Source organism: Schistocerca piceifrons, chromosome 11, assembly GCF_021461385.2.
Source record: "Schistocerca piceifrons isolate TAMUIC-IGC-003096 chromosome 11, iqSchPice1.1, whole genome shotgun sequence".
Classification (NCBI taxonomy): Eukaryota; Metazoa; Arthropoda; class Insecta; order Orthoptera; family Acrididae; genus Schistocerca; species Schistocerca piceifrons.
The window spans coordinates 108,038,774-108,110,862 of NC_060148.1; the positions used below are offsets into that span (position 1 = coordinate 108,038,774).

General features: G+C 41.3%; 1 protein-coding gene across 1 annotated transcript; it reads right to left on the bottom strand.

Moving 5' to 3' along the window:
* Positions 1 to 16,766: 16,766 nt before the first annotated feature.
* LOC124719762 lies at positions 16,767 to 55,695 on the bottom strand. The gene is made up of 4 exons (XM_047244961.1): positions 55,312 to 55,695; positions 51,086 to 51,232; positions 31,661 to 31,745; positions 16,767 to 16,781 (listed from the first exon to the last, which is right to left on the bottom strand). The coding sequence occupies exons 1-4, from the start codon at positions 55,404 to 55,406 to the stop codon at positions 16,767 to 16,769; spliced, it is 342 nt and encodes a 113-aa protein (XP_047100917.1). The 5' UTR covers positions 55,407 to 55,695.
* Positions 55,696 to 72,089: the final 16,394 nt, after the last annotated feature.

Sequence of the window (72,089 nt, forward strand, 5' to 3'; positions counted from 1 at the left end):
CAGACCAATAAAACATTCTGAGAAGTAGTTATTAGTAAGTGCACAACAAAAACGTTGGCGTATCTGCCAGCTAAAAGAAAAGGAGACCCGAATTACAATTATTTACTCACAGTATATTTCACATTTATTTATCATCACTTTTTAATTCCCAAGATGACAATATTTAGTTGGGAGATCAATAATTTCTACTGCTGGCAACTGCACTTCAGCAACATTAAAACACACAACCTTCCAGCCCCGTCTAGACATTGGGTTCTGCTACAGGTTAGTCAGTAATCGCCTCGTAATCTTTAGAGCAGGACGGACAGACACACCAATAAAACATTCTGACAAGTATTTATTAGTAAGTGCACAACAAAAACATAGACGTATCAGCCACCTAAAACAAAACAAGACCCGAATTATCATTATTTACTCACACTATATTTCACATTTATTTATCATCCCTTTTTAATTCCCAAGATGCCAATGTTTAGTTGGGAGATCAGTAATTTCTACTGCTGGCAACTGCACTTCATCAACATTATAACACACAACCTTCCAGCCCAGCCTACACTTTTAACTCTGCTACAGGTTAGTCTGTCATCACCTCCTAATCTTCAGAGTAGGATGGAGAGACAGACCTATAAAACATTCCGAGAAGTATTTATTTCTAAGTGTACAACAAAAACATTGGCGTAACTGCCAGCTAAAACAAAATGAGAACCGAATTATCATTATTTACTCACAGTATATTTCACATTTATTTATCATCACTGTTTAATTCCCAAGAAGACAATATTTAGTTGGGAGATCAGTAATTTCTACTGCTGGCAACTGCACTTCATCAACATTAAAACACACAACCTTCCAGCCCAGCCTACACTTTTAACTCTGCTACAGGTTAGTCTGTCATCACCTCGTAATCTTCAGAGCAGGATGGAGAAACAGACCAATAAAACATACTGAGAAGTATTTATTAGTAAGTGCACAACAAAAACATTCTCGTATCTGCCAGCTAAAACAAAAGGAGAACCGAATTATCATTATTTACTCACAGTATATTTCACATTTATTAATCATCACTTATAAATTCCCAAGATGACAATATTTAGTTGGGAGGTCAGTAATTTCTACTGCTGGCAACTGCACTTCAGCAACATTAAAACACACAACCCTCCAGACAGGCCTAGACATTGGGCTCTGCTACAGGTTAGTCTGTCATCGCGTCGTAATCTCCAGAGCAGGATGGAGACACAGACCAATAAAACATTCTTGGAAGTATTTATTAGTAACTGCACAACAAAAACATTGGCGTATGTGCCACCTAAAAATAAAGGAGAACCGAATTATCATTATTTACTCACAGTATATTTCACATTTATTTATCATCACTTTTAAATTCCCAAAATGACAATATTCAGATGGGAGATCACTAATTTCTACGGCTGGCAACTGCACTTCAGCAACATTAAAACACACAACCCTCCAGCCAGGCCTAGACATTGAGCTCTGCTACAGGTTAATCTGTCATCGCGTCGTAATCTTCAGAACAGAATGGAGAGACAGACCAATAAAACATTCTTGGAAGTATTTATTAGTAACTGCACAACAAAAACATTGGCGTATCTGCCACCTAAAGCAAAAGGAGAACCGAATTATGATTATTTACCCACAGTATATTTCACATTTATTTATCATCACTTTTAAATTCCCAAGATGACAATATTTAGTTGGGAGATCAGTAATTTCTACTGCTGGCAACTGCACTTCATCAACATTAAAATACACAACCTTCCAGCCCGGTCTAGACATTGGGCTCTGCTACAGGTTAGTCTGTCATCACCTCCTAATCTTCAGAGCAGGATGGAGAGATAGACCAATAAAACATTCTGAGAAGTATTTATTTCTAAGTGTAAAACAAAAACATTGGTGTATCTGCCAGTTAAAACAAAAGGAGAACCGAATTATCATTATTTACCCACAGTATAATTCATAATTTTTTATCATCACTGTTTAATTCCCAAGAAGACAATATTTAGTTGGGAGATCAGTAATTTCTACTGCTGGCAACTGCACTTCATCAACATTAAAACACACAACCTTCCAGCCCGGCCTACACTTTTAACTCTGCTACGGGTTAGTCTGTCATCACCTCGTAATCTCCAGAGCAGGATGGAGAAACAGACCAATAAAACATTCTGAGAAGTATTTATTAGTAAGTGCACAACAAAAACATTGGCGTATCTGCCAGCTAAAACAAAAGGAGAACCGAATTATCATTATTTACTCACAGTATATTTCACATTTATTTATCATCACTGTTTAATTCCCAAGAAGACAATATTTAGTTGGGAGATCAGTAATTTCTACTGCTGGCAACTGCACTTCATCAACATTAAAACACACAACCTTCCAGCCCGGTCTAGACCTTGGGCTCTGCTACAGGTTAGTCTGTCACACGTTGTAATCTTCAGAGCAGGATGGAGACACAGACCAATAAAACATTCTGTGAAGTATTTATTTCTAAGTGTACAACAAAAACATTGGCGTATCTGCCAGCTGAAACGAAAGGAGAACTGAATTATCATTATTTACTCACAGTATATTTCACAATTATTTATCATCACTGTTTAATTCCCAAGATGACAATATTTAGTTGGGAGATCAATAATTTCTACCGCTGGCAACTGCACTTCATCAACATTAAAATACACAACCTTCCAGTTTGGCCTAGACATTGGGCTCTGCTACAGGTTAGTCCGTCATCACCTCGTAATCTTCAGAGCAGGATGGAGAGACAGATCAATAAAACATTCAAAGAAGTAGTTATTAGTAAGTGCACAACATAAACGTTGGCGTATCTGCCAGCTAAAACAAAAGGAGAACTGAATTATCATTATTTACTCACAGTATATTTCACATTAATTTATCATCACTTTTTAATTCAAAAGATGACAATATTTAGTTGGGAGATCAGTAATTTCTACTGCTGGCAACTGCACTTCATCAACATTAAAACACACAACCTTGCAGCCCGGTCTAGACATTGGGCTCTGCTACAGGTTAGTCTGTCATCACCTCCTAATCTTCAGAGCAGGATGGAGAGAAAGACCAATAAAACATTCTGAGAAGTATTTATTTCTAAGTGTACAACAAAAACATTGGCGTATGTGCCAGCTAAAACAAAAGGAGAACCGAATTATCATTATTTACTCACAGTATATTTCACATTTATTCATCATCATTATTTAATTCCCAAGAAGACAATATTTAGTTGGGAGATCAGTAATTTCCACTGCTGCAACTGCACTTCATCAACATTAAAACGCACAAACTTCCAGCCTGGCCTACACTTTTAACTCTGCTACAGGTTAGTCTGTCATCGCGTCGTAATCTTCAGAGCAGGATGGAGAGACAGACCGATAAAACATTCTTGGAAGTATCTATTAATAACTGCCCAACAAAAACAATGGCGGATCTGCCAGCTAAAACAAAAGGAGAACCGAATTGTCATTATTTACTTGCAGTATATTTCACATTAATTTATCATCACTATTTAATTCCCAAGATGACAATATTTAGTTGGGAGATCAGTAATTTATACTGCTGGCAACTGCACTTCAGCAACATTAAAACACACAACCCTCCAGTCCGGCCTAGACATTGGGTTCTGCTACAGGTTAGTCAGTAATCGCCTCGTAATCTTCAGAGCAGGATGGAGACACAGACCAATAAAACATTCTGAGAAGTATTTATTAGTAAGTGCACAACAAAAACATTGGCGTATCTGCCAGCTAAAACAAAAGGAGAACCGAACTGTCTATATTAACTCACAGTATATTTCACATTTATTTATCATCACTTTTTAATTCCCAAGATGACAATATTTAGTTGGGTGATCAGTTATTTCTACTGCTGGCAACTGCACTTCAGCAACATTACAACACACAACACTCCAGTCCGGTCAAGACATTGGGTTCTGCTACAGGTTAGTCTGTAATCACCTCCTAATCTTCAGAGCAGGATGGAGAGAGAGACCAATAAAACATTCTGAGAAGTAGTTATTAGTAAGTGCACAACAAAAACATAGGCGTATCTGCCAGCTAAAACAAAACAAGATCGGAATTATCATTATTTACTCACACTATATTTCACATTTATTTATCATCCCTTTTTAATTCCCAAGATGACAGTATTTAGATGGGAGATCTGTAATTTCTACTGCTGGCAACTGCACTTCATTAACATTAAAACACACAACCTTCCAGCCCGGCCTACACTTTTAACTCTGCTACAGGTTAGTCTGTCATCACCTCGTAATCTTCAGAGCAGGATGGAGAAACAGACCAATAAAACATTCTGAGAAGTATTTATTAGTAAGTGCACAACAAAAACATTGGCGTATCTGCCAGCTGAAACAAAAGGAGAACCGAATTATCATTATTTACTCACAGTATATTTCACATTTATTTATCATCACTTTTTAATTCCCAAGATGACAATATTTAGTTGGGAGGTCAGTAATTTCTACGGCTGGCAACTGCACTTCAGCAACATTAAAACACACAACCTTCCAGCCCGGCCTACACTTTTAACTCTGCTACAGGTGAGTCTGTCATAACCTCCTAATCTTCAGAGCAGGATGGAGAAACAAACCAATAAAACATTCTGAGAAGTATTTATTAGTAACCGCACAACAAAAACATAGGCGTATCTGCCAGCTAAAACAAAAGGAGAATCGAATTATCATTATTTACTCACAGTATCTTTCACATTTTTTTACCATCAATTTTTAATTCCCAAGATGACAATATTTAGTTGGGAGATCAGTAATTCTACTGCTGGCAACTGCACTTCATCAACATTAAAATACACAACCTTCCAGGTTGGCCTAGACATTGGGCACTGCTACAGGTTAGTCCGTCATCACCTCGTAATCTTCAGACCAGGATGGAGAGACAGACCAATAAAACATTCTGAGAAGTAGTTATTAGTAAGTGCACAACAAAAATGTTGGCGTATCTGCCAGCTAAAAGAAAAGGAGACCCGAATTATCATTATTTACTCACAGTATATTTCACATTTATTTATCATCACTTTTTAATTCCCAAGATGATAATATTTAGTTGGGAGATCAATAATTTCTACTGCTGGCAACTGCACTTCAGCAACATTAAAACACACAACCCTCCAGTCCGGCCTAGACATTGGGTTCTGCTACAGGTTAGTCAGTAATCGCCTCGTAATCTTCAGAGCAGGATGGACAGACACGCCAATAAAACATTCTGACAAGTATTTATTAGTAAGTGCACAACAAAAACATAGACGTCCACCTAAAACAAAACAAGACCCGAATTATCATTATTTACTCACACTATATTTCACATTTATTTATCATCCCTTTTTAATTCCCAAGATGCCAATGTTTAGTAGGGAGATCAGTAATTTCTACTGCTGGCAACTGCACTTCATCAACATTAAAACACACAACCTTCCAGCCCAGCCTACACTTTTAACTCTGCTACAGGTTAGTCTGTCATCACCTCCTAATCTTCAGAGTAGGATGGAGAGACAGACCTATAAAACATTCCGAGAAGTATTTATTTCTAAGTGTACAACAAAAACATTGGCGTAACTGCCAGCTAAAACAAAAGGAGAACCGAATTATCATTATTTACTCACAGTATATTTCACATTTATTTATCATCACTGTTTAATTCCCAAGAAGACAATATTTAGTTGGGAGATCAGTAATTTCTACTGCTGGCAACTGCACTTCATCAACATTAAAACACACAACCTTCCAGCCCAGCCTACACTTTTAACTCTGCTACAGGTTAGTCTGTCATCACCTCGTAATCTTCAGAGCAGGATGGAGAAACAGACCAATAAAACATACTGAGAAGTATTTATTAGTAAGTGCACAACAAAAACATTGGCGTATCTGCCACCTAAAACAAAAGGAGAACCGAATTATCATTATTTACTCACAGTATATTTCACACTTATTTATAATCACTTTTTAATTCCCAAGATGACAATATTTAGTTGGGAGATAAGTAAATTCTACTGCTGGCAACTGCACTACAGCAACATTACAACACACAACCCTCCAGTCCAGCCTAGACATTGGGTTCTGCTACAGGTTAGTCTGTAATCACCTCCTAATCTTCAGAGCAGCATGGAGAGGCAGACCAATAAAACATTCTGAGAAGTATATATTAGTAAGTGCACAAGCAAAACATTGGCGTATCTGCCAGCTAAAAGAAAAGGAGACCCGAATTATCATTATTTACTCACAGTATATTTCACATTTATTCATCATCACTGTTTAATTCCCAAGAAGACAATATTTAGTTGGGAGATCAGTAATTTCCACTGCTGGCAACTGCACTTCATCAACATTAAAACACACAACCTTCCAGCCTGGCCTACACTTTTAACTCTGCTACAGGTTAGTCTGTCATCACCTCGTAATCTTCAGAGCAGGATGGAGAAACAGACCAATAAAACATTCTGAGAAGTATTTATTAGTAAGTGCACAACAAAAACATTGGCGTATCTGCCAGCTAAAACAAAAGGAGAACCGAATTATCATTATTTACTCATAGTATATTTCACATTTATTTATCATCACTTTTCAATTCCCAAGATGACAATATTTAGTTGGGAGGTCAGTAATTTCTACTGCTGGCAACTGCACTTCAGCAACATTAAAAAACACACAACCCTCCAGCCAGGCCTAGACATTGGGCTCTGCTACAGGTTAGTCTGTCATCGCGTCGTAATCTTCAGAGCAGGTTGGAGAGACAGACCAATAAAACATTCTGAGAAGTATTTATTTCTAAGTGTACAACAAAAACATTGGCGTATCTGCCAGCTAAAACAAAAGGAGAACCGAATTATCATTATTTACTCACAGTATATTTCACATTTATTCATCATCACTGTTTAATTCCCAAGAAGACAATATTTAGTTGGGAGATCAGTAATTTCCACTGCTGGCAACTGCACTTCATCAACATTAAAACACACAACCTTCCAGCCTGGCCTACACTTTTAACTCTGCTACAGGTTAGTCTGTCATCACCTCGTAATCTTCAGAGCAGGATGGAGAGACAGACCGATAAAACATTCTGAGAAGTATTTATTAGTAAGTGCACAACAAAAACATTGGCGTATCTGCCAGGTAAAACAAAAGGAGAACCGAATTATCATTATTTACTCATAGTATATTTCACATTTATTTATCATCACTTTTCAATTCCCAAGATGACAATATTTAGTTGGGGGTCAGTAATTTCTACTGCTGGCAACTGCACTTCAGCAACATTAAAACACACAACCCTCCAGCCAGGCCTAGACATTGGGCTCAGCTACAGGTTAGTCTGTCATCATGTCGTAATCTTCAGAGCAGGATGGAGGGACTGACCAATAAACGATTCTGAGAAGTATTTATTAGTAAGTGCACAACAAAAGCATTGGCGTATCTGCCACCTAAAACAAAAGGAGAACCGAATTGTCTTTATTAACTCACAGTATATTTCACATTTATTTATCATCACTTTTTAATTCCCAAGATGACAACATTTAGTTGGGAGGCTAGTAATTTCTACTGCTGGCAACTGCACTTCATCAACATTAAAACACACAACCTTCCAGCCCCCTCTAGACATTGGGCTCTGCTACAGGTTAGTCTGTCATCGCGTCGTAATCTCCTGGCAGGATGGAGAGACAGACCAATAAAAGATTCTTGGAAGTATCTATTAATAACTGCCCAACAAAAACATTGGCGGATCTGCCAGCTAAAACAAAAGGAGAACCGAATTGTCATCATTTACTTGCAGTATATTTCACATTAATTTATCATCTCTTTTTAATTCCCAAGATGACAATATTTAGTTGGGAGATCAGTAATTTCTACTGCTGGCAACTGCACTTCACCAACATAACAACACACAACACTCCAGTCCGGCCCAGACATTGGGTTCTGCTACAGGTTAGTCTGTAATCACCTCCTAATCTTCAGAGCAGGATGGAGAGACAGACCAATAAAACATTCTGAGAAGTATTTATTAGTAAGTGCACAACAAAAACATTGGCGTATCTGCCAGCTAAAAGAAAAGGAGACCCGAATTATCATTATTTACTCACAGTATATTTCACATTCATTTATCATCACTTTTTAATTCCCAAGATGACAATATTTAGTTGGGAGGTCAGTATTTTCTACTGCTGGCAACTGCACTTCATCAACATTAAAACACACAACCTTCCAGCCCCGTCTAGACATTGGGCTCTGCTACAGGTTAGTCTGTCATCGCGTCGTAATCTTCAGAGCAGGATGGAGAGACAGACCAATAAAACATCCTTGGAAGTATTTATTAGTAACTGCACAACAAAAACATTGGCAGATCTGCCAGCTAAAACAAAAGAAGAACTGAATTGTCATTATTTACTTGCAGTATATTTGACATCACTTCTTAATTCCCAAGATGACAATATTTAGTTGGGAGATCAGTTATTTCTACTGCTGGCAACTGCACTTCAGCAACATTACAACACACAACCCTCCAGTCCGGTCCAGACATTGGGTTCTGCTACAGGTTAGTCTGTAATCACCTCCTAATCTTCAGAGCAGGATGGAGAGACAGACCAATAAAACATTCTGAGAAGTATTTATTAGTAAGTGCACAACAAAAACATTGGCGTATCTGCCAGCTAAAAGAAAAGGTGACCCGAATTATCATTATTTACTCACAGCATATTTCCCATTTATTTATCATCACTTTTTAATTCCCAAGATGACAATATTTAGTTGGGAGATCAGTAATTTCTACTGCTGGCAACTGCACTTCAGCAACATTAAAACACACAACCTTCCAGCCCGGCCTGGACATTGGGTTCTGCTACAGGTTAGTCAGTAATCGCCTCGTAATCTGCAGAGAAGGATGGAGAGAGAGACCAATAAAACATTCTGAGAAGTATTTATTAGTAAGTGCACAACAAAAACATAGGCGTATCTGCCAGCTAAAACAAAACAAGATCCGAATTATCATTATTTACTCACACTATATTTCACATTTATTTATCATCCCTTTTTAATTCCCAAGATGACAATATTTAGATGGGAGATCTGTAATTTCTACTGCTGGCAACTGCACTTCATTAACATTAAAACACACAACCTTCCAGCCCGGCCTACACTTTTAACTCTGCTACAGGTTAGTCTGTCATCGCCTCGTAATCTTCAGAGCAGGATGGAGAAACAGACCAATAAAACATTCTGAGAAGTATTTATTAGTAAGTGCACAACAAAAACATTGGCGTATCTGCCAGCTGAAACAAAAGGAGAACCGAATTATCATTATTTACTCACAGTATATTTCACATTTATTTATCATCATTTTTCAATTCCCAAGACGACAATATTTAGTTGGGAGGTCAGTAATGTCTAGGGCTGGCAACTGCACTTCAGCAACATTAAAACACACAACCCTCCACCCAGGCCTAGACATTGGGCTCTGCTACAGGTTAGTCTGTCATCGCGTCGTAATCTTCAGAGCAGGATGGAGACACAGACCAATAAAACATTCTTGGAAGTATTTATTAGTAACTGCACAACAAAAACATTGGCGTATCTGCCACCTAAAACAAAAGGAGAACCGAATTATCATTATTTACACACAGTATATTTCCCATTTATTTATCATCACTTTCTAATTCCCAAGATGACAATATTTAGTTGGGAGGTCAGTAATTTCTACGGCTGGCAACTGCACTTCATCAACATTAAAACACACAACCTTCCAGCCCGGCCTACACTTTTAACTCTGCTACAGGTGAGTCTGTCATAACCTCCTAATCTTCAGAGCAGGATGGAGAAACAGACCAATAAAACATTCTGAGAAGTATTTATTAGTAAGCGCACAACAAAAACATTGGCGTATCTGCCAGCTAAAACAAAAGGAGAATCGAATTATCATTATTTACTCACAGTATCTTTCACATTTATTTACCATCAATTTTTAATTCCCAAGATGACAATATTTAGTTGGGAGATCACTAATTTCTACGGCTGGCAACTGCACTTCAGCAACATTAAAACACACAACCCTCCAGCCAGGCCTAGACATTGAGCTCTGCTACAGGTTAATCTGTCATCGCGTCGTAATCTTCAGAGCAGGATGGAGAGACAGACCAATAAAACATTCTTGGAAGTATTTATTAGTAAGCGCACAACAAAAACATTGGCGTATCTGCCAGCTAAAACAAAAGGAGAATCGAATTATCATTATTTACTCACAGTATCTTTCACATTTATTTACCATCAATTTTTAATTCCCAAGATGACAATATTTAGTTGGGAGATCAGTAATTCTACTGCTGGCAACTGCACTTCAGCAACATTAAAACACACAACCTTCCAGTCCGGCCTAGACATTGGGTTCTGCTACAGGTTAGTCAGTAATCGCCTCGTAATCTTCAGAGCAGGATGGACAGACACACCAATAAAACATTCTGACAAGTACTTATTAGTAAGTGCACAACAAAAACATAGGCGTATCAGCCACCTAAAACAAAACAAGACCCGAATTATCATTATTTACTCACACTATATTTCACATTTATTTATCATCCCTTTTTAATTCCCAAGATGCCAATGTTTAGTTGGGAGATCAGTAATTTCTACTGCTGGCAACTGCACTTCATCAACATTAAAAGACACAACCTTCCAGCCCAGCCTACACTTTTAACTCTGCTACAGGTTAGTCTGTCATCACCTCCTAATCTTCAGAGCAGGATGGAGAGACAGACCAATAAAACATTCTGAGAAGTATTAATTTCTAAGTGTACAACAAAAACATTGGCGTAACTGCCAGCTAAAACAAAAGGAGAACCGAATTATCATTATTTACTCACAGTATATTTCACATTTATTTATCATCACTTTTAAATTCCCAAGATGACAATATTTAGTTGGGAGATCACTAATTTCTACGGCTGGCAACTGCACTTCAGCAACATTAAAACACACAACCCTCCAGCCAGGCCTAGACATTGAGCTCTGCTACAGGTTAATCTGTCATCGCGTCGTAATCTTCAGAGCAGGATGGAGAGACAGACCAATAAAACATTCTTGGAAGTATTTATTAGTAACTGCACAACAAAAACATTGGCGTATCTGCCACCTAAAACAAAAGGAGAACCGAATTATCATTATTTACTCACAGTATATTTCACATTTATTTATCATCACTTTTAAATTCCCAAGATGACAATATTTAGTTGGGAGATCAGTAATTTCTACTGCTTGCAACTGCACTTCATCAACATTAAAACACACAACCTTCCAGCCCGGTCTAGACATTGGGCTCTGCTACAGGTTAGTCTGTCATCACCTCCTAATCTCCAGAGCAGGTTGGAGAGACAGACCAATAAAACATTCTGAGAAGTATTTATTTCTAAGTGTACAACAAAAACATTGGCGTATCTGCCAGCTAAAACAAAAGGAGAACCGAATTATCATTATTTACTCACAGTATATTTCACATTTATTCATCATCACTGTTTAATTCCCAAGAAGACAATATTTAGTTGGGAGATCAGTAATTTCCACTGCTGGCAACTGCACTTCATCAATATTAAAACACACAACCTTCCAGCCTGGCCTACACTTTTAACTCTGCTACAGGTTAGTCTGTCATCACCTCGTAATCTTCAGAGCAGGATGGAGAAACAGACCAATAAAACATTCTGAGAAGTATTTATTAGTAAGTGCACAACAAAAACATTGGCGTATCTGCCAGCTAAAAGAAAAGGAGTCCCGAATTATCATTATTTACTCACAGTATATTTCCCATTTATTTATCATCACTTTTTAATTCCCAAGATGACAATATTTAGTTGGGAGATCAGTTATTTCTACTGCTGGCAACTGCACTTCAGCAACATTACAACACACAACCCTCCAGTCCGGTCCAGACATTGGGTTCTGCTACAGGTTAGTCTGTAATCACCTCCTAATCTTCAGAGCAGGATGGAGAGACAGACCAATAAAACATTCTGAGAAGTATTTATTAGTAAGTGCACAACAAAAACATTGGCGTATCTGCCAGCTAAAAGAAAAGGAGACCCGAATTATCATTATTTACTCACAGTATATTTCCCATTTATTTATCATCACTTTTTAATTCCCAAGATGACAATATTTAGTTGGGAGATCTGTAATTTCTACTGCTGGCAACTGCACTTCAGCAACATTAAAACACACAACCTTCCAGCCCGGCCTGGACATTGGGTTCTGCTACAGGTTAGTCAGTAATCGCCTCGTAATCTGCACAGAAGGATGGAGAGAGAGACCAATAAAACATTCTGAGAAGTATTTATTAGTAAGTGCACAACAAAAACATAGGCGTATCTGCCAGCTAAAACAAAACAAGATCCGAATTATCATTATTTACTCACACTATATTTCACATTTATTTATCATCCCTTTTTAATTCCCAAGATGACAATATTTAGATGGGAGATCTGTAATTTCTACTGCTGGCAACTGCACTTCATTAACATTAAAACACACAACCTTCAAGCCCGGCCTACACTTTTAACTCTGCTACAGGTTAGTCTGTCACCGCCTCGTAATCTTCAGAGCAGGATGGAGAAACAGACCAATAAAACATTCTGAGAAGTATTTATTAGTAAGTGCACAACAAAAACATTGGCGTATCTGCCAGCTGAAACAAAAGGAGAACCGAATTATCATTATTTACACACAGTATATTTCCCATTTATTTATCATCACTTTTTAATTCCCAAGATGACAATATTTAGTTGGGAGGTCAGTAATTTCTACGGCTGGCAACTGCACGTCAGCAACATTAAAATACACAACCTTCCAGTCCGGCCTAGACATTGGGTTCTGCTACAGGTTAGTCAGTAATCGCCTCGTAATCTTCAGAGCAGGATGGACAGACACACCAATAAAACATTCTGACAAGTACTTATTAGTAAGTGCACAACAAAAACATAGGCGTATCAGCCACCTAAAACAAAACAAGACCCGAATTATCATTATTTACTCACACTATATTTCACATTTATTTATCATCCCTTTTTAATTCCCAAGATGCCAATGTTTAGTTGGGAGATCAGTAATTTCTACTGCTGGCAACTGCACTTCATCAACATTAAAACACACAACCTTCCAGCCCAGCCTACACTTTTAACTCTGCTACAGGTTAGTCTGTCATCACCTCCTAATCTTCAGAGCAGGATGGAGAGACAGACCAATAAAACATTCTGAGAAGTATTAATTTCTAAGTGTACAACAAAAACATTGGCGTAACTGCCAGCTAAAACAAAAGGAGAACCGAATTATCATTATTTACTCACAGTATATTTCACATTTATTTATCATCACTTTTAAATTCCCAAGATGACAATATTTAGTTGGGAGATCACTAATTTCTACGGCTGGCAACTGCACTTCAGCAACATTAAAACACACAACCCTCCAGCCAGGCCTAGACATTGAGCTCTGCTACAGGTTAATCTGTCATCGCGTCGTAATCTTCAGAGCAGGATGGAGAGACAGACCAATAAAACATTCTTGGAAGTATTTATTAGTAACTGCACAACAAAAACATTGGCGTATCTGCCACCTAAAACAAAAGGAGAACCGAATTATCATTATTTACTCACAGTATATTTCACATTTATTTATCATCACTTTTAAATTCCCAAGATGACAATATTTAGTTGGGAGATCACTAATTTCTACGGCTGGCAACTGCACTTCAGCAACATTAAAACACACAACCCTCCAGCCAGGCCTAGACATTGGGCTCTGCTACAGGTTAGTCTGTCATCACCTCGTAATCTTCAGAGCAGGATGGAGAGACAGACCAATAAAACATTCTGGGTAGTATTTATTAGTAAATGCACAACAAAAACATTGGTTTATCTGCCAGCTAAAACAAAAGGAGAACCAAATTGTCATTATTTACTTGCAGTATATTTCACATTAATTTAACATCTCTTTTTAATTCCCAAGATGACAATATTTAGTTGGGAGATCAGGAATTTCTACTGCTGGCAACTGCAGTTCATCAACATCAAAACACACAAACTTACAGCCTGGCCTACACTTTTAACTCTGCTACAGGTTAGTCTGTCATCACCTCGTAATCTTCAGAGCAGGATGGAGAGACAGACCAACAAAACATTCTGAGAAGTATTTATTAGTAAGTGCACAACAAAAACATTGGCGGATCTGCCACCTAAAACAAAAGGAGAACCGAATTATCATTATTTACTCACAGTATATTTCACATTTATTTATCATCCCTTTTTAATTCCCAAGATGACAATATTTAGATGGGAGATCTGTAATTTCTACTGCTGGCAACTGCACTTCATTAACATTAAAACACACAACCTTCCAGCCCGGCCTACACTTTTAACTCTGCTACAGGTGAGTCTGTCATAACCTCCTAATCTTCAGAGCAGGATGGAGAAACAGACCAATAAAACATTCTGAGAAGTATTTATTAGTAAGCGCACAACAAAAACATTGGCGTATCTGCCAGCTAAAACAAAAGGAGAATCGAATTATCATTATTTACTCACAGTATCTTTCACATTTATTTACCATCAATTTTTAATTCCCAAGATGACAATATTTAGTTGGGAGATCAGTAATTCTACTGCTGGCAACTGCACTTCAGCAACATTAAAATACACAACCTTCCAGTCCGGCCTAGACATTGGGTTCTGCTACAGGTTAGTCAGTAATCGCCTCGTAATCTTCAGAGCAGGATGGACAGACACACCAATAAAACATTCTGACAAGTACTTATTAGTAAGTGCACAACAAAAACATAGGCGTATCAGCCACCTAAAACAAAACAAGACCCGAATTATCATTATTTACTCACACTATATTTCACATTTATTTATCATCCCTTTTTAATTCCCAAGATGCCAATGTTTAGTTGGGAGATCAGTAATTTCTACTGCTGGCAACTGCACTTCATCAACATTAAAACACACAACCTTCCAGCCCAGCCTACACTTTTAACTCTGCTACAGGTTAGTCTGTCATCACCTCCTAATCTTCAGAGCAGGATGGAGAGACAGACCAATAAAACATTCTTGGAAGTATTTATTAGTAACTGCACAACAAAAACATTGGCGTATCTGCCACCTAAAACAAAAGGAGAACCGAATTATCATTATTTACTCACAGTATATTTCACATTTATTTATCATCACTTTTAAATTCCCAAGATGACAATATTTAGTTGGGAGATCACTAATTTCTACGGCTGGCAACTGCACTTCAGCAACATTAAAACACACAACCCTCCAGCCAGGCCTAGACATTGGGCTCTGCTACAGGTTAGTCTGTCATCACCTCGTAATCTTCAGAGCAGGATGGAGAGACAGACCAATAAAACATTCTGGGTAGTATTTATTAGTAAATGCACAACAAAAACATTGGTTTATCTGCCAGCTAAAACAAAAGGAGAACCAAATTGTCATTATTTACTTGCAGTATATTTCACATTAATTTAACATCTCTTTTTAATTCCCAAGATGACAATATTTAGTTGGGAGATCAGGAATTTCTACTGCTGGCAACTGCAGTTCATCAACATCAAAACACACAAACTTACAGCCTGGCCTACACTTTTAACTCTGCTACAGGTTAGTCTGTCATCACCTCGTAATCTTCAGAGCAGGATGGAGAGACAGACCAACAAAACATTCTGAGAAGTATTTATTAGTAAGTGCACAACAAAAACATTGGCGGATCTGCCACCTAAAACAAAAGGAGAACCGAATTATCATTATTTACTCACAGTATATTTCACACTTATTTATTATCACTTTTTAATTCCCAAGATGACAATATTTAGTTGGGAGATAAGTAAATTCTACTGCTGGCAACTGCACTACAGCAACATTACAACACACAACCCTCCAGTCCAGCCTAGACATTGGGTTCTGCTACAGGTTAGTCTGTAATCACCTCGTAATCTTCAGAGCAGGATGGAGAGACAGACCAATAAAACATTCTGAGAAGTATTTATTAGTAAGTGCACAACAAAAACATTGGCGTATCTGGCATCTGAAACAAAAGGAGAACAGAATTTCATTATTTACTCACAGAGAATTTCACATTTATTTATCATCCCATTTTATTCCACAAGATGACAATATTTACCTGGGTTATCTGCAGTTTCTTTTTCATTCATACCACAACAAGGTTTGCCTGGGGGATCTGTAACTTCTACTGCTGACAATTGCATATCATCAGCGTTAAAACACACAACCTTCGAGCCTGATTTAGACATTGGTGATTGCTACTGGTGATTCTGTCATCAGAGCCTTAACTTCAGGCAGGATGAACAGACAGACCAATTAATCACTGTGACAAGTATTCATCACTAAATGCACAACAAAAATATATGAGTATCTCACTGCTGAAACTAAAAGGGAACAGAAATTTCATTAATTGTTCACAGTGAAATTCACATTTATTAATCATCCCATTTCAATCCACAATTCGACAATATTGTCCTGAGTTATCTTTAGTTTCTACTGCTTGCAATTGCTCAAAAGCAATGTTAAAACACACAACCTCCCAGCCTGACTTTGACCTTTGGCATTGTTACAGATTAGTCTGTCATAACCAGCTAAATTTTAAGGCACGATGGACAGACAGACCCATGAGACAATCTTACAATTATTTGTCTTTAAATGCACAGCAAAAAAATTTACCTGTCTGACAGCTAAAACAAAAAGAGAACAGAAAATTCATTATTTACTCACAGTGATATTCACAATTATTAATCTTCGCACTTTAATTCACAAGTCGACAATATTGTCCTAGGTTATCTTAAATTTCTACTGTTGGCAATAGCTCAAAAGCAATGTAAAACCACATATCCTCCCAGCCTGACCTAGACCTTGGGCTCTGATACAGCTTAGTCTGTCATCACCAGCTAAATTTTAGAGCTCGATGGAGAAACGGACCAAAAAAACACTGTTACAATTGTAACTCTTCAGGCTTTCCTGGCGAGATCTTGACATATGGAACAATCGGGTCTACTGCCGGATGTTTGTGTTGCTCTGGCACAATATTTCGGCCAGTAACTCATTGCCTTCTTCAGGTGCTACCTGAGACAGCGAACAGTGCCCCCGACGTCAGACGGGCCTCAGACAGCTGCCACAACTGCAGATGGTGAACTAGGCGGGCGCGGACATCCGTGGGAGCACCAGGGAAGTGCCAACACCTCGGGAGCAGCGCCAAGTGGGCGCGGACCACGAACAGAACGCGACATGCGGGCCAGGCCCCAGACAACTGCCACGACCACAGATGGTGGACAATCCGGATGCGGACGTCCGTGGGAGCACCAGGGAGGGGGAAAAACCTCAGGAGCAGCACCTGGCGGGCACAGACCACGAACGGAACGCCCGACACAGGCAGGCCTCAGAGAGCTGCCACAGATGGCGCCCAAGTCAGGCACGGATGTCCAAGGGAACACCAGGGAAGAGTCAACACATTACAAGCAGCACCAGGTGGGCACGGACGGCAAAGGGAGCACCCAGCGCCCTCTGGGCATAAATACTGGACAAGATCCTCCAACACAGCCGTCTCAGGTAGCACCTGAAGAAAGCAACGAGTTACGTAGCCGAAATATTGTGCCAGAGCGACACAAACATCCGGCAGTAGACCCGATTGTTCCACATGTCACTGTTACAATTACTTATCAGTAAATGCACAACCGCAAAATTTACGTATCTGACAGATAAAACGAAAAGAGAACTGATATTTCATTGTTTACTCACAGTGAAATTCCAAATTATTAATCATCCCGTTTTGATCCACAAGATGACAATATTTGCCTGGGTTATCTGTAATTTCTACTGTTGGCAATAGGACAACATCAATTATAAAAGACATAACATCCCAGCCTGACATAAATCTTGGATTCTGCTACAGGTTAATCTGTTATCACCAACTATATTTTAGGGCACGATGGACAGACAGACCAATAAAACACTGTGACAATTATTTATCAGTAAATGCCCATCAGAAAGAATTTCGTAACTGACAGCTTTAACAAAAAGGAAACAAGAAATTCATTATTTACACACAGTGAGATTCACATTCATTAATCATGCCATTTGAATCCAAAAGATAACAATCCCAGCCTGACATAGACCCTGGACTTTGCTACAGACTTTGACAGACGCACCAAAAAAAAAAAAACACTGTGAAAATTATTGATCAGGAAATGCACAACTAAGAAATTTACGTATCTGACAGCTAAAACAAAAACAAAACAGTAATTTCATTATTTGCTCACAGTGAAATTCACATTTATTAATCATCCCATTTTAATCCACAAGATAACAATATTTACCTGGGTTATCTGCAATTTCTACTGATGCCAATAGCACAACATCAATAATATAACACACAACCTCCAGCCTGACCTAGACCTTGGGTTTTGTTATAGGTTAGTCTGTTATCACCTCCTAATCTTTAGAGTAGGATAGAGAGACAGACAAATAAAACACTCTGAGAAATATTTATTAGTAAGTGCACAGCAAAACGATTTACGTATTTGACAGCTAAAACAAAAGGACACCCGAATTTTCATTATTTACTCACACTGTATTTCACATTTATTTATCATCACCATTCCATTGTCTAGACAACAATATTTACCTGGAGGATTTGTAATTTCTACTGTTCGCAATAGCACATGTCCAATTTTAAAACACACAACCTCCCAGCTTGACCTAGACCTTGGGCTTTGCTACAGCATAGTCTGTCATCACCAGCTAATTATTAGGGCATGATGGACGGAGACACAGTGAACAGACTGACCAATAAAACACTGTGACAATTATTTACCAGTAAATGCACAACAAAAAAGTTTACGTATGTGACACCTATAACAAAAGGAGGATAGATTTTTCATTATTTACTTTCAGTGTATTTGACATTTATTTTTAATTCCATTTTCCATTCACTAGATGACAATATTCACCTGGGTTATCTGTAATTTCTACTGTTTGCAATAGCACAACATCAGTGTTAAAACACACAACCTCCCACCTTGACCTAGACCTTGGGCATCGCTACAGCTTAGTGTGTCATCACCAGCTAATTTTTAGGGCACGATGAAAGACACACCAATAAAACACTGTGACAATTATTTATCAGTAGGTGCACAACAGAAAAATTTACGTATCTGACAGCTAAAACAAAAAGAGAACAGATATTTCATTGTTTACTCTCAGTGAAAATCACATTTACTAACCATCCCATTTTACTCCACAAGACAACAATATTAACCCGGGTTATCTGTAATTTCTACTGTTCGCAATAGCACATGTACAATTGTAAAACGCACAACCTCCCAGCCTGACCTAGACCTTGGGCTCTGCTACAGTGTAGTCTGTCATCACCAGCTAATTATTAGGGCATGATGGACGGAGACAAAAGTAAAACCCTTAGACAATAATTTACCAATAAATGCACATCAAAAAAACTTACGTATGTGACAGGTAAAACAGAAGGAGGATACATTTTTCATTATTTACTCTCAGTGTGTTTCACATTTATTTATCATCCATGCTCCATTCATTAGACAACAATATGCACATGGAGGGTCTGTAATTTCTACTGTTGGCAATTACACATCATCAATGTTAAAACACAGAACCTCCCAGGGTGATCTAGACTTGGGACATTGCTACAGCTTAGTCTGTCATCCCCAGCTAAATATTAGGGCACGATGGACAGACAGACCATAAATCACTGTGACAATTATTTATCAGTAAATGCACAATAAAAAAACTTTACGTATGTGACAGTTAAAACTAAAAGAGAAGGGAAAATTCATTATTTACTCACAGTAATATTCACATTTGTTAATCATCCCATTTTAATCCACAAGATGACAATATTTGCTTGGGTTATCAATAATTTCTACTGTTGGCAATAGCACCACATCAATGTTAAAACACACAACCTCCCAGCCTGACCTATACCTTGCATTTTGCTACAGCTTTGTCTGTCATCACCAGCTAATTTTTAGGGATCGATGGACAGACAGACCAATAAAACACATTGACAATTACTTATCAGTAAATGCAAAACAGAAAATATTTCATATCTGACAGCTTAAACAAAAAGAGAACAAGAAATTCATTAGTTACTCACAGTGAGATTCACATGTATTGATCATCCTATTTTAATCCAAAAGACAACAATATTTACCTGGGTTATCAGTAATTTGTACTGTTGGCAATAGCAAAACACCATGTTAAAACACACAACCTCCCAGCCTGACCTAGAACTTGATCTTTGCTACAGCTGAGTCTGTCATCAACTGCTAAATTTTAGGGCACGATGGACAGACAGACCATTAAAACACCCTGACAAGTATTTATCAGTAAATACACAACAAACAAATTTATGTATCTAACAGCTAAAACAAAAGGATAGCAGAATTTTCATTATTTACACACCGTGTATATCACATTCATTTATCACCCCTTTTTAATTCACAAGCTGACCATATTTACCTAGGTGATCAGTTGTTTCTACTGTTGGCAATTGCACATCATCAACATTTAAACACACAACTTTCCAGCATGACCTGGACCTCGGGCTTTGCTGCAGGATAGTCTGTCATCACCATCTAAACTTCAGGGCAGTATGAACAAACTGACCAGTAAAACGCACTGACAAGTATTTACCTGGAAATACACAACATAGAAAGTTACATACTAGACAGCTAAAACAAGAGTAGAACTATTCATTCACAGGGAATTTCACACATATTTTTCCATGTTTTTTAATTTGACAACACAGCAATATTTAACTTCATGATCAGTCATTTCTAATGTTGGCAATTGAAATTCTCCAACATTAATGATGACAGTTCAATCCCGCGTCCGGCCATCCTGATTTAGGTTTTCCGCGATTTCCCTAAATCACTCCAGGCGAATGCTGGGATGGTTCCTCTGAAAGGGCACAGCCAACTTCCTTCCCCATCCTTCCCTAATCTGATGAGATCGATGACCTCTGTGTCTGGTCTCCTTCCCCTAACAACCCACCCAACTCCAACATTAATAAACACAAACCTCCATGCTTACCCAGACCTATTGCTGCACTACTGGTCAGTCTGTCTTCATAACCAACATTTCACAGCAAAATGGACAGAAGTGCCTATAAATCACACTGACAAGTATTTATCGGTAAATACACATCAAAAACATTTGCATACCTGACATGTAAAACAAAAGGAGAACTGATTTTTCATTATTTACTCACAGTGTACGTCACATTTTTTTATCATTCCTTTTCAATTCACAAGGAAACTATATTTACCTGAGGCATCTGTAACTTCTACTGTTGGAAATTGCATATCATCAACGCTAAACCTTCCAGCCTGATATAGACCTTGTGATTAGGTCCAGGTTAGTCTGCAATCGCCACATAAACCTCATTACTGTATGGACTGACAGACCAATAAAACACTCTGGCAAGTATTTATCAGTAAATACACAACAAAAAATTTGCGTAACTGACAGCTAAAACAAAAGGAAAACAGAATTGTCATTAATTACTCACAGTGAATTTCACATTTATTTATGATTGACTTTAAATTCACGATATGACAATATTTACTGGGGGGGCATCTGTAATTTCAACAGTTGACAACTGCACATCATCAATGTTAAAACACACAACCTTCTAACCTGACCTAGACCCTGAGATATGCTACAGGTTAGTCTGTCATCACCTCCTAAATGTCAGGGCACAATGGACACCCAGACCAATAAAACACTGGCAAATTTTTCTCAGAATACACACAACAACAAAATTTGCGTATCTGATAGCTAAAAGAAAGGGAGAACAGACTTTCATTATATACTCACAGTGCATATCACATTTATTTATCATTTGTTTTAAATTTACAACACACAATATTTAATTGGGAGATCAGTAATTTATGCTGTTGGCTATTCCATTTCATCAACTTTAAAACACACAAGGTACCAGCTTGACATGGTTGTCAGTTAATTTTTCTCAAAATTTCCCTGGGAAAGAACTACTCATGACAAATCAAAACTGTCATCAGCGTCAAAGTAGGTTCAGGTCATACTATTCTCAAAGAATAGGGAGTAGGCAAAACAAGCACCATTTCTTGATAAATAAACAGAAAACTGGTGACAAACAGCTTTTAATAAACACTTTAAACATGCACTCACATAACAAGACAATAATTTAAATTCTTGAATAGGACTCAGATTTTTCTGGTACTTTCTTTTCTAACACTTCGCCGTATCCTTTCACGTAGTTTCGGTGTTCGCTCAACAGGAACAATGCAACTAGTCTCCCTTCACTGTAGCGATTCGGTTCTAAGCCAAGTCTTTGCTGTTCGTAGGCTATGGAAGAATCGTTCCATAGTCACCGTTGCCGTGGAATAGTACTCAAAATATTTAGTGCTTTTATAATGGTAGAGAAAACATTCTTGCGGTAGTTGAAGAGAGCAGCAAATCTACAAATCACCTAATTTGACTCAGATATACATTTCCTCCTCCATCAGTTGTACTGCAGGTGCAGTTCAACGGCATTTACATTAAAACCGTGAAACTCTTAAAACTACTCTGCGTTTTTATGGAAGTGCGCTGTGCTACTTTTGCCCATATTCAGCGGATGTACGTTGTTCAGAGCAAACGCCGGAATACTTTCAGGGAAAATTGAATTCGATATATGGTAATACGACCGATCATCATCAGCACTTCATCTCACTTTATGTCAAACACTTTCTTTCGAATTTCTATTTACAAACCAAAAGTCAAAACTTAATTTCGACCTCCGGTCCCCTTGCAAGAGCAGCCTGTGCTTCTACAAGTAATTCCACACTCATCGTGTCTTGTTCACTTAGGCCTGCACTCAGAAGTTCAAGAACCCATGGCGTGTGTTCACCAACCGACTTACATTGCAGGACATCCACAACGGGTACCACAACTCGAGAGACCTCGCTACTACAATTCTGCAAAGAACAGATAAACTACACCAACATTCCCTCTGAAATGTGGATGACGGAATACCACATTCTGTTAATTGGTAAGTAATTATATCTGATTAATTTTTTACAAATTAATTTCCGTCATCTCACTCACTCATTGCAGGTTCATATACGTCATGTAGTAATTCGCTTATTCTCCTGTTCTTCATCAGCAACATAATGAGTACCACCTGCATGCCACCATTAACTCTGCCGTCGACTGAATTTTATTTGCAAACAGATGACGTCCTACTCGAAAGCTGGCTTTCAATTGTAGGGAAACCAGCACTTCTTCCATTCGTTTGATAAGTAATTATATTTGATGAACATTATTAATATTACATTCTGCTGCCTCACGTGCTATCTATAGATTCCTACGTAAAATGTAGCACATCTATATCTACATGTAGACAGCGAATCCACAAGCCACGGTTCGGTGCGTGGCCGAGGGTACTCTGTACCACTACTTGTTTCCCTTTCTGTTCCACTCGCAAACAGAGCGAGACAAAAACGACTCTCCATATGCCTCGGTATGAGCCCTAACTTCTCGTATCTTCTCTTGTTGGATCTTACACACAACGTATGTTGGTGGCAGTAGAATTGTTCGGCTGTCAGCATCAATTGCCTGTTTTCTAAATTTTCCCAATAGTGTTTCTCGAAAAGTACTATACCATCGAGTGCGTTTTATTTGGAAAGTGAACATGCCCTACTCAAAAGATAGCTTTGAGACGTAGGGAAATGAGTACTTCCCTGATTCGTTTGGTAAGTAATTACGTCTGGTTAACATTTACAAAATTGCATTAATGCAATCCATAGATTCCTATATGAAACGTAGTAATAGGGTTGTTCTCCTGTTCTTTATAAGGTTGATTGCCAATATTTACTTGCTATGCAATCGACAGCGTTTTTCTTATTATTTTATTTGTAAGATGCCCTACTTGATATCTGGCTTTCAAATGTAGAAATAGAGTACTTCCTTCATTCGCTCGTTAAGTAACTACATCCGGATAACATTTTTAACATTACATTGTGCTACGTCAAATACTATTTACAGATTACTATCTGAAATGTAGTATTAAAACGATTCCTTTCATTTGATTTGAGATTTGGTACTAGTTTGCTGTTGTTTAGCTTTGGGTGATCTGTTCTACTGCGAAAGAAACGTAATATAACTGTTTCCAGAACGCGACATGATTCTGGCCCTGTTGTATAAACGTTCTAAAAAAAATGTGAAGTTTATTATTAATCTCTTTTATGAAAGAAAGTGGTCCCCATGCGTTAATGGTCTGTAAATAATGTTGTTCGTGAAATGGTCAGTGTCCGTTGATAAATTTCATAGCGAACGGCTCCTGATATGAAAATACCTCACCTCGTAATGTAATTGCTTGGAAACGCGGTGCTTGCTGCCCTGTACTCGTCAGTTGCAAATTTCTGACTGCAGTCGCTGAGAGCCCAGTGCAATGCTCCAGACAGCAAGTAAACTATGTTATACACATCACTGAGTGAGGCACTTTTTAAATGAAAATCACTTGGATCGAGGTTGTGGACAATGCCCATTGGTGAAATATCCATTTAACCATCTTTTTCAAAATTATCTGATATATTATTACTTGTATGCACTTCAAATTACAACATTTGTTAACATTCACGAAGGACGACACCGGTACCAAACTCTTACTCTCACAAAGGTGAAACAAATAATTGATAAACATAAAAAACACCTCACAGAGAAAATTACACCATCTTTGATGAAAAATCTAAAGTTCTCTTATATGGGTGCCTCATTCGCTGCCAGCCAGCCACGGCAGGACAAACACATCTCCCAGCGACTCAGATGCTCTGACCACAGGCTGCGCGCCAATAGTAAGAGATCCAAGATTGTCGTTTAGCGTCTGAGACTTACGTAGCACATATAAATTCCTGAAATGCAAATAACAAACTCCCAGTAGATCTCTTTCACTATTCCACAGCCTCTCCGGCCAGAATTTTGCAGGAGGATTTTTACATATGGCAAAGATTGTACTGAAACATTCGCCTGTGTCATATTATACGAAAATAGTAGTAAGCCTCGAAGTAGTATTGTATTTTGTAAAGAAACATAAAAAAGATTATGGAATATACAAAATATAAATGTGAGGTGGACATATTCACTGTAAACAAGTGATATAAAGTAGTGGTGCTAAGTCGCTTATAAATTAATTTGCAAAAATCTTTGAACATTTCGTGCTCAGGTACACTCCAAACAAAGTTACAAATGTTGTTTATATTGGTGTTCAGGTTTACTTACAATACGTTACATTCCATTTGAAAGAAATGTGCACAAGGTAAAAAGATTGTCCACTACATTAGTGTGCAGTAGCAGCAAAGTCATTAATCGTGGAAAAAAAATGACATTCATAAAATTTTTTTTGTCGTTATTTTGCACAAAATCTCGTGTAACTGATTGTGATTACATTTTCTTTTAGCCGTAGCAAATATGTATCGAAGCAATAACTTTTCGTGGTTTTCATACTCTAAGCTGTTGACACGAGTGTGCACAGTAAACGAAGTGACACATGTTGAAGTGTCTTCCAGCACTTATGACGCTGTAATATCCTATCGTGTGAGAGCGTCGTATCGTGATTGTTTGGGAGGCGACTCAGAGCACACTTAGTGGGCGCAGCAGGTGTCTATAATAAATCCAGTGACAACTCAGAGCCATACCGCTCACAAAAGGTATTTACATGTCATTTTAATAAAATGTCTGTGCAGTCATCTAAAATCACGATAATCGATTTGGCATGTCGTGGTAATGAAAAGATTTTTAATATTTCGAACCTTCATACAGTGCACAAAATAACTCTACTCAAGTCCATAAATGAGGTGTTTTCACAAAGTACTTATATTCTGTTGCAATACAGTGAAAGAAAATTAAGCATATAGATTTATCTGAAACTACATATGGTGAATTCTCAGATTAAATGACAAAAAAATAACAAACATTTCTTACGAATATCGAAATTACAGATACGCCGGTAGTGACATCTCAAACAGAATCATCATAATCGAAATCTGTTTACACTGTGAGAGAAAATAAACATTAAAATATAGTAATCACCACATGTACAACTCGTTGTGACAATATCAACAGGCAAACACTTATCAGTCTTCTTACGTTTTACATGACCACGAGTCGACCACTGGTGTTGTTATGCAAGAGTACAATAGTGATTTCTGCAGAGTGTATGTTTTTATATACTCCAGTAAATGCGCATAAGAATACAGGCTAAAGGGAAGGACAGGGAGCGAGTGTGAACAACATTTTATTGCCGTAGAGAAAAATAGGAATTGTTACATTTATATGTTGTCTGTCAGTCACCAAAGAAAATAAAATAAAGATGTGTTCACAAAACTTTAACTTATGCACGTGCCAGTTACTTATAATTACCCCAAATGCAAAATTTAAATATTATCAAGACGAGTACTTAGTAACTATGAACAAGTAAAGTGAATGTACAGAATAAAAATAATTAAGAAATTTTGTCTTTCCGATGAAATCGGTTAACTACAGCCAAAAAGTTATGAGAAACGGTATTATCCTGTGAATGAGAAAAGACTCATTAGCATAAGCAAAGTGACAAATTCATCAAGCAAGTACATGGCAATAACAGTCTCCAATCCTTCACGTTGTTGTTCACAAACAAAAACATGCATATTTTTGAAAGTAAGTTTTATATTCCTGTAACTTCATAGCCTTGTGTTATCGTTTGGCAACACCTTATCAGAAGCCATTAGAAATAGTACTTATCAGAGATACAGACGAAAACACAATCAACAAAGCACGCACCAAGGGTAAAATCGTCACGTAACCCCTGACAATCCCTACGATCAGTATGCCACACTTCATATCATAAATCATAAGCGTCTGCATAATAATCATAAGTTTGCTATCCTCACTTCCTATTATCTCATCATATCCTCGGCGGTGCGGGTCTCCCGCATCGTTCCCCTACGCTCTGTAAAGAAGCATGGGACTTCATTTCCATTTTTCCATCCTCATTATAAAAATCCATAAATCATTGCTACACATACTTCACCTATAATTAATCCTGAAGTCTTCACATACGACACGTACAGCAAAATCCTTACAGTCAATGAAGAAACCCTGATTCTACCACGGTGTTACAGTATCTCAGTGCAAGATGATGACATTAAATATCTCCTCCGATTGTTGACAGTACGTGTTATACATGTGGAAATATATACTGTCCACCTATTTTATCAGTACTATCTGGAATCCGTTATTGCATACTTCTGTACGTTAGCTGTAAGAGAAAATACATTATGACGCGCAAAATTCGATGTTATTATTTCTCATGTTGCTTTTATCTTCTGTGTATTTGACGAAAAAATGATTGCTGTCTCCTTTCACGTAGCATTTGCTTGTAAAACAATGGACTGCATAGATCTGGCTTAATTATCTTTGAACATCATGTGGTATACGCTCTGTAACAATTCATATCTCTTTACATAAAAGCCATTCCACAGTGAAAATAAACATACGAAATGGCTTGTACTTACGGTACTGTATGAGGGAAAAAATGTTATTGTCATGTACACATATATGTCAATGAAGGAAAACCTGTAGAAAAAGTTTAACTACTGTGTACAAAGGGTTGATGTCATGAAAAAAATGAAATTCGTGTTGTCAGAACGTACCTGATATACTGTGTGATTATAATTAAAGTCTGCCTTACAGACAAGACCGAATGTTTACAGAGGCTTTCGTTACGTAGAGAGTAATGCAACATGTTACAGTTATGTTGCTCTTTCCGGAAACAACTGTTTCTTTGGCGTCATTTTTATCGATGAAATTCGGATCACGGAAATTCCTTTGTTATCTCGTGATCTGGCGTGCAAGACGCGCATTTACATGAAAACAAGTGCCATGAACTCGTCGCTGTGAAACCGGGCTTGAAACGCATTTGGTCGGTACACACCTGCCCGAAGCGTATTTCACAATGCTCTTCCACTGCTTCCACTGATACCCGCGCTGTTGGTGCTGCAGGGGAAAGGAAAGCTGAAGCCTGTTTCTGGTTGCTCTTGCTAAGCACAATAATATTCCCAACTTATTTTCTATTTATGGTTATGGCCGTATTCAGTGACACTGTAACGCTCTTGTCATAGCTGATTCCCCGTTCTACCCTAACAGATTCGAAAAGTTTGGGTCTATTTGTCACTTGCAAGTCTAAGGTGCTGTCTTCACGACTCGTTTCTCACATTAATGGCCCGAGGTGGTTTTTGAGTGAAGCACTTGGACCAGTTTCTCAGGATTCCCTGGCCCTGCCAACAGTCTCAGCCACCTATGTCGCCCACTGCAGAGGTGGCAGGTTAAAGGTTCCACCTAAAACTGTAACATGGCGAGGAAATGCACGCCAGATGTTCTCCGGGTTCCTTACTTTCTATTCAGAGCTCTTCATACACGATATTTCTCGCATCGTCAGTGAGGACTAACCTGAGACGGTCTTTTACTTAATATTCTACAATCCTCCATTCCGAAATCACTGATATCTGGGTAGCATGTCAATAGGAATGGCAAAATTTCAGCTTGGTTCTTGATTGGTGGCTGAGTTACAGTAAGCCTAGTGTGCGAAAGGACCCTGTGTGCCACTGTTCTGAGGCAGCTTTTAGGAAAAGCAGGACAATGCCATTTCACAGACAGTGTTTGAAAGACGTACTCGGCCCTTCTGCCAGTCTTAACGGAAACCGATATGTTGAGCAGACACATCAAAACTGTTTATTCTTCTCGACGTGAAAATTTTCAGTCGATTGCAAACATTTTTATGAGAGTACAACAGGGACATGAAGAAGACTTTTACTCTATTTCAGTTTCTCTACACCTGACTCAACCGATATATTTCTACCTGCTACGCACGTCTCGGGAGAAGGAGCGTGAAAATAAAAATTAAGGAGGGAATGTGAAAATAAAAATTAAGGAGAACGGAGGTCAGTTCTGCTATCACACCGCGACTGCAACAGGAAAAGGCCGAAACAGCTGTGGTACTCAAACTATCCTCCGCCACACACCAGAATGTATCTGAGAAATTATCATTTCAGACTTTCCAAATCGGTAAGTTATTTCAGAAAGGCGTTATCTTGCGAATTTTCAAGCAGTTTTGACACAATGTGGGATGCGTTACATTTTATCTTCATTTGCACAATAGACACGACAGCAGATCTGGTGCAGTTATTGTTTACAAGTTTGAACATAAGGATTTACAGTATTCATGACCAATATTTTGAATTGTGTTATCTGTTTTGCAGGCAAATGGTATGTATAAATTACATTGAAAACGGCCTGCTCTCTCGCAGGCGAATTGTTTGATGTACTGGCTAGCCTGGATTTCGCATCGTGTAGCGTGTACTTCGCATACTTCCGTTCAAAATTTAATTTTTACACAGTTCTGTCGCACTGGACTCAGATTTACGTATTTCGATATCAAAATAAATTTTATCAATTTCTCAGATACCAACCACACAGTTAAAACAACGAGTTTAAATAAATACGAACACGTTTCAAATATATGCCGCTGTGTTTGATAATGCGAAGAACGCAGATGGAGTTCTGGGCTGTTTTCCCTGTGCTGAAGACTGCATACCATTCCAAAGTGTCGTAATAGAGTGCAACTCGCCGTTTTTCAGCAGGATGTAGCGCCGTCACCGCTCGTCGTGAGAAAATCACGCCTGATTGCTGCATGTTGTAGAGGAGTTTGTCCACTTTAATTTTGTGTTGGGTTTTCATCTTTGACAAACACGTAGTCTTTGTCAAACAAAGGAAAATCTCAGAAAAGTCGGAAAATTTTGAGGCTTTCGTTGTGAAGCCGACATACTACAGGCAGGAAGCACGAAATTTGGATTTAGGAGCCCAAAACATGTGATTGTGGAATCGCTGAGAAAAGATCTACTGCAGTTTCTTACCAATTGGTATTTTTTGGTCATTGCACGCAGGGTGGCTCTGGATAGTTACTGCTAGATATTTTACGGTAGGTAACTTACTGTTTCCAGCAATTTGTGATCAGCAGTGTAATTGTACAGTAGTGGATTTCTTTTCCTGTGTATGCACAGTATATTACATTTATTTATGTTGAGGATCAACTGGCAGAGCCTGAAGTATTCATCAATGCCGTGGAGGTCACTCACCAAGTCAATACTGCCTTCTGGCGTCGCTGCTTCCTCATAGAGAATGTTAAGGAGCTTCCGTGTGTAACGCCGCCACATGAGGGCCACAGAAGCTCTTGTTCAGAATGCAGTCTGCCACTTTGGTCACACATGCACGCATGGGGATGCCAAGTCCAATTCTATCACAGCAGAGAGGGGAATGAATGTTCCAAATGTGGTCTGCTTTCAAAACGCCTACAGAGACGCAAAAGTGTAATTTGGGAAACTGCTGTATAATGCCAGTGATGGCTGCATGTCCCACGTGATTGAGTATAATTCCCTGAGAGATGGTAGTTTGTTCTGTAAGAGCAGCAAGGGAGGTGTGTGGGAGTCGAATGATTTTAGATGGTTCTTCAATTCTCTTTATTTGAAGGTGAGCTGGCAAGAAGGCTGCAGATGGTGTGAGCATGATGTGGTGTGAGCACTGCTACAAATGTGACATTACAGTTAAACACAAAAAGTACTTGTGCAGTGCACGCACCGAAGTGAATTCAGTGTGAAGTCGCAAGTGAAGATACATTCTAAGTGAACAGCTTATATGGCAGCAATATGAGTATGGAGCAGTTTGCAGTGATGTAATGTAGCAGCATAGACACTGCCAGCAAATAGTTTGCAGTAATTAGGTAATGTAGTGGACTGGTGCAAAGAACTAACATTAACACACAACAAGCGGTATTCTCGCATTTGTCTCTCGGAAGAGATTGGGTGTTATGTTTCGAAACACAGGCGGTTGTGAGAGACGTCGGCTGTATTCTTGTAAGCTGTTTGAATATTGTATGTGGGACGAGAAACACAAGAGAGAGGGAGAGAGAAGTGGAGATTATTAATGATCGAGTATTTGTCAATTGTTGCTGAGCTTTTGCAGAAATTGCTTGTGAAATGTTTTACAGAGTGAATTCTGGAAAGGAAGGTTTGCCACGTTGGTTTACAGATATTTCCTGTTGTTGCAGTAGTTGTGGTGTTACTCGAGTAATTGTGGACTGCAAAAGGTAGAAATGGATACATAAAGCGTTCCTTTCTTTTTCAATTTTTTATTTGAATACGCTGTACAATGAAGTACATTATGACATTTCCTCCACTGGCAGCATCTCTATGAGCTTCTGATTGTTCTGCCGCGTGGCGATGTCCAGGGGGGTCCTCCCCCACTCATCCGTCGCCCCCCTGTCGGCTCCGGCCCGCACCAACGCAGCTGCCGCTTTTGCGTGGCCACACGATGCCGCGAAGTGCAGCGGCGTCTGCCCCCACCGATCCCTGGCGTTGGGGTCGGATGCCGCAGAGAGCAGCAGCCGCACCACAGCCGCGTCGACTCTCCGTGCAGCCCAGTGCAGGGCGGTCCACCGGCCCCCGTCCCTCGCCCCCACGTCCACCCCAGCCGCCAGCAACAGCCGCACCTCCTTCACCGCCCCTTTCTTAGCCGCCTTTATCAGCCTCCCGCCTCGCTTCTCCTCAGGAAGGCTCCTGCACAAAACATCAACACACTTACTCTCTACTATCGAGACACACACACCAAATGAAAGAAACTGTCACGGCCGCAAAACTGCCAACAATTCTGAATACAATTCTTCCGAGCGACAAGTCACAAATCTAGAAATCTCGCTTCTGCGATACGGGTTAACCAGCGTATTACAGACAGATCCACAGCACTAGCCCATAATCAAAAACTTCAGCCATCTGCCATTAAAAATAGGTGCACTCCATCTCCTAACAAATTCATTTCGCACATTTCCTCAAAATTCACTCCACAGATCCGCCTCCTTTCACCTCGGCATGCAGTTGCTACCCAATCCTTCATCTACATTCAAACACACCCCTAAAACTACTTTCTCTGGGTACCAATTCCGTCTCTCACTTAGGAAGAAAACACTAGAAACTACACGCATCTGTAAGTACTGAAATACAATTTCCTCACCAGACAGCTAAGTGATTCAGACCAGTAACACGGACATTTTCTGACATATCGACATAAAATATAAAAGTCACTGCTTCGTACACAATAAGTTGGTCGACATATTTCAAATACAACAAGGGCACCAGGTCAACTCTCCCTGACACACACACACACACACACACACACACACACACACACATTAACTACCCGCTGCGTAATAATCGTCACATGTGCTCATATAATCATGCATGCAACAAGAGATACATCCACTGGAACATTCATTTCCATCTACTTACACCCTTTGCAACCCACCATATGGTGTGTGGCAGAGGGTATGCTGTACCACTACTATACTCAGTCATGTTAACTTCGTGTAACTTTTTGCAATTTTTGAAAATTCTGGAGACAAACCAAGTTACACACCGCTACAGGCAGCGTAACACTTTACATTTATAGTTAAAAAGGTCTTCGGAACTGTAAACGTACACCAACTATGTTGCTCTCGAGTAAAATTTCTGTTTCAGTAGCAGTAGAAACACTTAAACCGTAACTTTAGACCAGTCTCAAAAAAGTACTGTATTTCCTGTATCTAATGCTGTGCATAAATTTAGATCATGCCAGAAAGAAATCAGGTGTCTGTAAGAAATAGAAACAGACAGTGTTAATTGATTATTGCATGTTCACTTACAAAAATCAAAATACTTGTATAGATCCGGCATTGCTGAACTTGAACCAATGTCACGAGAACCTCTCCCCACAGCTGATGCAGGTCAAAGGCTAATCCCAAGCGAGAGAGCCAATAAGAAGCTTCAAAGGCAAGTGAAATACTAACTAGAAGCTACAGAGGTAATAAAACTGCTGCATCCAATACAAAATAATCGATGAAGGTGGAGCAGCAACCATACGAAACAAAAGTAGTAACTGGTACACATAAAAAGTTATCCTAACTGGCTGCAGTCATTTCCTCTTTCCGTTCCGCTCGCAAATAGAGCGAGGAAAACGACTGCCTGTATGCCTCTGTACGAGCGACAATGCCTCTCGCCCTATCTTCACACGCCTTGTCTCAAGTGTACATTGCCACAACTAGAATTGTTCTGCAGTCAGCGTCAAAAAACAGTTCCCTAAACTTTCTCAACAGAATTCCTCGAAAAGAACGTTGGCTCCCCTCCAGTGATTCTGATTTGAGTTCCTGAAGCTTCTGCACAATACCTCTGCGCCACTCAAAACTACCGGTAGCAAATCTAGCAGCTCATCTCTCAGTCCTTTAGCTGTCTTCCTTTAATTCTACCTGTTGCCGATACCAAACACTCTAGCAGTACTCGAGAATAGGTCGCACCAGCGGCCTACGTGCAGCCTCATCTACAGGCCAACCACACTTTCCTAAAATTCTCCCAACAAACTAAAGTCGACCCCTCGCCTTCCCTACCACAGTCCTCTCACACTAGTTCCATTTCGTATTGCTTTGCGAACTTTCGTTCAGACATTTAAGCGACGCCTCTGTGTCTAGCGGAACACCTCTACTGCTGTACCTCAACAGTACGTGTCTGTTTTTCCTACTCACCTGCATCAACTTACGATTCTCTACATTTACAGATGGCTGCCATTCGTCACACCAAATAGAAATTTTGTCCAACTCGCCTTGTGTCGTCCTACACTCACTCACGACGAGATCTTACTGTACACTAGGGGACAATCAGCAAACAGCTGGAGGTACGTGTCCACCAGATCATTTATGTATACAGACAGTAACAGCGGTCCCACCACCCTTTTCTGGAGCACTCCTGCCTCTGGCGAACACTCGCCACTGAGGACAACATACTGGGTTCTGTCACTTCAGAGCTGAGGTCCACTCACATACATGGGAACCTATTCCATACGTTTCTATCTCCTTCAACGTTCGACTGTAATCCACCGTGTGAAATGCTCTGCGGACATGTACGAATATGTTATTCAGAGATGATCGACAAGCGCACCACATCACAGGAAAATCTGAACAATGCAAATAATTGCGATCTTTGGGGTAAAAATGGCTCAGTCACCTCTATCGCAATCACGGACTGTATTAAAGAGTCGGCACAGAAAGAACTGGGGGCTAATGTTCCCCGTCTCAAAGAAAAGGCTTTTAGTTTACACAAAAGTCAGCCTTGCCGCTATTGGACGCATCAGAAAGGCACCCGAAAATAAACCACGCGGTTTGCCAGAACCGCCAAGAAACACCACTAAGAAATTTGGGGAATAAATCATCATTGCAGGCAGCTTCTCAAACTAGCTAATTTGATCAACCATAGTGACTTTTGTACGCTAAAAAGTAGTGCTGACATTACACAAATTAGTTGTTGCCGTAAAAAAAAAAAAAAAAAAAAAAAAAAAAATTCCTTGCAAGAAAGCTGTTTAGCGTAAGACACTGCATGAAATTCGGTTTACTTGCAACAGACCTCTAAGTAAAGGAAAGGTCTCTCTCGAGAGAAGTCATTACTGACTGGCGATGCAAATACTTGATACAAGTCAGGAAATTAACAGAACTCTTTTCTATCGACGAAACTTGGGTGGTGAAGCAACGACATTCCTCTTAGAAGACTATGACAGGGTCATGACGTTGGCACCAAAATGGACAATATGATAGTGCAAGCAACAGTGAAACCAATACTTGGTTTATTTATTAGTCTACACCAATATCGTCTTCACAAAAATATTTCCCATTACATATTATACATTTATTCCAGTGGTTCTTCCAATGCTTAAAACTGTTCTGGAACAATCCTTACGGTAGCGTTTAGTTCTCTCAGATGTGCAGTTTGAATCTCGTATCTTATGTAAAAGACAGCTCTTTAAGGTTTGTCGTTATTTTTGGGAACAAATGTCACACATGGAGCGAACGTGGGGCCAAGGACATCACTACAGTATTGTTTCTAGCCAAACATGCACAAGCACGCAACGAAGTGTGAGCAGGTGCGTTATCGCAGTGCAGAAACGGTGAACTGTTCCGCCACAAAGCCGGACTTCTTTCCGCGTTGCTTCAAGCCATCGGGGTTGAGCTCGTGAGAAGTTCTGCTTACTGGCCGTTTCATCTTGGGACATGGAGTCGTGGTGCACTGTACTGTTAAAACCGAAGATTACTGTCAGAAACGTAACATTCACATTTCAGTGGTCTTGGCCGTCTGTCACCGAGACGATTGACTGTTGGTTTACGCATCGTTTGGTTTGACTCTCAGTTCGTCTTCTATTATGACCTTCTCGTCATCCTCATCTTCTTCAAAGTGTTTATACCGGCCGTAAACACCTATTTCACTCGTAGTATACTCACCAAAAGCAGTATATAATATTTCTAAAACCGTGATGAATTTTAATCTGTTCTCATAGCGAAATTTAATACAAATGCGGTAATCTGTTTTTACAGTAAACAAATAATCACTGATACTTTTAAAATACCAGTAACCTTTCTAACACCTGACAACACACTAAATAATAGATACGCAGAACGTTGTACACACAATGACAAAAAGGAAGTATGAATCTGAGTAAAACACGTGAAATGGCGAGTTTCCCATTACTTCTGAGCACTACTCGTATCACAAGAATGATTACGCTTCAATCCACCCAATCAAGGGGAACTTTTACCTCTTAGAGGAAACACAATAGAAGCAAGTCTTCAGTTGTCCGGTATAATTACACCCCATTTCGTTTATAATCGCTTCGGAATATATCCATCCATTTAGGAGGGAATTGTAGATGAAAATGCATTCAGATGAACAGGCATTCGGTTCTGACGTATATTTGTAATAGATGCAGCAACCCTGGCTTTTGATTTCTGTTCCTGTGTTTCGGGTGAGGTCTATCGTCTGCTGTCTCGCAGTGGTGCCAACTCTTTTACCTAAAAATGAACGCTGCCCGGATGGGTCTGCACAGTGCGTCGCCACCGATTTAAGGCGCGCGCCGCGGAATCGCCGGCACGGCATTTCGGAACCGAGGCATATAGGAAAAGCAGGCAGGCCATTCCGGCCCCAAGTGAGTAAAAAAACACTCAGACGCCCTCGCGCGCCTTGACGTCACGGAGAGGAGGCTGCAGCGCCGAGCATTCAGCTTTGAGACAGCCACGAGCAAGGCTCGCTGTAAGTGTGCCGTGGCACATTGCATTAATATTGCTCGAACTACGACGGACGTTACGTATCACGCTTTTCCCAAGGATGAGCACTTGCGACATGAATGGATGGTTCGGTGCAAACGCAAGGACAAAGTGAATGTGGAAACTGCACGTGTGTGGTCAGGTCACTATCGGCAAGAAGATTTTGAATGGGATTTGAGAAATGAGTTTCTAGGGTTACCTTCAAGAAAGAAGTTATCACCAGCAGCAAACCCCTGCATAAACATTCCGAACTGGCGTGGACAAGAAATTGTGGAAAGCGGTGATGCAAACGAAAGAGTAAGACGTCTGCACATACATAACACTTTCAATAACAAACTGAAAAATTACCGTAATACAAACGAATTCACATAAATGCAATGTTTCTTGACGCATTGCTATATTGCTTTACGGGAGTGAATGACTCGCTATATTGTACAGGCAATAAATAATGTTGCTCAAGTGTATTTGCTTTTCCTCCTGGATATAACAGCTACATTTGTCTTAGAAATAGCCGTTTTTTTAAGTATTCTCGGTATGTTGACTATTTTAAAGCTAGTATATAGTTCAAATGACAAAATCATCATATTTCCTGTAATCTGTTTACATTTACTTGTGTAACAATAGCTGATGCTGACCAGTTGACTTTGCAGCGTAGTGGTGTGGTTTCTGATTCCCATGTTGGAGGTTATGGGTTCGTATACCTGTATTTCCTCTTACATTGTATTTTTACATTTTATCAAACTAGGCTATTGTAGCCGCTTATGCCGGTGATATTTAATCGCTTTTGTCAATTGATCTTATTTTTAGTGAGAAATTAATGCAGTTGCATAGTACTTGGTCAAAAATTTTAGGAATAGTAGGCTTACTCTGTAAATAATTTGAAGAATAATAAAATTAAAATCGAATTCATTCCTTAGGGATCCGGAAGTCGTGCACAACGCTGTGGAGCAAGAAGTTTGCAAAAGCGAGCTTTGACGGCTTTAGAAACTGTGTCACCGGGGAAAAAAAAAAAAAAAAAAAAAGTCGACCGAACCACACGTACAGATTGCGTTCATGCACCCACTCAAGTAGTGAATAAGAATTTTGAAATTAAGGAACTGAGGCCCGAGATTGAATGTACAGAAAGAAGCGGCACTAAAAAATGTGATGCAGCCTTACGAAGTAAAACGAAAGACCTCCGACGTGTTCTTTCGCTGAAGTGGGCAGAAAAGTCATCTGACGTGAGAGAAAAAAAGTAAATTTGCACAAAAGTGTAAATAGGGTATTGTCAAATTGTTTTACACTGGCGCAAATAAGATGCCTATTAAACGAAAATAAAAGGGTAAAGTGGAATTCAGAGGACACATCCCAGCATTAACTTTAAGAGCTCTGTCACCTAAAGCATACACTTATTTGCAAAAGCGAAAAATTCCTTTGCAGTGCAGGCCAACCCTTCAGAAACGGACAAAGGAATTTAAACACAGATATCCTGCATTTATTGAAAGCCAAGTCACACACTTTTACTACTCGAGAGAGAGAGAGAGAGAGAGACAAGCAGTTCTGACATTTGACGAAATCAATTTTGATGGCCGCACATGTTACGATTCGTCTGAAGACGTGGTAGTCGGACCACATTCCAATGTACAAGTTTGCACGATACGTGGCTTGTGTAAGCAGTGGAAACAACCAGTTTACTATGATTTCGACACTGTGATGACCAGTAATTTGCTTCAGAGCATCATTAAGGTAGTTGAGGAATCAGGAATCGGTGTTGTTGCTGTGACGTGTGATATGGGCGGAAAAAATATAAAGGTTTGGAAGGAACTGTCTGTCGATACAGAGAGAACTTATTTCATAAATCAAGCAGACGACACCACGAATGTATGGGTTTTCTTCGATGTACCACACGTGTTAAAGTTATTACGGAACCGTTTCTTGGATACAGGCATTACGCTACCTGATGGATCCAAAATATCAAAGGCAGCTCTACAGCAACTTTTAAAGCATCAAGAGAGTGACTTAACGATAACACACCACATTACTGAAGCGCACTTAAACATAACTCGACAAGCAAGGCAGAATGTACAGATGGCAGCGCGACTATTTTCACGACAAACAGCTCAGGCTTTGAAGTATGTTCTTCATGAAGACGTTGAAAGGAATTTTATTGAAATCGTTAACAACGTCTTTGATGTCTTGAACTCTAGAGTTCCAAAATATGAATGCTCCCCCTGCATAAAGGCTTTAGAATGAATCTCTGACTTCGAGAAAATGCTTAACAGATTCTTTGATATCTGTCCAGCAATGTGCGTTGGTGACAAAGAAAGAATGTTGCCTTTCCAAAAAGGTTTTATAGCTTCAATAAAATCTCCCTTTGGTCTTTTCGAAAGTCTGAAAAGTATGAAAGTTAGCTATATATTAACTTGTAGGCTGAATCAAGATTGCCTGGGAAGCTTTTTTCCTAGGGTACGAAGATTAGGTATATTTCATAACAATCCTACACCTTTTGAAGTAAGGAACAGGGTAAGTCTCCTTATACTGACAGGTAATGCAAGTGATATATCTCTCTCTGGGAACACGCCGGTTCCTAAAGAATTAAACACGGAGTCTTCCCAGTGTGACGTCGACCCGGATCCTGCATCCCCAAGTTTCATTACCAGTGAGCTCTGTGTGTATGTTGCTGACTAAGCGCCACTATGAGAAATCCCAGAAACTGTGAATGTGGAAGAAAATTTAGTGACATTTAGTAACAAAGGGGAATAACTCTGTAATCTCAGATGTTCTTCCAGATGCGGTAAAATACATTGAAGGCTATATTGCATTTAAGTGCCACAACATTGATAAATCACTAGGCTTTCCAGCAGCAAAAAGTGAAGGAGATCGTGCTGCAGACTGGATATCAATTACATCTCGTGGTGGTCTTTACACTCCAACGCCAGCATGGGAGAACAACAGTGTTGCTGTTTGAAGAAGAATTTGCTGCTTTTCATGGAAATGGAGTGTGTAAAAAAAAAAATCGTAAAAGTCTCTGTGCTCTATTACAAAACAAAAGTTTCCTGAGGTTCATGAACCAGTTATTACTCTGTATGTAAAAACGAGAACATTTGTAAGGATTATGCATCTCAATCAAGAAGCAAAGTTGGAAGCAATGAAGAAATGTGCCGCAAAGAGGAAGCAGTTATGAATTGCATCGGCGTCTGGTAAACGGCAGTAGAAACAGAGTACATTCGTATTTGCTTCTTCATCAAACGAGCGAGTTATTTTTCAACTTATCATTTATTTACTGTTAATGTGTACAAAACCTGTCATGCCCTTGTTTTGACTTGTACAGATGCGTATCGAACGAAAGCAAAAGTAAAGTGAACGAGTAACATGGCACCGAGTCTTTGGTGCGGCGCACTTGCCGTGTAAGCATACGGCTGTGCCGCGCCAGGGTCCTCGTCGTGACGTCATGGCGCTCCACCCAATAGCAAGCATTTTCGCCTGAGCACTGAAAGATAAGAGTGTCATGAACACCAAGTATGTCAGATTATACGCGCCAGATCACACGACGACGTATCATCCAATGTAGTTTGTCCAGTTCATCTCTCTCTCTCAAACAGCCATTCCAAATGTGCCTAGCAGTTGATGGTGTGCAATTTGACTATATTGTTAATTAAACTGTAAAAACACACTTCACTAAGGAATTTATTTAGTTTGTGGATGACAAGGCATCAGTTATTTTGAATAAATGTTTAGCTTATTTAAAATCTATTCCGTCTACGTACAATTTCGAGTAGTTTCTAATTTCTAACTGACAGCAAGTCTTTTGCGTTGCAGAACCGCCCGGGTGCTTCCAGGCAGAGACAGGCTGAGGTGACAGAAGGTCATGGGATAGCGATATCTACACATACAGATGGCAGCAGTATCGCGTACGCAAGGTATAAAAGGGCAGTGCGTTGGCGCCGCTGTCACCTCTACTGAGGTGACTCCTGGGAAAAGGCTTTCCGACGTCTTGATGGCCGCACGACGGGTTTCAACAGACTTCGATTGCGGAATGATAGAGCTTGCCTATGACTTGATATTTTTAAAATGTGCAGTATCCGATGTATCGACATAAAATAAGATACCATTATCTGCTCCCCATGTATCGAGAAAAGGATTGATATATCAGCACAAAGTCATCAACGTGCCTGCCTATAAAAATATGGGCTGCACGTTGTAAGTACACTGCCGGTTTTAGAGCTGTACGTTGGAGTATTGATTTATTATTGGATACTCTGTACATCAACAAGCTATCCCCCTCAGAGCAAGAACTGAACGGGAAACGACGCGCATTCACACCTCCCGATAACCACCGTGCTAGCTACCGTAACTGCATGTAGGTGACACACGGAAAGGTATCTCGTGGGTCCATTGTTCGGTATCGTCACGTATCAGATTTGTCCGCAACACTTCACGTCGACTTCCCTGCTTTTTCGTTTCAGCAAACGCCAGCGACCCTGCAGCTGTAGCGCCAAAACTCTGAGGCGAATCAAAAAGTTTGCCGTTTCTGTTGGTAGCGCGGGGCGCCGATTACGTCAGAAGTTCCCTCAGTCCACTGCAGCGAACAGTATTGTCGTTTAGATTTTTGTTCATTTTCAACGTCTGTTTTTGAAGAATGTCAATGTGAAGAAAGAGCACACTAGTTTCGATAAAAATTGTGTAACGCAACAGGTGTCCTGTTTCTTCGATTTTGAAATCGTCTTATTCCATTCAAACCGCCCCTCCCCCCAGGGCAATGGGTGCCACATATACTTGCCTCACATAGTCAAAATTAAACATTGGACCTGATTAAAGTTCAAAAAGCTACAACACTCGTTTAAACAATGAAAGTAAAATTATGCCTCAGTACAAATTCAAAAAAGCAACTTCAATATTTTCCGAAAACTGTGAAAAAATCTAAATTAGAGAGACTGTCTTTAGTTCGCGTGGCGAGAAGACGTATTTCTAGTGATGCAGTATGTTGTCTGAATAATACACTATTGGCCATTAAAATTGCTAAACCACGAAGATGAAGTGCTACAGACGCGAAATTTAACCAACAGGAAGAAGATGCTGTGACATGCAAATGATTAGCTTTTCAGAGCATTCACACAAGTTTGGCGCCGGTGGAGACACCTACAACGCGCTGACATGAGGAAAGTTTCCAACAGATTTCTCATACACAAACAGCAGTTGACTGGCGTTGCCTGGTGAAACGTTGTGATGACCCGTATAAGGAGGAGAAATGCGTACCATCACGTTTCCGACTTTGATAAAGGTCCGATTGCAGCCTATCGCGATTGCGGTTTATCGTATCGCAACATTGCTGCTCGCGTTGATCGAGATCCAATGACTGTTACCGGAATGTGGAATCGGTGGGTTCAGGAGGGTAATACGGAACGCTGTGCTGGATCCCAACAGCCTCGTATCACTAACAGTCGAGATCACAGGCATCTTATCCGCACGGCCGTAACGGATCGTGCAGCCACGTCTCGATCCCTGCGTCAACAGATGGGGACGTTTCCAAGACAACGACCATCTGCACGAACAGTTCGACGTCGTTACCAGCAGCACGGACTATCAGCTCGGAGACATGGCTGCTGTTACCCTTGACGCTTCATCACAAAATGGCTCTGAGCACTATGCGACTTAACTTCTGAGGTCATCAGTCGCCTAGAACTTACAACTAAGTATACCTAACTAACCTAAGGACATCGCACACATCCATGCCTAAGGCAGGATTCGAACCTGCGACCGCAGCAGTCGCTCTGCTCCAGACTGTAGCGCCTAGAACCGCATGCCCACTCCGGCTGGCGCTGCATCACAGACAGGACCACCTGCGATGGTGTACTCAACGATGAACCTGGGTGCACGAATGGCAAAACATCATTTTTTCGGATGAATCCAGGTTCTGTTTACAGTATCATGATCGTCGCATCCGTGTTTTGCGACATCGCAGTGAACGCACATTGGAAGCGTGTATTCGTTACCGCCATACTGGCGTATCACCCGGCGTGATGGTACGGAATGCCACTGGTTACACGTCTGTCACCTCCAGTTCGCGTTGATGTCACTTTCAACAGTGGACGTTACATTTCAGACACGTGGAACTACCCTTCATTCAATCCACGTGAAACCGTACATTTCAGCAGGATAATGCATGACCGCATGTTTCAGGTCTTTTACGGGCCTTTCTGGATATAGAAAATGTTCGACTGCTGCCCTGGCCAGCACATTCTCCAGATCTCTCACCAATTGAAAACGTCTGGTCAATGGTGGCCGAGCAACTGGCTCTTCACAATACACCATTCACTACTCTTGATGAACTGTGGCATCGTGTTGAAGCTGCACGGGCAGCTGTACCTCTACACGCCATCCAAGCTCTGTCTGACTCAATGCCCAAGCGTATCAAGGCTGTTATTACGGCCAGAGGTGGTTGTTCTGGGTACTGATTTCTCAGGAACTATGCACCCAAATTGAGTGAAAATGTAATCACATGTCAGTTCTAGTATAATATATTTGTCCAATCAATACCCGTTTATTATCCGCATTTCTTCTTGGTGTAGCAATTTTAATAGTCAGTAGTGTATCTTCCAACAGAAATCATAGGGTCAGTATTGCCTCATATATTCCTAGACATCAACAAACTCCAAACAGATATTCCCCGACACCAGCTTCTACGAGTTTTTCCATTATTCTGCAAGGAGCTGATGCAACCCAATGACTTAACTGGTATCTCATTAGTGCTCACACCTGTCACCAACTGCTTTCTTTGGAACTGAAATCTCATATTAGTCTTGAAATGTGAGGGTATTTCGCCTCCCTCATACATCTTACACACTAGATGGGAAAGTTGTGTCATACCAGATGGGAGAGTTTTGCCATACCTTGCTCTCCCAAAACCGTCAGTAGCTCTGAGACCACCACCACCACCACACACACACACACACACACACACACACACACACACACACACACACACATTCTAGACAGTCCTCCTTAGCCATTTTGCACTTTGTCAGTAATTTTTTAAACATTCCTTTTGCCTGCTTTATTTGCTGAATTTTTATAGTTTCTTCTTTTAACAGTTGAACTCAGTAACTCCTGCATTAACCAAGGATTTCTATTTGGCCCTGTTATTTACCTATTTGATCATTTTCTACCTTCTATGAAAGCTACCGATTCATCCCCAAAAACATTATTCTTTGTTTTTCATTGTCCTAGTTTGTTATTGCGTGTGCTGTAAGTCCATTGCTTCCTTCTCTAACAGTAAGTTTCTCACTATTTTCGTTGTAACATAACCTGTTGTGTTTGCATCCTAAACATTTCCCCACTTCTTACCTTTCCAAGTCTTGCATCTCATCCTGACGTTCTATTTTTTTCTGCTTTGTTTCACATTCTCTACGGAGCATACTGATTTTGATATCAGCATGTGCTGCACAATTAATACTATTATCCTGGACACTAAGTATACAATTCGACACTGTCAATGATGTTTTCAGTGTGCATGTAGCACATGTAGGTGTGTGTCATCTTATATTGAGCGTTTTTAAAATTTTTTTACTTGTAGATATGTACTTCCTGTGCCAAATTACGCGTTATTACCCGCATGATTTGTATGCACGAAAATTGAAAAATTTCTGTTTGTTGCCTGCTCCTGATATAGTTTCAACACTAATTCTCTGTGTCTTCCATGACTGCCAGTCGAAATGGGTGTGCTTCTGTTGCCTGCCTGAGTTGCAGGAGTGTTTTAAATGTTCAGTGGATTCCAAAGTCGATATCTGCAGCTGATTATCTTGGTCAATCAAAGCAGAAAGTACTTGAATCTCTATACAGGAGGGAATCAACATCTACATGGTTACTCTGCAATTCACACTGAAGTGCCTGGCAGAGGGTTCAATGAACCATTTTCATACTACTACTCTACCATTCCACTCTCAAATGGTGCGTAGGAAAAAGGAACACCTCAATCTTTCCATTGGAGCTCTGATTTCTCTTATTTTATTATGTTTATCATTTCGCCCTACATAGGTGGATGTCAACAAAATATATTTTATCGGAAGAGAAAGCTGGCAATTGAAATTTCGAAAACAGATCTCGTCGCAAAGAAAACCGCCTTTGTTTCAGTGACTGCCACACCAACTCGCGTATCGTATCAGAGACACTCTCATCCATATTGCGCGATAACACGAAACGAACTGCCCTTCTTTGCACTTTTTCGCTGTCCTCCGCCAATCGTACCTGGTAAGGATCCCACACCGCGCAGCAATATTCCAGCAGAGGACGTACAAGTGTAATGTAGGCTCTCTTTGGTAGGTTTGTCGCATCTTCTAAGTTTCTGCCAACAAAGCGCAGTCTTTGTTTCGCCTTTCCCACAATATTATCTACGTGGTCATTCCAATTTAAGTTGCTCATAATTGTAATTCCTAGTTATTTAGTCGAATTGACAGCCCTTAGATTTGTGCGATTTATCTTATATCAAAAATTTAGCGGATTTCTCTTAGTACCCACGACGATGACCTCGCACTTTTCTTTGTTTGGTGCCAATTGCCACTTCTCGCATCATAAAGAAATTCTCTCTAGAACATTTTGTAATTGCAATTGATCGTCTGATGATTTTACTGGAAATTACAGCATCTTCTGCAAACAGTCTAAGGGGCAGCTCAGATTATCACCTAGACCCTTTATGTAAATCAGGAACAGCAGAGGGCCTATGACACTACCTTGCGGAACGCCGTATGTGACTTCTATTCTACTCTATGATTTGCTGTCTATCATTATGAACTGTGACATCTCTGCGAAGAAATCAAGAATCCAGTCACACAATAGAGACGATACTTCATACCTATCAAATCTGATTAATACTGGATGTATACGTGGACAAGGAAAAAATTCCCGGATTTTTCCTGGATTTCCTGCTTAAAAATACACTCTCCCACGTGAAAACACTTTTTCCGTCTTAAGTGACAGTATATTTTCCCTCGGAAGTGCAAAACTTATCAATCCTTTGAATGGTTATGGTTTTGGACATGGGCATAGAATTTCCTGGCACTTTAGAAAACGAAACTCAGGGAAAAAGACACGTTTTGGAAATATCTTTGACGTGCAGCAACATGTACGTTGCGTATTTTCGTATTACGACAGCACACATTGAAATTCCACCAAACACCGCATGTTACTTTCCGAATAACTGAAATCGAGATTGCGATGCGCTTTTGTAAGGCAGTCACAGCTCATGTAACGTGATCTCGCCAGCTGATGACAGCGAGTATTCAGGGCATAGGATGCGTGATGTAGTCAGCCAATAGCAACATCCCTGTTAAGCAGCGGTAACACACAAGTTAATGGCTTACATTAATATACATAGTGTTGCTACAAGAAAAGCACAGCTTCTACATATAATATTGGTCACTAAGGTTAATAAGCTGCAAGAGAAGCTAATCTTTCGATATGATGTTGATTTTTTGCGCGTGTTACACTTTAAGATACATCACACAAATGAGGCAGTAAAATTTTTAATAATGACATAAATGTCTGATCTCCAGGGTTCGAAATTCTTGTAAATGGCTTGTCATCAAAGACTTGATTTTTAAATGGAGTGAAACACACTGTGATTTAAGAATTTCATGGTACATCCTCGCGCATAGTCCAACTTACGTTAAAGGATATTTACTTTGAAAGTAACGCTTTTCAAACCAGCATTCGCAATATTTTTCCACGACCTGCTGGAAACAGGTTCGTTCCGGCAGCTGCCGGAGAGCGCCAGGTAAGAGGCGCCCCGCGCTTGCGCAGCTAACATGACGTAGGAAGCCCGTATGCACGTACGTGTAAAACATTAAAAGATCTTGCATTATGTTGTAAAAGCAGTAAGACGTCACAGGGTACTCCAAGAGATCAGAATTTCGTGAACCATACTAAAATGTGCACATTTAAACTGCAACTTAAAGCGCACATTCGTATGTCCAGATTCAGATGTAAATTTTCTTGGAGTACCAGTACTGCATTATCTCATGTTTGGTTCATTATTATGGCATAATGCCATACGTGCTAGGAGATGAAAACTTGCACTTGAAATGCAGCGACCAGTTGAAACTAGCCAGTACTGTGGAATTAAAAATTTCGTTTCAAATACATTGGATGCCTCTGCAGAAAAGGTTAATAAAAGCCAAATTTCTTTAGCAAACAGACAAAAATAACTTCATTGATCTGCAAGGCGATTTAGTGCTTGTCTGTCAGAAACTTGGAAATAAAATAAAGTCTGAAACTAATAACGTATATCAGCCTTCAGTAATTATGTTAATTTATTTTAATTCACTTGATACCTCCCGGGCCGGCCGAAGTGGCCGTGCGGTTCTAGGCGCTGCAGTCTGGAACCGCGAGACCGCTACGGTCGCAGGTTCGAATCCTGCCTCGGGCATGGATATGTGTGATGTCCTTAGGTTAGTTAGATTTAACTAGTTCTAAGTTCTAGTGGACTAATGACCTTAGAAGTTGAGTCCCATAGTGCTCAGAGCCATTTTTGATACCTCCCGGCCAAAGATATCCGTTTTGCTTTCATTTGACGCGAGAGTAAACGAAGGAGAAACAGCAAAATCACTGTGACGCGAGAGTAAACGAAGGAGAAACAGCAAAATCACTGAACGTTAACACGGGTCACGTGGAGACTACCTACTATAATTCAGACCTCTCTGCGCGTCAGCCTCGGATCTACGATATTTGCGAACCGGGTCAATACTAAAAAAAATCGAATTTTCAAAAGTACCCTATGTGCATCTTGTAAAACACATCATTCTGAAAAATTTGAAACAAAAACACACGTGTTCGAGAAAATATAAGACATGTTAAGTGTGCCAAAGTGCAGTGCCACGCCTCTTCACACAGCGTTCTCTTACTGCACTGCACTGCACGTCACTGCACTTCGCACTGTGGAAATCAAGTGAGTATTTTGTAACGGATGCCATCGAACTACATTCAGGACAGCGAAAATTAAAATGTCCTTTGATTTTAAACAAAATAACCTTGCAATTAATACTGGATGGAATTATTTGTAACCGGAAGAAGAAGAACTCTTCAGAAAATTTGGATTCTTTATTGCCTAATAGCTAATAACTTTCTGTTCTGGGTGACAAAATGAAATATAGGATACACAAAACCAGATAAGACAAGAGACAAGCAAGACAGTACAGATTTCTTCAATCCTTGCATTCTTTCCTCACTAATCTTGCTCTAGCTTTACATGCCGTGCTTTCCTTTCTGCGAAAGAATCTGTTACCTCATCAAAATTCGTCAAATGTTTTGCTACATGGAAAATCGAAATGTCGTTGTCTAATACTCAAAAAGCTTTTAATACAAATAGTACCAAAGACTGGTGTGGTTTCTCGATCTCATTACGTCTATTGTCACTGTTTGCAGGACGAAAGAAAATAGGCCTTTCTAATATTGCAGCAACTGTAACACACACCAAACAAGTGAGATTGTTTTGGTAATAACGGTCATTTTTATAATACGGCAGAATATAACTCGCCAAGTACCAATATTAAATGCCTGTTTGGCCTACTACAAGCTAAAGGCTTTATGTTAGGAAAAAGTTTCATCTTTCATTCATAAGCTCCAGTTTCTTAAGCATGTGCTCGAAAAGTAGAAAAGTAGTAGTACGAAATTTTTGTATAAATTTGGAACTGCCCCATTTCTTCTCCTTCCTCGTTCTAACAAAAACTTCTCATCCCTAATTCTGTAACTATTCCCATCATTGTCAAAGCTCATTCTCCAGTTAACTCTACTAACTCTGCCAGAATCACCGGTTTAGTAATTATCCAGCGATTATTCTCCGGTTAGGCGTTATTACGTGTTCGTACAACGCGTTTTCCGCGCTACTCCCAGAATGGAACTTAAGCGGCTGCTAACCAGGAAATGTACAACTTGCCCTCTAGTTTAGCGACCTGGTCAAAAACTTTCTGTCAAACTTCAATTTTCTTTGATACAGCGACAAGATAATACGTTAATATTTCTTATCTGTTATTCCTGTTAGTCATTCATTTCCACTCTGGTAGTCTGAATCTATGGACGTAGCTATTCGCTCATCATCTGCATACCAGTCAGTCACATACACATACTACATTCACCCGTGCAGCTTTATTCCACTCCGCTCGTGTAGCCCCGTCCCCTTTTGTCTGCAGGAAAGTTTATTTCCAGATGTGACTAGGATTCCACTGGCAGGTACATCACGTACACTATGCACGCATTCAAAAATCAACTTACGATTCATTCAGAAATCAACTTAGAATGTGATCCAAAATGTTCAAAAATCAACACCGATGAGCTTCAAACTCTTTTGAATAATCGATAGACCAATGTGCGCTAGATGCTTTGTGAAACAAGGTTATTTTTCCTCAACACTACGAATTTGCCCCCCCCCCCCCCCCCAACACCGAAATTGGCGCCCGATTCAGATACTCTGGTTTGCTGCGTACAGAACCAACAGCGACATTTCTGTTTCCAGAAGCGGGAGAAGGTACTACTCAGACGCGACTCAAGTGCGCATGCGCGTGATTCCGCTCGTAACTGCTTAAATGAATCTAATGTAAACAGTTGTGACTTAACGCTCATCGGAGGTAATTTGTTGTTACGAAGCACTGCATTGTCTTCCTACAGCCTTTCACACATTTTGCTGTTGGCAGACGCTTGTATGAGCACTGTTTTGTTTATATATGAAGCATTTCCTTCGCAATTTAAATTTCATTCCCTCGTTCATATTTTGTTGCTGCAGTATTATTCTGCAGTAGCGGGATACAGTAATGTCCTTTGTTAGAGTATCGGTTATTACCAGTCAAAATGACAAAAAATTAACTGAAAACTACATCAATGAAAATCTCCCGGGATTCTAGAAAATTCCCGTTTTTCCCAGTTTTCTTGCGGATGAAAAAATTCCTGGGTCTTTCCGGGATCTTCCGGGCCGTATACACCATGTAATAGTCTCTTGTTAGGAATGGTATCAAAACCCTTCTGGAAATCTAGGAATATGGAATCGATCTTAGATCCCTTGTCGACAGCACTCATTACTTCATGGGAATAAAGAGCTAGCTGTGTTTCACACGAACAATATTTTCTGAATCCGTGTTGGTTATCTATCAATAAGTCATTTTCTTCAAGGTGAGTCATAATGTTCGAGTACAGTATATTCTCCAAAATCCTACTGCAAATTGAGGTCAGTAATGTGTGTCTGTAATTCAATAGGTTACTCCTATTTCCTTTCCTGAGTATTTGTGTAACCTGTGCTACTTTCCAGTCTTTAGGAACAGACCTTTCGTCAAGTGAACGGTTATATATGATTGCTAAGAAAGGCACTATTGTGTCTGCATACTCTGAAAGGAACCTGATTCGTATTCCATCTGGACAAGAAGACTTGCCTTTCTTAAGTGATTTGAGTTGTTTCACAACACCTAAAATATATAATTTTTCGTGAAGGAATTAAGGAAAACTGTATTTAGTAACTCCGGTTTAGTGACACCATCATCATTGAGGAAACTGCTGTTGGATATATATAAAACTGAAGTATAAAATGGTCCATACTTGATACTGAAATCCACAGGCTATGAAGTCATCTTGCAAATGTATCAGTTCACTGTGAGGTGTCAATATATTTTTCAGTAGGACCAACTATCTTTGCCCACGTCAGTTGCTCATTTCTGAAACTAGAAGTTAACTATGCCATGGAATTATGCAAAACTTCTCCTCGGTGAACCAAACCCACTACTCACGACACCTTGTGACCTCCATCATCCATCTGTTTTCTTACAAGTGACGATCCATACAGTGCTGTACGCATCTCCACTCAGCCACACCCACAGCATTTCTCACTTCTCGAGAGCAGATACCTCAACCATTAGACCAGCTGATGCGTTTGCTGGCATAGATGGAATTACCATTGTGGATGATGTTTTTTACCCATGGTTTGCAAACACTACCACCAGACGTTCTCATGTACATCCTCTGCAGTAGGGATTCTATTTTCCTTTTGCTACTCTTCCCACAAGTCCCCCGGGATAAACTCTAGTGCATGTGTCGATGAGACACTGAGTCAGAAGTGGAGGTGTACTCAGGCAGCCTACTGGTCAAGGAGACTGCCTGCAATAAGCGGCAAATTTGGGATCCTGTTCCAGTGCGGCACAGATTTCCAATAGTCACTACAGATGTAACTCACTAGGGAACCATTTAAGGAATATTCGAATTACATTTTAAGACATACCCAAAACAAGCTGTATCCTCATACCGGTACTAAATATTAACTTTGTAATTATTACTTTTATTTCTGTTTACCTTTCTTTCGTCATTTCTTCCTGAGTGTCTTCAGTAACTTATATCTACAACCATTCACATAAGGTTTGTTGAGTGGAATTGTGTGAAACATCCCGTTTGCATACCCATTTAATTCAGAATCAATTTGTAAGACACACAATCATCACTAAAAACAAAATCTAGATTCAACACATCAATATATAAAGTATCTTTGGAAATGGGTATGATTCGTATGTGACACTTCCTACGTAACTAAAGTTGAGTGATTCTGAACTGAACTTAATTCTCACGGCAAATACAGGGAGCGAGAAATCTTCTGCACATGTGCTCAATCTTCAAAATATCATAGCCAAAAAAGTGAGAAATAAGTAATGTTTAATGGCAACTGTAACCTCTATCCAAAAACTGAAGGAATCTGTATTTTATTTTATTTACTATATCGGCTGGTTAATGCCAAAATAAGCAGTACTCTGAGGGTAAGACTTGGGCACGTGTGGCAACACAACTCACCGGAAGCGAGAGACGGCTGCGTCCTCAGGTGGAGGGGTGTGTCGGGCAGACGTGGGAGGCGCAGCTGCAGCAGGAGTCCGGCTGTGGCCGCTGTGGGGTTGACGGTCAGAGTTGGGGGTGGACCCGCCCCCTGTGGCGGTCGGCGAGCTGCACAGAGAAACACTGTGTGGGTGGGCGTGTTCACACAGGGGCTCACTGCAGGCGGTACAGCTGAGGGACTGTCCGCCGGGGCAACGGAACACACAGTGCCAACAACACCAGCCTGTCACTTAACGTGACTGTGCCACCAATTAACTGGTCTTTTTCTGCACTACTACTGCTATATGCCCCAATGGCATAGCTTAAGATGCAAAACAACAAATTGTTCACAATGAAGCACAAAGCAAATCCCAAACATAAGGGCCAACAATTTTGCTGCCCTGACAGAACAACTAACAGACACAATTTAGAAGCAGTTAAAGTCAACTGGCTGCTACTTTTGGTTGTGACGTGATCTGAAAACTGATATATGGATGCTGAATTATATCACTGGAGGGAGAGAGAGAGAGAGAGAGAGAGAGAGAGAGAGAGAGAGAGAGAGAGAGAGAGAGAGACAGAGAGAGAGAAACTGATAAGTTGGGGTATCAACTTACTGTTGAAACTATATGGTCATGGATATGCAGGCGCTCTTATGTGAAGTCCGAGGGAATGAAGAAGATGGACAAGAATTACAAGAGCTATGCTATAAAAGTTATCGAGAGTATATTCAAAATTTGCATTTCAGCAAAGCAAATAGAACTGTATATATGTATGTAATGTCTCCACAATTCGATTAATTGAAAAGACAGCAGTGGTGATGTGTTTCATAAACAACAATTTTTGTGTTGAGCAGTTTGCAGTAGAGGCCACCATTAAAAGAAAAAACGGATTAGCAGTGTATGCAATTTTATCTGATGGACAACGTTTACAACTTGCGAAGTAACCTGTAGTCTATTGAATATGGATTTTTTTTAATTTAAAAAGAAACAAAATAGACTTGTATGGAGCATATGTATCCGAGAGACAGAGGCAACAAATGATAGCTGGATGAAAATGTCAAATCAATACTGATGTTGCGGGAGATATGTCGTACACCTGTAGGTGGACTGCGAATATAATCTGCTGTATCCCCGTAGCAGGAAACCTGATAGGATTCCCTGGACGACCTCTGGTAACGCCACATGGAACTTCAAAAAAGACAGGGAGGGGGGCAGAGATTTCCTGTCTGCTTTGTAAAAGGGAATGCACGGAAAAAATTCGGGGTGATAGCTGAACAGAGACAAGAAGCAAATGTGATTGTAAGGCACAGCCTTGAGTGTGACAATGTTACTGTGCTGCCTGGAGCATTCTCTTCTTGTTTGCCCCCAGTGTGCATGACTAGCCCCAGCGCTCATAGCTCCTGCTTTACTCGATATCTCAGGGAGTCATACCCTGCTCTTTGGGGCCAGTCACCCAGGGGTAGTGTCTTTTTTAGTAATCAGGAAAATCATCAGTCCTAGGTTTGAACCTCACCATCACTTAAATTTTGAATAAGAATCATCAGCATCGGTGTCTAAACACTTCCAGCATCAGGTGTCACCCTCTTTCAGCCAACAGCCATTCCAAAGAGGGCGGAGGGGCCGACAGAGGTTCAGGGCACTCTCTTTCCCTTGAGGATACAGAAGGCAATGTAAACCACTGCATAAAGATACATAACGTGCATCAACATGACATGTGGTATGTGATTCAATAAGAGCCATAACGGTCTCTCCATTGGCAAAAGACTAGTCCCCCATTCAAACTCCAGGCGAGGTGGCCCAAGAGGGAGGTGACCACGAGAAAAAGGTTAAGTAACCAACGAAAGGATAACATTCTATGATTCAGGAGCTGGAAAGTGAGGAGTTTTTGAATGTGGTTGGGAGCCAGAAAATAAGAAACGGATTTCTGGTCACATGAGAATAGGGTAGTAGCAACAGCAGTAGGATTCAGTATCAATAGAAAGGCAGGCAGAAAGTGAGTATAGATATGTTCTCGTGAGAATCAAAAGCGAACCAACAACATGCATAGTTCAGGTATACATGATGACGTCGCAAGTTGAATGTGGAGAGAGAGAAAAAGTGAGGATATTGAACAGGTAATTCAGTACTATGTAATAGTAATGGAGGGACTGAAACGCGATCGTAGGGGAAGGAGTGGAAGAAAGGGTTACACGAGAATATGTACTTGGTAATAGGAATAGGAGAGAAGAAAGGCTAGTTAAGTTCTACAGTAAATTTATCGTAGTAATAGCTGGTATAGTCTGTTCAAAAATCACTAGACGAGGAGGTATACTTGGAAAAGGACTGAAATATGGGAGGTTTAAAGTCACACCATATTATTGTCAGGCAAACATTTTGAAATCAGATACTGGGCTGTAAAGCATACCCAGGAGTAGATATAGAGTCATAACAATTTAGCACTGATTAAGAGTAGGCTCAATTTTACGAGACTCGTCAGTAGCAATCGATGTACAAAGAAGTGGAATACAATAGTACTAAGGAAAGAAGAGATGAGATTTATGTTCTCTGAGGCTACAGATACTGCAATAATAAGCAGCTCAATAGGTAGTTCAGTTGGAGAGGAATGGATATCTTTAAAAACGACAGTAAGAGAAGTTAGAAAGAAAAACGTAGGTACAAAGAAGCTAACTGCGAAGAAATCATGGAAAACATAAGAAATCCTTCAGTTGATCAATCAAAGAAAGAAGTTCAAAAATATTCAGGAAAATTCAGTAATAGAGAAATATGTCACTTAAGGATGAAATGAATAGGAAGTGCAGAGAAGCTAAGGTGAATTGGCTGAACGAAAAATGTGAAGAAATCAAAGAAGAAATGATTCTTGGGAGAACTGACGCAGCATACAGAAAAGTCAAAGCAATCTTCCACGGAATTAGAGGCTAGCGTGGTAACATTAAGAGCACAATCGGAATTCGAGAGTTAAATACAGAGGCGAGATCGGATAGTTGGAAAGAGTACACTGCAGGCCTCTCTGACTGGAACAACTTGTCTGATGGCGTGACAGAAGAACAAGCAGGAGTCGGTATGGAAAATATTGGTGATTAGAATCAGATTTTAAAAGTGCTTTGGAAAATTTAAGATCAAAGAAGGCATAAGGTATAGACAACATTCAATCAGAAGTTGTAAAATCATTGGAGGAGGTGGCAAAAGGTCTATTCTCACTGTTGTGTAGAATGTATGAGTCTGGCAATATACAATCTGACTTTGAGAGAAATATAATCATCACGATTTGGGAGACTGCAAGAACAGAGAAGCGTGAGAATTATCGCACAATCAGCTTAACAACTCAAGCGTCCCAGTTGCTAAGAAGGATAATACACAGGAGAACGGAAAAGAAAACTGAAGTTGCGTAACGTTCATAAGATTTGTGGTCCTGGCGAAAGCGTTCGGCAATATCAAATGTTGCAAGATGTTTGAAATTCTGAGAAAAATACGGGTAAGCCATAGGAGAAGTCGAGTAATTTGCAATATGTACGAGACGCAAGAAGGTAAAATAACAGTGGAAGACCAAGAACGAAGTATTCGGGTTAAAAAGGGTGTCAGACAGATGTAATCTTTCACCTCTACTGCTCAATCTATATACCGAAGAAGCGATGACAGAAATAATGGAAAGATTGTAGAGTGGAATTAAAATTCAGGGTGAAATGATGTAAGATTTGCTGATGACTGATTCCCTGAGTGACAGTGAAGAAGAATTACAGGGTTTGCTGAATGGAATGAACAGTCTAATGAGTACAGAATATGGAATCAGAGCAAATCAGAGAAAGGCGAAATTGATAAGAAGCAGAAGAAGTGAAAACAGCGAGAGACTTAGCATCGTGACCGACGATCAGTAAGTAGATGACGTTAAAGTGTTATGCAACGTAGGCAGCTAAGAAACCCATGACGAACAAAGCAAGGGCGAACAAAGCAAGGGCGAACAAAGCAAGGGCGAACAAAGCAAGGGCGAACAAAGCAAGGGCGAACAAAGCAAGGGCGAACAAAGCAAGGGCGAACAAAGCAAGGGCGAACAAAGCAAGGGCGAACAAAGCAAGGGCGAACAAAGCAAGGGCGAACAAAGCAAGGGCGAACAAAGCAAGGGCGAACAAAGCAAGGGCGAACAAAGCAAGGGCGAACAAAGCAAGGGCGACATCAAATTCACACTAGCACTGCCAAAAAGGGAATCTCGCTTGCCTGGCTTCTGCTGGTGGCTCACGGAGTAGACGGATGACTTCGTTGACTTCTTGCGGATACTCGAGCACAGCGTCCGCCCAGCCCCGCGTGGCCATCACCTGCAGGTGGTCCTTTATGAAGGCGACGGCAGCCCTCGTGGCGTCCGGGCACGAGTGCCTCACTGCCCTGACGGCCGTCGCCGCTGCGGTCTCCACGGCCAACTGCGATATCAGCTGCCGCTCGCAGGCAGCCTTCAGGGCCGACAAGCCGTATTTCTCGGCCGCCGCCAGCAGCTGGGGGGCCGTGTCTGGCAGCTGGGGGGCCTGCAGGGTATACGTGTAGGCCACCAGGAGCCTCAGGTCCGGGCCCTCCACGTCGTCGACCCTCACCTGGCCGCAGCTGGCCTCCGGCATGTCGTCCCGGACATAGCTTTGAACACGGGGCTCGCGGCTGCCAACACGGCCCTGTGGGCCGCCACCCTCGTCTCGCCCGCCACCAGCGTCACCAGGGCGCCGTCACCCCCGTCTAGCAGGGCGGCCAGGGCCTCGGTTGTGGTGTTCTGAACCTCCGTAACTGCCGACATGGTGGGTGGTCCTGAAACACAGTACCACTGAGCAGCCCTCACACTGCACCCTCAACACTTGTACGAGGCGCACGCAGACCTGTATGAAATGAAACAACAGCTGTTAAAGTGTTGTCCACCCTACACCAATTGGAATGTCACCAGTTTCCTTAAAATGACAAGGGTCCGTACTGCTTCGTGATCACCTAACGTTTGTAACTACCAGCGCGGTGCTATGATAGACTGCTTTCACCTTCTAAAAATGTTATCGTTCTCAGTCAAAAGATGGTTTATTTATGTCATAGCAAAATAATGGGAAAGCAACAAACTTCTTTCGGCACTAAAGTTACAGGACTTATATTTAAATCCAAGCTCGTGGCACCTCTGAGAAATATTTTCTTCCTCCTCATCTCAGGTTCCTCAGATCCGTGACACCTGATCAGAAGCGGGGTACATGTAATGCAGAAATCAGCTTCGTCGGTGAATGTCTCAGGGTAGGCACGATTAAACTTGACCGGCCATCGTGGCCGAATGGTTCTAATAGTTTCAATCCGGAACCGCGCGCCTGCTACGGTCGCATGTTAGAATCCTGCCTCGGGCATCGATGTGTGTGATGTCCTTTGGTTAGTTAGGTGTAAGTAGTTCTACTGGACTGATGACCTCCGATGTTAAGTCCCATAGAGCTCAGAGCCATTTGAACTGTTTTGAACCACTGTAAGTCTAAATTCATTGGTATCTTTAACTCTCCTTTGAACAGATTGATATCTGTGTCTTCTTTCTTAAGAAAAAGATGCAGCGCCCACCTCCATGGTAAAGAATGCTGCATAATACAATCATAAATCATGTCGCCATTTTATCCGAATGTTGCGAGCTATGGTGTACCCAGGTATTTCCAAGTTGAGCAGTTTAGAAATGAAACTCGTTGCTCCATTTCCAGAACGTGCGTTGTGGAACTTTCACACAAATGGTTATTTGTATCTCCTTTTGGCGTGGACGTGTTTGTATAGCATCTTTGCCCCACAGAACGCTCTGATACTTATTAGATGACAGATACGTCATGGCTAAACCGAAGTAAGCTCTATCACAGCTCCGACATCACTCTTGACTCTCCTGGTCGTATGAGGGGCAAACGACGGAGTCAGTGAAATAGTTCCACACCCTACAGTGTAAACTGGTTTCCTAAATTCAGACAAGTGGGTTTCGCGAGAACGGCGTCCGCTTTTTTCGAATCGTGCTGAATCAGAATCTCCATTCCACCAGCGCAAGACGTCTGCCGGACCGTTACGCTGCTAGCTGAGCGCCTAAGAATTCGTCCCAAGGCTTCTGTCACGGCCGCTCGATGTGGATGGAGACGCCGAGGCAGTGCTGTACAGAGCGTAGCGCCGGAGGTCAGCGCAGGGTCGCAGGCCAACACGTACACTGCAGGCTTCTGGAAGCCACCCGACCAACCCAAGTCTTCCTTTCCCATCCCTCGTTAGTTAGTTGTACACTTGTTTCCGTTTTATGTTGCTTTGTGGTTTTTTCGCCTCCCCATACAAAGTATGCACTCAATGTTATAGGCTCAAAAAACTTTGTTTTTACTGTTGTTTAAAGGTGTTGTTACCGTATTTTCCTACACCCAAGTGGTGTTGCATATCAATAAACTAAGTGGTAAAAGCTGTAAAGCCGTTCACATTTCCATACAGTCTTCGAGCATCGACATGTTCCTCGTCCAACAAACAGACATCATTGTCTTATAAATCTTTGATGTATCCTGAGATCAGTGGTGTAGTATTCTACTTTATTGTGACACTCTCAATGCGACTAGTTTACACTGAGCTTTCGCAGATTCTTTCACTAACGGTTTTCTAGGTAATCACAAACTTGCCAAGATACTGAGCGGGATCGTGTCTGAATTATTAGTAGACAGAGAGCCATGGTCCCGATCACCTTCAGCATATTTTGGAGACACAATCTCCGTGCGTGTCTGCGCCACGTAACCGACAGAGAAACGTGTGTGAAATGCAAGGAGTGGCCTGCAGGGGGAGCTGGCCATTGTTCGCGAACAGCTGAACGTGTTGATGGCCGTGGTCAGCCGTCTTCAGGCTGCTGCCTCTGAGTGTAGCGGCAGTGGGGAGTCTGGTGCGTCGCAAGGTACACCCCAGGTGTTACACGCTTCACCCACTGTCCCTGCTGTCGAGACATCTTCGCGGGTACCGGGCGCGGTTGGGCCACCCTCTCCCCAAGGGGTGGCGGGTTCAGCGGCGTTCGCGGCGCACGAGGCGGAGGGTAAATGTGGAGGCTGGTCGTGTGGCATCGCCCGCTCTGCCTGTGAGTGGACATATGGCTGCTCCTTCAGCAAGGTCCGAGCCGGCACACGGGGGGAGGGGTTTATTAGTTATTGGGAGCTCCAACGTTAGGCGGGTGATGGAGCCCCTTAGGATAGCAGAAAGGTCGGGGAAGAAGGCCAGTGTTCACTCTGTCTGCTTGCCGGGGGGTCTCATCCGAGATGTGGAGGAGGCCCTGCCTGCGGCGATAGAGAGCATTGGGTGCACCCGATTGCAAATTGTTGCTCGTGTCGGCACCAATGACTCCTGCCGTCTGGGTTCAGAGGTCATACTCAGTTCGTACAGGCGGTTGGCGGAATTGGTGAAGGCGGAAAGCCTCGCTCGCGGGGTGGAATCTGAGCTAACTATTTGTAGTATCGTTCCAAGAACCGATTGTGGTCCTCTGGTTTGGAGCCGAGTGGAAGGCTTAAACCAGAGGCTCAGACGATTCTGCGGAGATTTGGGGTGCAAATTTCTCGACCTCCGCTATCGGGTGGAGAAACGTAGGGTCCCCCTGAATAGGTCAGGCGTGCACTACACGTGAAGCGGCTACAAGGGTAGCGGAGTATGTGTGGAGTGCACATAGGGGTTTTTTTAGGTTAGAGAATTCCCTCCCTAGGCCTGACACGATGCCTCCTGAGACGTGGCAAGGTAGGAGTAGGCAAAATGCAACAGGGAATAACAATATTAATGTGCTAATAGTAAACTGCGAGAGCGTCTATAGAGAGGTCCCAGAACTGTTCTCATCAATAAACGGTCAAAACGCCCATATAGTACTAGGGACAGAAAGTTGGCTGAAACCAGACGTAAACAGTAATTAAATCCTAAACTTTGATTGGAATGTATACCGCAGAGACAGGCTGGACAGTCAAGGGGGGAGGCGTGTTTATAGCGATAAGAAGTGCTATAGTATCGAAGGAAATTGACGGAGATCCGGAATGTGAAATGATTTGGGTGTAGGTCACGGTTAAAGCAGGCTCAGACATAGTAATTGGATGTCTCTATAGGCCCCCTGGCTCAGCAGCTGTTGTGGCTGAGCACCTGAAGGATAATTTGGAAAATATTTCGAGTAGATTTCCCCACAATGTTATAGTTCTGGGTGGAGATTTTAATTTGCCGGATATAGACTGGGAGACTGAAATGTTGATAACGGGTGGCAGGGACAAAGAATCCAGTGAAATTTTTTTAAGTGCTTTATCTGAAAACCACCTTGAGCAGTTAACAGAGAACTGACTCGTGCCGATAACATATTAGACCACCTGGTGACAAAGAGACCCGAACTATTTGAAACAGTTAACGCAGAACAGGGAATCGGCCATCATAAAGCGGTTACGGCATCGATGATTTCAGCCGTAAATAGAAATATTAAAAAAGGTAGGAAGATTTTTCTGTTTAGCAAAAGTGACAAAAAGCAGATTACAGAGTACCTGACGGCTCAACACAAAAGTTTTGTCTCACGTACAGATAGTGTTGAGGATCAGTGGACAAAGTTCAAAACCATCGTACAATATGCGTTAGATGAGTATGTGCAAAGCAAGATCGTAAGAGATGGGAAAGAGCCACCGTGGTACAACAACCGAGTTAGAAAACTGCGGAAGCAAAGGGAACTTCACAGCAAACAAACATAGCCAAAGCCTTGCAGACAAAAATTACGCGAAGCGAAATGTAATGTGAGGAGGGCTATGCGAGAGGCGTTCAATGAATTCCAAAGTAAAGTTCTATGTACTGGCTTGGCAGAAAATCCTAAGAAATTTTGGTCCTATGTTAAAGCGGTAGGCGGATCAAAACAAAATGTCCAGACACTCTGTGATCAAAATGGTACTGAAACAGGGGATGACAGACTAAAGGCCGAAATACTAAGTGACTTTTTCCAAAGCTGTTTCACAGAGGAAGACTGCACTGTAGTTCCTTCTCTAGATTGTCGTACAGATGACAAAATGGTAGATATTGAAATAGACAGAGGGATAGAGAAACAAAATCGCTCAAAAGAGGAAAGGCTGCTGGACATGATGGGATACCAGTTCGATTTTACACAGAGTACGCGAAGGAACTTGCCCCCCCTTCTTGCAGCTCTGTACCGTAGGTCTCTACAAGAGCGTAGCGTTCCAAAGGATTGGAAAAGGGCACAGGTCATCCCCGTTTTCCAAGAAGGGACGTCTAAAAGATGTGCAGAACTATAGACCTGTATCTCTTAACGCCGATCAGTTGTAGAATTTTGAAACATGTATTCTGTTCGAGTATAATGACTTTTCTGGAAACTAGAAATCTACTCTGTAGGAATCGGCACGGGTTTCGAAAAAGACGGTCGTGTGAAACGCAGCTCGTGCTATTCGTCCACGAGACTCAGAGGGCCATAGACACGGGTTCACAGGTAGATGCCGTGTTTCTTGACTTCCGCAAGGCGTTCGATACAGTTCCCCACAGTCGTTTAATGAACAAAGTAAGAGCATATGGACTATCAGACCAATTGTGTGATTGGATTGAGGAGTTCCTAGATAACAGAATGCAGCATGTCATCCTCAATGGAGAGAAGCCTTCCGAAGTAAGAGTGTTTTCAGGTGTGCCACAAGGGAGTGTCGTAGGACCGTTGCTATTCACAATATACGTAAATGACCTGGTGGATGACATCGGAAGTTCACTGAGGCTTTTTGCAGATGATGCTGTGGTGTATCGAGAGGTTGTAACAATGGAAAATTGTACTGGAATGCAGGAGGATCTGCAGCGAATTGACGCATGGTGCAGGGAATGGCAATTGAATCTCAATGTAGACAAGTGTAATGTGCTGCGAATACATACAAAGATAGATCCCTTATCATTTAGCTACAAAATAGCAGGTCAGCAACTGGAAGCAGTTAATTCCATAAATTATCTGGGAGTACGCATTAGGAGTGATTTAAAATGGAATGATCATATAGTTGATCGTCGGTAAAGCAGATGCCATTCATTGGAAGAATCCTAAGGAAATGCAATCCGAAAACAAAGGTTACAGTACACTTGTCCGCCCACTGCTTGAATACTGCTCAGCAGTGTGGGATCTGTACCAGATAGGGTTGATAGAAGAGAGAGAGAAGATCCAACAGAGCGGCGCGCTTCGTTACAGGATCATTTAGTAATCGCAAAAGCGTTACGGAGATGATAGATAAACTCCAGTGGAAGACTCTGCAGGAGAGACACTCAGTAGCTCGGTACGGGCTTTTGTTAAAGTTTCGAGAACATACCTTCACCGAAGAGTCAAGCAGTATATTGCTCCCTCCTACGTATGTCTCACAAAGAGACCGTGAGGATAAAATCAGAGAGATTAGAGCCCACACAGAAGCATACCGACAATCCTTCTTTCCACGAACAATACGAGACTGGAATAGAAGGGAGAACCGATAGAGGTACTCAAGGTACCCTCCACCACACACCGTCAGGTGGCTTGCGGAGTATGGATGTAGATGTAGATATGCAGGGTGCGGCGGTGAGACACTCTGGACTCACATTCGGGAGGACAGTGGTTCGACCACACACCGTGCAGTGGTCTGCAGACTAAGGGTGAATGAGTGGACGTGGCTGCTTGTCATTTGTGTCTTCTGCATCGGTTTTCTGTTTGCTGTCCACCCACACAGGTTTTTCTTCATAGAGTCAATAGGAGTGCCGTGATGGTGCCCTAGAAGAGGCATGACCTTTAAGGTAGCCCTACCGGTCTTCATTACCGAATGTTCCACAAATTGCAACAGGTATTTACCTGCCGGTGTGTCGTTTCCCAGAAAAACCGTGAGGAAGTGGTCTCATTTCGTCCATCATTAAAGTTGTTTACAAGCTTTCCAATGAGTACGATGTGCATTAAACTACTTTTCAATATTTATATAATTTCCAATGGTGGTCATGTTTTCTTCTTCAGTGTAATTTCCGTGTGTGGGTCACACAAGTCAGAAACGATTTCACGGTGCCATCAATTTGGAATCTTTACAGTTGCCTCATCAGTATGAATTGCAGACCTGTTTATTCTTTTTCCATCCAAATTCGAAATTAGTCAGCGAAAGCACTACGCCCTCTTGGTTTATTAATGACTAAACATTTGGCTGAGCTTTTGATATATTATCAATTTCTTCCACCCCTGAGAGGCGTTTTTGATGTGATGGGGCCTTCCACTGTAATTCCACATGTCTGATGGCATCTGGTCTTTATCAACCAACTGGTCCAGAAATAGTCCAATAATCGACGAAACTAGTTTTTCAGACAGTATTTTCTGAATAGACAGCCAACCAAGGTCCAATATTTCTAAGACAATATATCGTACTCCGGATAGATTGTTAGGTAACAATGTCTTTCTTAGTTTTTCTTAAGAGGGGACTTCTTTCCACGTTGTTGATTAAAATGAAAATTGCAACTCGTAATCTCTGGTTCAGGAAATAATTTTCCAGCTGATGGGAATGGACATTAGCAACTTCCAGAGTCATTATGAGAGGAGAAGGTTCGATCCGAGCACATTATTTTCATTTGTTAAGTAATAGTAAATATTAGGACTATATAGTATGTCTCAAATAGTGAGGTGCATTCTGACTCTTGTCATGTACGCAATTGTCTTTCAGGATTCAAACGAACTGTTAGCAGTGGTTAAATTGTGCTCTGTGCAAAATTCTGCCAGGCAGCTTCCCCTTTCATTCCCTTACTTCAGTTCTTTTCTCCTCCACCTTTTCTTCCACTTCGTATTCCGACTATTTCGAGTGCCCCATCATAATCAAGTTTTGATCTCGCTTAACTATCTGACCAATTTCTTTTCTCTCAAAAAGCATTTTCTTAATCTCTTCGTCATTTTCGGTAGTTGACGTGCAAGCCAGTACTTCTCTAACTGGTTTGGCTGTGTGTCTGTCCTGGCTGTGGTAACGACTTCACTGTGCAATTGATAGCAGCTCAGATAGCAATAACATGTTAAGAGTTTTCGGTCGAGAACGATATTAAACAAATTTCCAGTGAGCTCGGGGAGAAATCTAAGGAAGAGCTATTCTCAAACACACGCATTTCTTGCTACCAGATGCTGAGAAGAAGACAGGCATTGTGAAGAATCTAGCCACATCAAGATCAAGGACCCAGATTAAAATACGTAAGCACAATCATCGTCCAACTGAGCTACTTATAAAATTACAGGGGCGTTCGATCTGCAACGCTACACTTTTTTCTCGGCCAATTTCTGTTGGAAAAATGCGAAATTTGTGAGACATCGTGGAATATTCCCTATTCAGCCCCTACAGCTTCATGAAATTCCAACAGCTGACAGCACCATATGTAGCCTCCAAAATGGCGTCCGCAAAGCAGGTGCGACCCAAGCAGAGAGCTGTCACAGTTTCTTTCGGATGAGAACCAGAGCATCGGAGATCTTCATATCCGCTTGCAGAATGTCTGAGGAGATTTGGCAGTGAACAGAAGCACCGCGAGTCGTAGTGCGAGGTGTGTCAGCGTCAGAAGAGCTTACTGGTGATCAACGCCTGGCCTAGCAGCGTCATCGTCGCAGCAAGGTTGTGCGTATCTGGCCGACCCCCCACGTGTCGGTCAGCTGCAGACGGCTGTGACTCCTGCGATGTGGGAACGTGCTCTCATTCAAGGTGACCGGTGGATCACTCAAGAGCTGAACAACCCGCATCTCGCACCTTCCGACTTCCGTCTGTTTGGTCCAACGAAGGATTCACTCCACGGCAAGCAGTACAGGGATGACGGCCGGTCACTGATGCAGCAAGACGTGAGTGGCTGATCAACTGTTTACTCACTCTGTTAGTTTAATGGAACAACCAGATGAAACTGGCCATGTCAGCTATATGAACACTTTCTCAACCACTCTCTGGATTTGCAATGTAGCTAAGTATTACGAATTGTCATCTTACATCGAAAGCGTAGCTTACCACGGAGCTGGGAGGAGAGCAGAATTTTGGTTCTCACGCTGGCACAGTTGATTTCAAATGAATAACTTCAGTACTTTCGGAGATATAAATTTTTACCTAAGGGACGACTGTGATGGATTCATCTATAGCATCAATTGAAACTACAACCAGAAGTACAGGTCCATAAGATCTAATTGTCTGGAATTTTCTTTCGTTTCATTACCACATATTTCTGACTAAATAAAAACTACTTTGGAAAATAATTATTTCTTTGTGTTATGGTTATGTAAGCGTTTTGCAGGGTTTGAGGAGATACGTTGAAATTTTATGGAAATTAAGTAAATCTATGTGTGAACATTTCTTGTACAATAGTGGAATTCGTGACGTATGTCCGACTTTGTTTGGTTTTGTAAAAGGCAGCCAGAAGGGGCGTTGAGTATTAAATTGGAAAGTAATTTATGTTGCGGAATGGAATCTAATTTTGTCTCCATTAAATTTTATTTAGTTTCGGAATTACGTGATTTCTCGTTAAATTACCTGCAGTAATCTGATTGGCTGACATTAAAAATACCTGAAGTGTACAAGTGCTCCAAATGATCTGATTGGCTGTTTAATTTATTAGCCAATAGGAGTTAAGCATATCCCGTGCGTATCAGTATGGCTTTGTGCCTCCGATCTAGGAGTCGATTAAGTCGTTCGGGAACCATCTTCTGGTAAACGCCTATGTTTATTCCAAAGTAAAGAAATTTGCGCGTTTTATTGCTTCTCTTGCCGTTGACAAAGAGCGACTACAGTACTGAATATTTTGTGAAAGCTTGAGATTTGTGAGTGATTTATTTTAGGAGATATTCGCATGTGAACATTTTATTTCGTACACAAACACTGCGCGGCGTGTTTCGTGCTGATTACGAGACATTATATGCATTATAGGAATGTTTCTATACTGAGTCTGGGTGAGTGATTTCACTTACTTTTGTTTTCAAGGTTTATTGGAATGCCGCAATTGTTAAATCAGCCCAGAATTTTGCCATTCTGCATGCTTTTCGAGGAGCTAAGGACTGCAGTGAGTGCAGGTGATTTCTGGAGGAGACAATATTCCATAAAACCACATTTAGAAAGTCTGTAGAGCCAACGTCAAATCCTGACTCTGCGAATACATCACAACTCCATTCATATAGCTCTCGCACAGATCACGAAGACAAGTTTAGACTGATTACTGCACACACAGAGGCACTATAATGATTCTTCAAACACCCCTGGACATGAATGGACCATGAGAAACTCCTAGTAAGTGATACGATGGATGTACCCACTGCCATGCACTTCAGTCATTTCAAGGGTGTAGGTAAGTGAGACTCAGTTTGGGAGGAGGAAGAATCACACTACCTTTTAAAAGACTGTAACCGATTGGTTTATCCAGTAAATACAAGGGCCTTGCTGCTCTCACACGTAAACAACTCGGGTAATACATAACGAGTCCGTAATTATGAGCAATATATCATCCTTCTGTGGGAACTATAGACTTTGCATTACTGTACTGAAACTTCCTGCAGAGCTGAAAGGAACATTTAGAACTTAACGGTCGTTAAATACTGGAAGAAACCCATAGTGTGTGGCTTTTTCAGTCCTTATTACGACCATGTGCTCCCTCTGAACGTCATCACGTCACCAGCTCACAGAAATGCAACTGTGAGGCTACATACATGGACGACTGTGTGTCTATCAAACGTCAGTTTTCGTCATTTGTTTTTTTTTTTTTTTTCTTCCCTGTATGCAGACATCGGAAAGTGATCAATGGGCAGAATTACTCGCAACAGAGTCAGTGCCCATACTGACACATGCGATTGAGTTTCATTATGCACTTAGTCGGGGAACTGCGATTGTGCAACACTATTGCATTGTAGGTAACATGTGAGACACTTCGCCCGGCTCAAAACCAGGACGGCCTTCCTGCTGAAAAAGACACACGCGAGATTCTCCTGTCCTCCGGCAAAGTGGCTCTGCTTCCCCACTCTAACCACCAACCTCCGAAAACCATACAGTCCTTAAAGGACTGCTTAAAACCTGTTCGTGTCTGAAAGTCAGATCCCTCATCAGTGAAGAGCCGTCGAATGACTAATCAGTTGAGTGGAAAAAGCTAGTGAAAAGTCGAGAGGTATAGATTACATTTACCAAATCACCCACCAAATGTCTGAACTATGGCAAGCTGCAATCATTCTGCAGTGTTATACATGTGAGAAACATTTGCTCTGGAAAAAATTAACAGCAGCTACTGCACCTTACAAACACATTTTCTTTTGCGAACTTGCAGCATGCTGCAGTACCTTAGGGCAAGAACTACTGTTCATCAGTAGCATAAAAAACAGCCCAAGTTGCAAATTTTTAGTTTTTATTCATTTGATGACCAGTTTCGAGCCGAGACCAATTTTGAAATCGTCCTAACATAATCGGAAATGGGATTTCCGAACGTTTCAAAAATGTACTACGAGCATTTTTGACATGTTCGTAAATGCTATGATTTGAAAATGGGTCTCGGTGCGTAATTGGTCATCTAGTAAATAAAATGTAAAAATTTGCTACTTGGACTGCTTTCCCATTCTACTGACCTTTTTTGCCACAGACTTTTTGTGTCGTAAGTTTCTCTGTATAATAAATGCCTCTGAAAAACCTACACGAGGCAAAATTCTAACTTCAATAAAAGTCAAAGGGAAGAATAGTTAATCTCACGAAATAATCTTTTTTCAACTGCCGATGTCAGTTAGTTATTTAAAGTGCAGACACACACACACACACACACACACACACACACACACACACACACACACACCAGAAGTAGTCTTGCCTCACCTGGGTTCCGCGAGTTCTGGAACCTGTACAGAAAAATGGAGTAGACAGCAACATGAACATCATGTCCGCCCTTTTTATTGCTCATGAAAGCCACACATTGCATGATGTACCACCACACAGCGAGACCTTCAGAGCTGGTGGTCCAGATTGTAATACCTCCAATACCCAGTAGCACGTCCTCTTGCATTGATGCATGCCTACATTCGTCGTGGCATACTATCCACAAGTTCATCAAGGCAGTGTTGGCCCAGATTGTCCCACTCCTCTGGCGATTCGGCGTAGATCCGTCAGAGTGGTTGGGGGGTCACGTCGTCCATAAACAGCCCTTTTCAATCTGTCCCAGGCATGTTTGGTAGGGTTCATGACTGGAGAACGTGCTCGACACTAGTCGAGCGATGTCGTTATCCTGATGGATGTCATTCACAATATCTGCACGATGGGGGCGCGAATTGTCGTCCATCAAGACGAATGCCTCGCCAATATGCTACCGATATGGTTGCACTATTGGTCGGAGGATGGCATTCACGTATGTTACAGCAGTTACGGAGCCTTGCGTGATCACCAGCGGCGTACGTCGTTCAGACTGACCGGTTTGCCTCCAAACACGTCTCAGGCGGCAGTCTGATTGAAGGCATAAGCGACACTCATCGGTGAAGAGAACGTGATGCCAATGCTGAGTGGTCCATTCGGCATTTTGTCAGGCCCATATGTTCCACGCTGCACGGTCTTGTGGTTGCCAAGACGGACCTCGGCATGGACGTCGGGAGTGAAGTTGCGCATCATGCAGCCTATTGCGCACAGTTTGAGTCTTAACACGACGTCCTGTGGCTGCACGAAAAGCATTATTCAACATGGTGGCGTTGCTGTCAGAGTTATTCCGACGCATAATCCGTAGGCAGCGGTCATCCACTGCAGCCTGAGCAAGGCATGTCAGACAGTTCTTGTCTCTCTCTCTCTCTCTCTCCCCCTCCATGTCCGAACAACCTCACTTTGGTTCACTCCGAGACGCCTGGACACTTCCCTTGCTGAGAGCCCTTCCCAGCACAAAGGGAAACTACATAGAACACGGACCCGCTCCGTCTAATAGGCGCTGCCCATGCATCGTTGTTTACATTCCTGGATGGGTTCGGTGACGTCTCTGAACAGTCAAAGGGACTGTGTCTGTGATACGATATCGACAGTGAACTTCTATTTTCAGGAGTTGTGGGAACCGCTAAACTTTTGGGGTGTGTGTGTGTGTGTGTGTGTGTGTGTGTGTGTGTGTGTGTGAGTGTGTGTGTGTGTGTGTGTGTGTGTGTGTGAGTGTGTGTGTGTGTGTGAGTGTGTGTGTGTGTGAGTGTGTGTGTGTGTGTGAGTGTGTGTGCGCGCGCGCGCGCGCGCGCGTGTGTGTGCGTGGGGGGGGGGGGGGGGGGTGTAGTTACACTCACCGCACGAGAGAGCTCCCATGAAAAGTGAGCCATGGTAGAGCAATGAAACATTTGTGAGGACATGGGGAAGAGTAACAGTGGACAAACCATTAAAAATCGCATTTTAATTTCCACATGAGAGGGTAAACGTCGTTAATTGCGTTCAGTGTTTGCATTCCACGTTACGAACTTCGGTCAGTGTGGAGACGGTGTGCATCGGCGGCAGCCCCGTCAGCTCGCCACGCCTCCCCTGGACACGCGCGGCCCCGCCTCTCCCCTGCCTGCGGCGCCACGGGCAGTGCTGACGCGGCCCGCGCCACCGGCGGAGGTGAGGCGCGCCGAGTCACAGCCTCCTGGGCGCTACGGACGTGCGTACACGCTCAGCTGTCTTTCCGCCCTGTTCTTCTCGTAGCTGTTCAGTGGTCTGGCTGTGTAGTTCCATAGTGCACGTTGCTGTGTTCGCTCTCTGCAGAATCCGACTTACATTCCTGTAATTTCGTCAGTTTTCTTGTTTTCCACGTGAGAAATGTCACGTCACCGTGGTTGCACAGAAAGAAATCCTGGATCTGCGCACTAAGAGCGACAGTGGGTGTGAATTATCTGACATTGCTAACAGTGATGGGTCTTCAACAGAATCTCGAAGCTGTGGTCCTCAGCCATTTACGTCAGAGGGGAGAGCGAGAATTAAAAGTCAGCAGTCCCTCTGAATCCGAGGAATCAGAAAAATGCGCACTTACGGGACACATTTGACTGGAAAGAAACCGATTTCCAGCCATTAAACCATTACTATGATGAGTTCAGGACACAAATACCAGATACTGACCCAAACATTCTTTCATTTTTTGTGATACTTATGTCTCAAGAACTTTCAATTTATTGCAGACGAAACAAATTCGGTTTTACGTTTACACCAGAGAAAATACTACAGAAGCTGAATTATCCTGGGTCGGCCGGTGTGGCCGTGCGGTTCTAGGCGCTTCAGTCCGGAACCGCGTGACCGCTACGGTCGCAGGTTCGAATTCTGCCTCGGGCACGGATGTGTGTGATGTCCTTAGGTTAGTTAGGTTCAAGTAGTTCTAAGTTCTAGGGGACTGATGACCTCAGCAGTTGAGTCCCATAGTGCCCAGAGCCATTTGAACCATTTTTTTGTGAATTCTTGACTGTCAAAATGGAAATGTATCGTTTTGTTGCTGTTTGTCTTCTGGTGGCGCAAGTTCAGAAGCTAAAATTAACTGCTTATTGGTCCAAAGACACTTTTGAACACACCAGTTTTCAGCGAAAATACGTCCCGAGACCGTTTTTGTCTACTTCTGAGAATCTTTCACTTCAGTGATAAAACTGTGCGAGTAATGGCAGCGACAGTCTATTTAAAATTGGGGCTAGTGTTGGCAAATTTCGTAACATTTCGCAATTCATGTCGCGCGCATCACAAGATTTGTATAGATGAAACACTCTTGCTGTTCGAAGGACGATTATCTTCTAAGCAAGTTATCTCAAGCAAGCGAAGTAGATTCGGAATAAAGACATTCGGACTGTGTAACTATCACAATGGGTATATTTTAAATTTTATTGTGTATACAGACGCACCAACAGAAATTGAGTTCTACAGTTTGCGACAAAGTGGCGACGAAGTGGCAACTCTTACGGGACCATATTTGGAACAGGGTCATATTCTGTATGTCAGTGACTGGCTGGTTCTGCAGCCGGACCTGTTCCTCCGGCTTCACATCATGGAACAGCCGCATGTGGCACTGTTCGTGAGAACAGGCCTAACGTGCCAAAACTGCAAACGAAATTAAAACGAGGAGAAACTGAGTTTAGGTCCACTGACAAGGTCCTTGCTATCAAGTGGTGCGATACGAGAGACGTGTACATGATGACCGCAAGTCACACAACACGAATGGTTGAAACAGAGAAGACTGACAAATACTGCCGAAAAAATAGAGAAACCGCAGTGTATTGTAGAGAACAATTCGAGTATGGGTGCAGCTGACCGCTGTCACATGTAACTGAGCTCAGTGGGGTCAGCGCGTAAGACTGTGAAACGGTACAAGAAGTATTTTTTTCACACTCTGGACTTGTGCATTCCAAATGTTCATGCTCTCCACCGGTGGTAACAGGGCGAAAACTGGCACCCGCAGAGTTTCACCTTTCTCTCGTAAGGGAGATTGTAGAAAAATATGCTACAGAACGGAGGAAAGCTGGTAGGGGAAGGTACTGCGATGACGAGAATCCTCTGCGATTCACACGGAGGCATTTCCCGGCTGTTGTGAGTGAACATTCGCAGGAAAGTACGCTAATGCGCAGATGCGTGGTTTGCACGAAACATGAAGTACGCCGGAAACTAGAGACCGATGCAAAACTTGCCACGTTCCATTACGTGTTGCACCCTGGTTTGAGACTAATCATACAAAGAAGCATTACTCATCATTGGGAACTAAATCCGAGAAAATTTATTCACACTTCTGGATGAATCACTAAAAAAAAGGCAAAAATGTAAAAAGTATAAACCGATTTTTATCTTCGCCAAAGCCCGGTAGATGCAACAGGTGTAAAACTATTTAAACGAAGCCTGACTTCTTCATATGTAGCAATTTACTGGCAAATGAACGGACTTGGTGATTGAGATGGCGCAATATCTGTACTGTGGGAAATGTAATTACGCCGAGTACATTGCGGCAGTATAACAAAACCCTTCATTAATCTGCATACGGTACATTTAAATTATTAACACGTAACATGGACACTTATATTCCTTCATACTTAACAGTACAAATATATGTCACACTCGGTCTACTTGTACAACAAAACATGTTTTCCATAACTGATTTAAACGGCTTCGATCAACGAGAAACAACACGCCAAAGTTAAAACTCTTTTCTCAGTGCGATTTCTCTTGCTACTTTGCCTCTGTTGTCGGTCAATACTGAAAATTAAACTCTTTGTTCTGGGGAGGGTGGGGGACTTAAAATTTGTTGTTCGAATGAGAATGGCTTTGAATCATTAATAGAAAACGGTATTTCAAAAAGGAGTGTAATACACCCTGCTTTCATCTTTTCATGAAAATCAACATATTTTCGACTAATTTGTGGATTATTGGAAAATAGTAGCGGAATCAAAATTTTTATTCCTTATCGTTGTGCCGTCAATCTATTGCACTCTAAATTTCATTTTCATCGTGCGTTCACACTACTAGACATGCTAACCCGAAGTTTACATTGTTTTCGGGCCTGATTTTCGCGCCCAACTTTCATTCCAGTTGTACAGCTTTGTATGTTCTATGCAGCACAGTTTTTTTAGCAAAATCGGAATGAAAATGCCGCATTTTTGACGTTTTTACGAAATCTTCAATTCTGTGCTTAATTCATTCAGTACTGAAAAGTGCTTTGGAAATGTAACTTTGTATTTAAGAACCTTTTGTTGTTAGGTTACTACATGCCAAGTTTCACGTTCGTCATAGCATTAGTTCAGGAGATGCAAGAAGCCAAACAAATTTTTTCGGGTGCCTAATTGTTTGCCCGATTTACCTACAATTTTCTGGCTGAATATGGTTCTTAGGAGAACGCATAAAGTTGTACAAGATGGCCGGCCAAATTTTATTTCTTTACAAAAACGATTGCCCGAGATATTACAGCTCAAAGTAGGCACAATTTCACGCTGGCTCTGCGCGGGCCGATCCGGTGAAAGAGCTGCGTGCGTTAGTTCCAGTACGTCTGGGAGCTTAACAGTCTTTTCATTTCTGGGGCCAAATAACTTCACTCGGCTCCAGGTCAGTTCTGTTGGGTTCATACTGTAATGGTACAGTAGCAAATGCAGCATT

Coding starts and splice junctions, on each gene's coding strand:
- LOC124719762 (XM_047244961.1), bottom strand. CDS start 55,406: ATGGCCACGCGGGGCTGGGCGGACGCTGTGCTCGAGTATCCGCAAGAA. Junction 51,233..55,311: donor GAGCCACCAGCAGAAGCCAG/GCAAGCGAGATT, acceptor TTCTCTGTGCAG/CTCGCCGACCGCCACAGGGG. Junction 31,746..51,085: donor GCAGCCGTCTCTCGCTTCCG/GTGAGTTGTGTT, acceptor TGTTTTGTGCAG/GAGCCTTCCTGAGGAGAAGC.